The following is a 72,089-nucleotide window of genomic DNA, read 5'->3' on the forward strand; positions in this document are numbered from 1 at the left end:
GGTTAGGGTGAAGCCCTAGGGGGAGCGTTAGGCACTAAGTGGGAAGGGTTAGGTTTAGGTTGTGGGGAGGGAGAGGTTAGATTTAGGCACTAGGTAGGAAGTAAGGCTCAGGCACCAAGGATGTAGGCTTAGGGTAGGAAGAGGAGGAGGGTTAGGATGCTGACCGTCAAGTGTCGATATCCTAACCCTGTCGGGATCCTGAGCGCCGGCATCCCATACCCAACCCATATATATTATAACAATAAAACAAAAGCACTTCTAAGCTAATATACTTACAAGAAGGTGACATTTAGAAAAATGCTCAGCTATTCAGCTGCACATTTGGATGCACAATACAACCAAAACTGTCGTCTATGTTCTTGTCATTCCCAACTTGACTATTGCAACCTTCTCCTATCTGGACTTCCTCTTACCCACCTCTCCCCACTTCAAACTATCCTTAATGCTGCCCATCTCATTTATCCCACCACTCTATCCTCTGAGAACTGTGTCACTGGCTCCCTATCCACCACTCTCACATTTTACATACCTCAACTGCTCCACTCCCTCCTACACCTTAAACCTAATTTCTGTGCACATTCCCTCCCATTATCTGCTCCTCACCTCCACTCTGGTGACTTTTTCTCACTCCAATATCCAAGATTACTCCTGTGCTGCCCCACTGCTCTGGAACTCAATCCCTTGCCCTATCAACGTTCACACCTTCAAACAAGTCCTTGAGACTCTGCTCTTCTTAAAACCCAATCAACCCTCCTCATAACTTATTATCCAGACCCTCTGATCATCCACCTACTGTACTTTCTTTGGCAGTTCATCCTACTGGTTAGACCCCCTCCCTCTTAGACTATAAGCTCTCACAGGCATGGCCATCTTCGCTTGTTCTCTCCTTCTAATACAATCCATGTCACTAGTTCACTTTTGCTCTCCTCTATTCCAGCAGTGATTCTGGTCCTGTCTGTCCTTTGTTTGGTACAGGCTCACTGAGTGCTGATTACTTTTTATAACTCCCCCCTTGTGACTCATCACTGCTTGCTTTTACCAATGTCTGTACCTTTTGTTTGTGAGCCATGTAACTGGCACTGTCATTAAGTGTGTTTGCATCATGTACACTTATTTATTTAGTTGTTCATCCACTGAGCTCTATCTGCCATACCATTTTTTGCATCGGCATTAATATAAATGACTTTCTGTATATTATGTCCTGTGATATTTAATATAGCTTTCTTATTCTGCGTCTCAAACCTGATTTAAAAATTTGATCAGATTAATTTGCTTATTATGTTAAATCTGTTACATTATAACAACATTATGTCACTTGCTAACCTGGTTATGACTTTAGCAGTTTACAGTTGATTAGAAACTGATAATAATAATTTTTGCATGTAGCATTAAGTATGTTAGTCAGATCTTTGTTTTCACAAACACTTCACTGTGACCACTGACAGAAACTTGATTTTTTAAAGACGAAAGTCAGTTTAAAGACAATTTAATGTGTTATTATCATTAGAGAAGGAATCCAAGCCCGCCAGAACAATGGGAATCTGGGCCAGTCCAAGAGGTGGCTTGGGTCTTCCAACCTGACTCAGGGGGTCACTCAGACCCTCTCGCGAGTGCAGGACGCTCGCAAGTGGGTTGATGTTACCCCAATGCGCATGCGCGCGATGGAGGGAGCTCTGTTGTGCACATGCGCGAGACCCGGACAGCAACAGCCAAGCTGTCGCTCCGGGTCTTGCTCCAAAGGGGGCGTGCTGTCGATGGTGACTGACAGCATGCCCCCTTTGGTGGGCGTGCCGGGGGCGTGGCTGCCAGATGAAGGCGTTCCCATGGGAACGCCTACCGTCTGGGTCCGGCCCCACTGACATCACTAGTGATGTCAGTGGGAGTGATTTTGGCTCTCATAGAGCCAAAATCACTCCAGGGCTTGCGGTCACCGAGACCCTACCGCAGGGTCTCATCGCAAGCCCGATGGTTGCGATGGTCTTGGCCATCGCGACCATCTTTTTGGCCGCTCGCATATGCTGTGGGTGGTCATTTTCAGGTAGGAGGGCACTGATTCAGAGCGAGCACTCTGGTCAGAGCGTCCGGCTTTGAAACAGGCCCTCAGATTCCAATTCGAGGCAAAATATCATCCTTGTGGTGTTGGATTCTAACGGGCTTTTTATTCCATATTCGGTGCCATTTCTATGTCAGGCACGCTGCTGTATGCTGTGCTTAACTCTGCTCTATAGGCTGTGCTGTGTCCACAGACTCACAAGTGGCTGTGCTGCTTAGTGAAGCATGCTTCTGTATGCTGTGCTCTTCTGTATATCATGCTGTGTCCAGACTCACAAGTCACAAGCGGTTGTGCTGCTGAGTCAATGTGTATAGGCGCTGCTCGCTGCTGAATGTTGTGCTGAACTGTGCTGTACTGGCTGTGCTGTGTCCACCAGTAAGACACTCACATAAGCCCTGTGACTCCACACAGTTTTAATACAGCTGCACCTGCGACATCAAAAAATAAATTAAATAATTGTATTGTTTGTACTGTTTGGTGTGCTTTGTTCACTTGCATATATAAGACCTGTTGCTCCAGTCCATGCAGGAAAAGAGCTGTTATCTGCGAATTGAAAAATGGATAACATTCCATTTAGAGAAGAGCAATCAAATACTGTCGCTGCAGCTGCTGCCACCAGTAATGATGACAACAGGTCATAGAGGGTCTAAGCCAGGGCATTTAAAATAAAAATAAAAACAATATACAGTGCTAAAAAAATAAACATCTAATACAGGGAAAGTGTGGTGAAGAAAAACATAAAATTGCCAACATGCCATTCACCACATGCAGTGGCAAGGAAAGACTGAGGGCCTGATTCATACATGGATGCTAAGCCGCAGACGCACGCTATGGCCGATAGTTGCCTGTCTGCGCATGCATATGCGTCAACTCAATATGCGCATGCACGAGTCACTCTCTACGCTCGGGAATTGTACAATCGTAGTACACAGACTGGATGCTACTTTGAGTGACAGATTGCCGTTTGTGGGTGGTAACAGGGGAAGGTGCTTGTGAATGGGTGGTGCTGTAAATGCAGGCATGTCTGGGTGTCTAAACGGTGTTTTATGGGTGTGCATAATTAGCATGGAAGCGTCATTGTACACGTCACTTGGTTGCATTTCAGCCTGCAGTGATCGCAGTGCTTGCAGTGGGGTAGGGTCGACCTCAAGGGCTGCATGCAGCTCCGATGGCTCTCGATGGTTCTGATTGATCATACACTTCCTGTAGATGACGTGTGTTAAGAAAGAAAAGTGGGCGTCTTTAGACTGTTTGCTCTGCCGTCGCCCTCTAAGACATAGAGGGCACCCTTAAGCCTTGCCGTGCGATCGCAGAATTTGCATACGCTGCCCCTGATGGCTGTGAAAGTGCGCTGCTTTGCGCCAGTGACTGAATCACCCCCTGAAACCTTGCAACTGCAAATGTAATAGTGCTTATGCACGCAGTTCAACTGCAATAGTATGCTAATCCATTGCGATTGCTATGTCATCATAGCACAACATAAGGATGCCCACTTTACCTTACACACATCCATAATGTTTAACAAGACTGCAAAACCATCGGTACAATCGAGTACCATCGCAGCTTCACACACTTGCACAAGCTCTGACCTTACTCAGGAATAGCTAACTTCATCGCACAGGGATTAGGCTACATACGGCAACGTATTGGTTAACTTATGCATGCCCCTGCAATGGCATTGAAACGTACTTGCACGTCTGCATTTCATGACCACCCCTGTCACCTCCCACAAACAGCACTTCCTGTCCATCACTCTGCAATGGGTCTCCATAGTCACTGCAATCGCAGTCCCAATCACAGCGGAAGGCTCACGCACGTGCACTGCAATGCAAATGCTTGCACAGTACGCAACAATTGACCGATTGCATGTGTATTAGCAACTGCAATCCTTGCTGAATCAGGCCCCTTGTCCTTTATTTATGAGTGGTGGTTCTGCAAGTGTCAGTGAGGCATCTTCCTCTGCTTCTCATGATGATGCAATACCTGTAAAAAAAAATAAAAACTACCTATTCATTAGAACAAACCGTGCGTTCAGAAACAGAAATGTCACAAATCCCTGAGGAGAGTCTAAGTGTATCCACGAGTGTGATATGTAAGCCTGACCTTTCTGATACTGTTGAACTTGCAGAGAAGCCATGTTCCACCATTTTTGCTCCCTCTGCAAATGTGGGGATGAGCAGCACAAATATAGCTGAAGACATAGAAATTGAGGAAGTGCAAGAGGATGAGGGGGATATTTGTGTAGGTGACACCGGTGCTAATGAGGATGTTGAGGATGAGGATGTTGTTTGTGTAAATCATGCACCAGTGGAAGCAGCTCTTGGCCATGATAAGAGGAAGGCCAATGTAATGCCTGGCATTGAACCAACAAATGCACCTCTTATGAGTGGAATTATTTTTACCCAAATCCTGACAACAATTGAAAAGCTGTCTGTAGCGTTTGTAAAACCACGGTAAGTAGAGGTAGGGACGTTAACCTAGGAACCTCCTCCCTGTTACGTCATTTGCAGCAAACTCATGAAATTTGTTTGACAACATCAGAAACTGGTGCTAAAAAAATGACAAGTAGTCCAGCATTAGCTAGCTCACTTCTCTCAAGTTCAACTAGATCCCAGCATCTGCAATCTCTACCACCAACACCTTCATCCTCAATATCTACAGTAGTGATCGGAGGTATTTTTAATCCAATTTGTTAAGGTTAGGTGACTCCTCCCCTATCCAGGATTGCTAGAAGAATCCTTCAGCACTAGGACTGCAGCTGCTGCTGCTGGGGATGGAGTTTTATCCCAGAAGGGGACCAAGAAGACTATTATTTTAAAAAGACAACTGACTGTGAAACAATGCTTTGCAAGGGGAAGTAGGTATGACAGCTCTCACCCAGTCACACAACGGATCACTGATGCCATAATGGCTATGCTAGTATTAGATATGCATCCAATATCTGCCATTAATGCAGTGGGTTTCACACAGTTAATTGAGGTCTTGTGTCCCCAGTACCAAATTCCATCTCAGTTCCATTTTACACGAAAATCCATTCCTTGGCTGTACCAGGACATTAAAAAAAACAAATTATTGGCCTATAAAATTCCAATGTACCCACTGTTCACCTAACCACAAATATGTAGACAAGCAGTAGTGGGCAAACTAAAAATTACATGACTGTGACAGCTTACTGGGTGCGTGATTCATCTTTAGCAGCAACAGTATCTAATAAACATTGCCAGCTCATTCAAAGGCAGGCTACTGTGTGTATCACTGGCTTCACTAAGAGACATATTGCTGACAACCTCTTGGCTTACCCCACTTGGAATCTCCTCAGTATTTCTGACTTCTGACAACGCCACCAATATTGTGAGGGCATTACAGCTGGGTGAATTCCAACATGTCCCATGTTTTGCTCACACAATCAACTTGGTGGTACAGGTTTTTAAGAAACAATTATGGGAAGTGCAGGAGATTCTGTCTGTGGGCTGAAAAATTTTGTGACATTTTTGCCATTCAGCCACAGTTTCTGCAACAACAGTTGAATTTGCCCTGCCACCAACTGAAGCAAGAGGTGGTAACCAGGTGGATTTCCACCCTTTATATGCTTCAGCAGATGGATGAACAGCAAAAAGCCATCCACTGTGCTTGATCCTAGGTTTAAGTCATATGTCGTGTATTTCTTTCCAACTGACTCTTAAGAGATGCATTTTCTCTGGCAGCTGCCAGGAAAAAACTCAGCTTTCCCAAAAGAGCTAGTGGTGATGCAGAGGAGTCAACACAACATTGTGACATCTTTCAGGTCTAAAAGAATTGCTGAAAATTTTAAAAAACCAAGGGGCATGCGGGAGATGCTGTCTGTGGCCATAAAAATTTCTAGACATTTTTGGCATTCAATAACTGCAGGTAGAAGATTTCAGCAGCTGTGGCAGTTTAACTTCTAACATGGCACATCTAGGAAACAGAGTGGCAGCAACTTGATCAGTGGCAAGAGGGAGGTAGGATATATATGTAGTGGAAGGTAGGGAAAGGAAGGATTGAGTCGTTGGTAAATGTAAATTTTTTTATTCTGAAGAAAATTTATAAGGGAGGAGGGGAACCCAACGACATCCGAGCCCTGGTTGGGGTTTTACCACCAGGAGTGGATTAAAAATCTATACAAAACATCATCATCCTGGTGTTGGATTTCACAGGTTTTGGATTTGATATACTGTAAGTCTCTCTTGCAGTGATTTTGGTGCAATTTCACACAAGACTACTGGAAGGAGTACTCGCACTAGATTTCCAGGGCAGAAATGAATAATTACAACTGGGTGAATATGTCCCATGTTTTGCCCACCCAATAAACTTGGTAGTTCAGAATTTTTTTAAAAATGAAAGGGGCATGCTGGAGATGCAGTCTGTGGCCAGGACTGGGGCAAGTACCTACCAGTATGTTTTTTGAAGTGTAGGAGAAAAATGGAGTATATGGAGGAAACCAATACAAACTACAAACAAATAGGGCCTTAGTTGAGAACTGAAAATTACTTCAGTGGTGCGAAGCAGTAATACTAAACAACATGTTAAAATAAAGGTCACCATGAGTATATCAGTATATGATATTTTAAGAAAGAATTTCATGTTCAGATGGTGTTAATTCATTTGCTTGTATACAACATCTTTATGACTTCTATGCACTTCGGGCTTGTCTTTATATTGACAGTAATACAATCTCAATTTGTTGCCCTTGGATAGAACTTGCTACCAAACATTCTGGGCAAACATTCTGACTGTTCGAATGACTATACACTCCTATTTCTGGGCATGTTAGTCTTGAGGCATGCTGCGGCTTAATTATAACTTCTTTATCCGTAGAAATCTAAAACAACATTTTCATATGATAAATTAGTGTAGTTCTATCTTTTTCCATTATTGATATGATTATAAAATCTCTGAATGGATAGAGTTGAGCATTCAATAATACATTACACCTTCAGTTCTAATAAAATTACATGACCACAATAAATATAATCCATGTATCTGAACAAAAGACATCTGATTATAACCTTTTTTTAACGTTCATTTGTTTCAGTCAGTTGGCAACCATGGTTTTTTACAGAAGATTTATTATTTCTACATGCTATTTGTTTTATATGACCTAATGTTGCATATATTTAACAATCTTATCATTTTTTTTAAAACAATATGATTTGTTTCCAGTTATATTCATATGCAGGTCAGGCTTCCTGCAACTCAATAAAATTCAATTTCTTTGCAACAATTAGGTAACGGCTCAACATTCTATTTCCTGCTAGCAGCTTTTATTTGAATGTGTTATTATGATGTTTATTGCTATAAACCACAGATTCTAACATGGGTATTTAGTGCTTTTCATTTTTTATAATATTTCCCGCAGGATATACACCAGTGCCAAATTTCTCCTTTTTGCAAAAGTGCACTTTGTATAAGCAATTCTGGAGAAAAGGACGACCTTTAAAAAGAGCATTTAACTGCCTGTTTGTGATTTGTGATATCATTATAAGCATGCTGATATATTTTGTATGACACACAACATTATTTTCTACCTTCCATTTCCACCATCCGTTTTGCAAATCAGATGTTGTGAAAGGAAGAGACCATCGTGTAACGTGATTTAAATATAACAATTCAGTATCACCTGGTGTATATATATGGTGAACTCCAGCAAATACTGTCCAAGCTAATGAGAATTGCAATTACTGGATAGGCCTATCTTTAGACAAAACACGTTGCTACATACTAACAAGTTCAATATTTTATAACCAAATTAATATTCATTATTAAAATACATACTAATGCAGGATAACTACTTTACATTCTACCAATCTGTTTAGAAAGATTAATAAAAAGCTTTGAATGTTATTTTATAACAAATTGCAATGTGCACAAATATCTAATATCTCTTAATAACCTTCTTCTATAATTCTCTCTTTAAATAAGTAATTAAATGAAAATTAAAATATTATATTGCACCATGTTTTTAAATAAGCCTCAATGTATCTATCCTAGGCTTGTGACCTGGACGCTGTATATTACTAGCCAAAGTTCCTGGCAATAATATTAATAGGTCAGAAGCAAAGAAAGTTAACACATTTTCTAGATAGAATTAGGCTATAAACCAATTATATCTCTTTACAGCGTGGTAGCATGGCTGAGATATCATATGATATTATATTGTTATTTGCTACAAACTCCATAACAAGAATTAAATAAAGAGGTCAATTCGTAACACACATGCACCTGGAAGACTTGGATGATGTGTAAATTGCATAGCTATAATCCGGCGCTGTGTACTTAATAGTTAGTCCTCCAATACAGGGGTTATTATTGTTGTTGCAGCAAAGACTTTAGACAAACTCAGTGCAGGTTTGCAAATTACAACAACTATTTAGAAAATAATAGTCTGCGCTACCATAAATAGTTCTCCGTTAGTAAAACAGCTCTATGTAAGTACATATCGGAGTACCGGACGGCCATGTACCTAGCATCAGCAACACACAAACTGATTGTTGCCTGATACCAGAACGTCACATACCCACCCTCGGAGTGCTATAGAACTGACAGCTGCCATATGTTGAACTAGTGTCCGTGAGTATAACAAGCAGTGGATATATTTACTCACGATTAAATGAGGGTGCGTAATGGATGATGTGTAGATGATGACTAGGGGGTAAATGTAATACAGTGCGGAGTTGACATTGGCGAGTCCCATGTGAGACTGCCCGATGTTTTAAAGTAGTAGTCATTTAAAAGGCAAAACCAGGTTGACTTTGCCTTTTAAATAACTGCTACTTTAAAACATCGGGCAGTCTCACATGGAACTCTCCGATGTCAGAACTCCACACCCTATTACATTTAACCCTAGGAATTAGTATACAACCCTTAGGCTGGCTACACACTTGGCCGATATTGGCACGATTTGGCGTATCGGAATACAGGGCTGCCATCAGGGGGGACTGGCGGGACTAGAGTCCGGACAGAAAGGGGGCCCGGCAGGCAGCACAGTAAATAAGCTCCAGGGGCATTTTGAAGTGGCGCTGACCATGAACCTATCGTAGCTCGTGGAGTGACAGACAATTAGGAGTGGCCACAGCAGTGGATTGTGATTGGCTGCCGGTCAGCGAGCTCTGATTAATTCGAGGGTGGCACCAAATTGAAAATGCCGCTTCCTCTCGGCCCCCGGGCCCTGTCTCTGTGCAGGTGAGACTGTGAGCGGCAGCCAGTCTGGCAACAGCCATCCAGCATGGAGAGGCTGGGCTGGGAGGAAAGCAGCCAGAGGAGCAGCAGCAGCGGCGGGGGAGGGATCAGCAGCGGCGAGGGGAGAACCTACCTGCTACAGCTGCTATGAAGAGGAAGTGCTTAGATGGGCAGGAGAGTCTGCAGGTGATCCCACTTCCCATCCAGGCACAGAGACTCCTGCTCTCCCACTTTTACCATCACTCCCACCCTCCCCCTGCTCTCGCACTTTTACCCTCTCTCCCACTTTTACCCTCCTCACCCTGCTCTCCCACTCTCCCCCTGCTCTCCCACTTTTACCCTGCTCTCCCATCCTCACCCTGCTCTCCCATCTTCACCCTGCTCTCCCACTCTCCCCCTGCTCTCCCACTTTTACTCTGCTCTCCCATCCTCACCCTGCTCTCCCACTCTCCCCCTGCTCTCCCACTTTTACTCTGCTCTCCCATTCTCATCCTGCTCTCCCACTCTCACTCTGCTCTCCCACTCTACCCCTGCTCTCCCACTTTTACCCTGCTGTCCCATCCTTACCCTGCTCTCCCACTTTTACCTTGCTCTCCCACTTTTGTCCTCTCTCCCACCCTCACCCTGCTCTCCCACTTTTACCTTCTCTCCCACCCTTACCCTGCTCTCTCACATTTACCCTCTCTCACACTCTCATCCTGCTCTCCCACTTTTACCCTCTCTCCCACTCTCATCCTGCTCTCCCACTTTTACACTCTCTCCCATCCACCCCCTGCTTCCCCACTTTTACCCTCTCCCACGTTCCTTCTGCTCTCCCACTTTTACCCTCTCCCACCTTCCTTCTGCTCTCCCACTTTTACCCTCTCCCACCTTCCTTCTGCTCTCCCACTTTTACCCTGCTCTCCCACTTTCCTTCTGCTCTCCCATTTTTACCCTGCTCTCCCACCCTCACCTCGCTCTCCCACTTTTACCTTGCTTTCTCATCCTCACCCCACTCTCACTTTAACCTCTATATTATAGATTAACATGTTATAACAGCCACCCACACAGCCCAACTTTGATATAGCTCCACCCACATCAACAGCAATGCTTGTCTCTGACAAACTGCCCCCCCATCTCAAGGGGAGGGGCCCTGCATATTTTGACAGTCCTGGGACCCACAATCTCTGATGGTAGCCCTGTCGGCATAACAAATATTGCATATTGGCTAGAGTGTATGCACAATTGCGAGCTCCAGCGGGTTGTCAATGTCTTCTGGTCACCCATGCTGCAAGGCCAACCAGAAGATATCGCATACAATTAGGTGCCAATCGTGTAGTGTGTACGGCCAACCAGACAATATGTCGGTCCGATTTGTCCAATTTTGACGTCATATGTTGCCAGTGGTCATTGTAGTGTGTACAAGAGCAATGATAAATTGTATACGATCAAATGATACAATATATCGTTCAGTCGTATGTGATATTGCACAGTGTGTGCGCTCAATATCAGATGTTCTGGCCTCAAGGAAATTGGATGTAAAATCGGTCCAACTACAAGTCGTTCTGGTGTGTTACCATTTTTGATCAGCTGAACATTTCATGTCCCAGTTGTGTACAGGAGGAATCAGAATGGTGAACACCACAGTTACTAGGTACTAAATTTATGTAGACATTACAGAAAGTGAGATAGACTAACAATATAATTAGCTTTCCAAATCCATTCCATTACATCTAAGCATATAGCTAAACCCATCAAATTACACAGCTGAAAGGAAGTTGCCGATGGGCAGAACCCCAGATGTAGCTACTGTAGTTGAGACAGAATTTGGATAGCAATTGGCAGTTGGTTAAAGGGACGTATCTATCCATTGGCCAGGATGGCACTTGCCAGGGGCCCCGGCCGAGAGGGGGCGCCGTCTGGCAGAGCCACACATGGCCAAGGGATAGATTAGTGCCTGGTGACCAGGCCTGAGCTACCTTCATAGGTGTTCTCTCCTCCTCCCCCTCTGTGCCATGCTGTCATTGGCTGCTGCCTGGTGGCTGGAGGAGCTACTGCTAGTCTCCATAGTTGCACCCTCCTACAGGTGACACACTGTGATCTCTGCGCACTCCACATCATGCCGCACACCCGCAGCATGACTCCCTGGCTGCTGCACGTCAGGCTGCGATCTCCGTGAGGCTCTTCATCACACCGGGCACCCGCAGCATGGCTCCCCAGCTGCTGCACATCGGCTGCGATCTCCGCGGGGCTCCTCATCACACTGGGCACCCGCAGCATGGCTCCCCAGCTGCTGCACGTCAGGTTGCTATCTCCGCGGGGCTCCTCATCACACTGGGCACATGCAGCATGGCTCCCCGGCTGCTCCATGGCAGGCTGCGATCTCCACGGGGCTCCTCATCATGCCGGCCACCCGCAGCATGGCTCCCCGGCTGCTGCACAGCAGGCTGCGATCTCCGCGGGGCTCCTCATCATGCCGACCACCCGCAGCATGGCTCCCCGGCTGCTGCACGGCAGGCTGCAATCTCCGCGGGGCTCCTCATCATGCCGACCACCCGCAGCATGGCTCCCCGGCTGCTGCACGGCAGGCTGCGATCTCCGCGGGGCTCCTCATCATGCCGGCCACCAGCAGCATGGCTCCCCGGCTGCTGCACGGCAGGCTGCGATCTCCGCAGGGCTCCTTATCATGCCGGCCACCCGCAGCATGGCTCCCCGGCTGCTACACGCTAGGCTGCGATCTCCGCAGGGCTCCTCATCATGCCGGCCACCAGCAGCATGGCTCCCCGGCTGCTGTGCCGCTTGACTCGCCAGGAGCAAGGATGCTTCCCCCGGACCCTAGGTCAATCGTCGGCGCTGAGCAACTGACCTTGCATGGCCGAAAGGTATAACCCAGGGTGGGGGGACGACTCTCAGTTGCTGCAGAACCTCTTCTGGCAGGTGGGTCTCAGCTGCTGCCGAACCTCTTCCCAGTGGGGGAACACATCAATTGCTTTCATAATAAGGAAGGCTTATTTATAACAGTTATGACTGGCATTGAATGGATGTTGTTTCCTACTGTCTATCCTTTGTGTTTTCCTGTGTCTGTACTCTCAGTCTCTCTCTCCTGCCATACAGTATCTCTTTCTTGCCTCTCTCTGAGCTTGAAATCATTGTTATTCTTCTGTTAACCATGGTTACCTGCAAGAAAACATGTGCAGTCATCAATGCTTTGCACAAAAAGGACTTCACTGGCAACGATATTGCTGCTAAAGATTGCACCTTAATCAACCATTTATTGGATCATCAAGAACTTCAAGGAGAGAGGTTCAATAGTTGTGAAGAAGGCTTCAGGGCACCCCAGAACATCCGGCAAGTGCCAGGACTATCTCCTAAAGTTGATTCAGCTGTGGGATCAGGCTTAATGGAAGCAGGCAGGTGTGAGTGCATCTTCATGAACAGTGAGGCAAAGACTTTGGAGGATGGCCTGGTGTCAAGAAGGGCAGCAAAGAAGCCACTTCTCTCCAGGAAAAACATCAGGGACAGACTGATATTCTGCAAAAGGTACAGGGATTGGACTGTTGAGGACTGGGGTAAAGTTACTTTCTCTGATGAATCCTCTTTTAGATTGTTTGGGGCTTTTGGAAAAATGCTTGTCCAGAGAAGGAAAGGTGAGTGCTACCATCAGTCCTGTGTCATGCCAACAGTAAAGCATCCTGAGACCATTCATGTGTGGGGTTGCTTCTCAGCCAAGGGAATGGGCTCACTCACAATTTTCCCTAAGAATACAGAATGGTACTAAAACATCCTCCAAGAGAAACCGCTCCCAACCATCCAAGAACAGTTTGGTGCCAAACAATGCCTTTTTCAGCATGATGGAGCACCTTGCCACAAGGCAAAAGTGATAACTTAGTGGCTCGGGGAACAAAACATCAAAATATTGGGTCCACACCCTAATCCCATTGAGAACTTGTGGTCAATCCTCAAGAGACGGGTGGGCAAACAAAAACCCACAAATTCTGACAAACTCCAAGCATTGATTAGGCAAGAATGGGCGGTCATCAGTCAGTATGTGGCCCAGATGTTGATTGACAGCATGCCAGGGCGAATTGCAGAGGTCTTGAAAAAGAAGGATCAACACTGCAAATACTGACTTTTTGCATAAACTTAATGTAATTGTCAATAAAAGCACTTGACACTTATGAAATGCTTGTAATTTTACTTCAGTATACCATAGTAACATCTGACAAAAAGGGCTAAAAACACTGAAGCAGCAAACTTTGTGACAACCAATACTTATGTAATTCTAAAAACTTTTGGCCATGACTGTATGTGTTGGGCTCTGGCAGGCTGACTGTAGAATTATACTATCCAAAGTCAGGGCTAGTGGAAGCAAATAAATTGATATACAATTTGTGGTCAAGAGTGACACAGACAGACTGAAATGAAGAGGACACAATTCAGGGTTATGACTGGCAGCAGACAGACTATAACTAGTTTACAATCCATAGTCAGAGTTGACAGCAGGCAGACCATAAAGAGTCTACAATCTGGTCTCAGAGCTGGTGGCAGTCAGAATGTAAACCAGAAATGTGCCATGGTCAGGGCAGGAGAGAACTATGAGATCCAAGACAAATTGAGTCAGCATTGGGAAACATTTCACAGGATTGCAGGTACAATTTCTAGCAATGAAGGAATTATCACTAGCATGAGTGAAGTCTGTAGTTCTCTAACCAATGAGTACAACATCTGTGGAGGGAGAGGTGAAAGGCCTCTGTAGGAGTCTCCATGACAAAAATCATCGGAGACCTGATTTCCACATGCATAACGCTATTGTCTGTTACTAAGAGCCAACAGCAAGTGCAGGGACAACAGCTGCTTCTTCTTCTAGCACATTAATAATTACTAAATATTAAGGTTTTTACACTAAGCTGCACAACATCTCATCACTCATTTGTTGGGAAATTTCATGAAATCATTGCCATAGTGCATACACAACACCACACTGGAGATTTCCAATAGTGCAGACCCTACACTTTCCAAATGGAAAAAAAAATAAAATCTCATTACTGTAGATATACTTCTCACCTTTGGGATTGCACAATCAGGGCCAGCCCGAGGGCTGTTTCAGCAGATTGGGATACAGTGCAGCTGTTGGAATCCTTGACCAATCAAGATTGGCAAGCCTGGCAGCAATCAAATGTAAAAACTAACATAAAAGACTGCGCTTACATCTCACCAGAGAGCTTAACTCTCAAAAAAATATATATATAATTCTATTTATGAACAAATATTCAATAAAAAAAGAAGGTGTACGCTTATTTAAAATACATATATAAAAACATAAATTAGAGAAAGTCTGTGGCTCAAATTCATATTTAGATACTCTACCGGGCGTCCCCAGGTTCAAAGAGAAAAAAAATTAAAAGATAAACATGATAACATAATTACCCGTGTTATCGAGTTAAAGTCTGCTCAGGCAGCCGCTTTTGCTGCTAGTGGATAAGGGGTTCATCCTGTGTATAAACTGCAATGGTATCTTTGTACCCGGGCAGTGGTGAGTTCTTCTTGGATGGCTTAGATACAGACCAGGCCGTTAACTACGGTGATGTGGAGGTGTGACATCATAGGCCATGCAGTTGCCCCATCCACAGTGGCGGAACTAGATAGTGGTGGGCCCAGGTGCAAGAATATGCTTTGGGCCCCCCTATGCAGTGCCCCACGTAGTGGTACCCCTATGCAGTGCCCCCAATAGTGCCCCTTATATAGTGCCCTCAGTAGTAGTCCCTCGCTATGCAGTGCCCAGAGTTGTAGTCCCCCCCTATGTGCAGTGGCCCCAGTAGTAGTCCTCCCTATGTGCAGTGCCCCCAGTAGTAGTCCCCCCGATGTGCAGTGCCCCATAGTCCCCCGCTATGCAGTGCCCCCAGTAGTAGTCCCCACTATGTGCAGTGCCCCCAGTAGTAGTTCCCCCTATGAACAGTGCCCCCAGTAGTAGTTCCCCCTAGGTGCACTGCCCCCAGTATTAGTCCCACCTATGTTGGTGCTGAGCGGCTGATGGCAGGGAGGAACTGGGAGCTCCTGTCTTTCTTCTCTTTTGCTACTAACAAGTCAGTCTTCTGTTGGGGCTGAGACAATTAATGCATGTTCACTTTTTCCATATTGGGGCCAATGTAAAGTATTTAATTTTCTTGTGTAAGGGCCAGTGTGTTGTTTTTTTTCCTATAGGGCCAATGTGTGTTATATTTTTACTGTGGGGGCCAATGTTTTTTTTTCCTTTGGGGAACAATGTGTGTGTTTTTTTCCTGTGGAGGACTATAGGTGTATTATTTTACCTGTAGAGGCCAATGTGTGTGATTTTTTCCTGTGGGGGACAATGGCCCTCATTCAGACCCACTCGCAAGCGGGCGCACGTACGTTAGGCGTACGTACAAAAATATTTAAATTCAATGGCTCGCTCGTATTTTCGTTCGCATCTAAAATTCCTCCCTAAACTCTGACGACCCCTCCTCTAACTAACGAGCGTACGAAATAGCGAGCGTACATCCCCGAAATGGCTTGAAAGGAACGCACGCACAAGTATAAACAGGAAGTGGCCTTGTCAGATGTCGATTACCTGCTCCTTTATTCTGCCTACCTCCATCAATCGTATCATGCCAATCAATGTATCAATTAGCTTAATTGTTTGTTTTTTTTCAACACAATGCAAGAAACTTTACTCTTGTCCGTGTTTGTGTTTACCCGCAGAATACGTACGGATGAAACATTCGCTTTTATTGTTCAAAAAACATGTGAACCACAATTAAACAATTGTTCTATTGCTGTGGATCCCCGCATATTTCCCTGGGTTCATTTCTTTATTTAAATTTGCTTACGCATGTCACTGCATCAAGCCTATCATAACTCTCCAGAGATTTCTGGCCCTGTCGAACACATGACTCATACACTAACCAATAAAATTGCTCCTGTTAATTTCCAAAATACATTAGCCAATCAGTAAATTTTTACACACTTTATCAAAAATGATTTTTAAGAAAAACACCATTGCCATCATGAGAGCCTCCGCATTCACCAGGCGCGAGCTGCTGGTGCTTACGGAGGTCATGGATCGCCGGATCACCAGCCAACCTCAACCCATGACCAACCGGCAGAAGCGCTCCGCGTATGCGGAGGCACGGTCCCGCCTGCGGTCCTTCGGCTCACGCCGCAACATCGGGCAGCTGGAGCGCAGGTGGTCCGACCTGCAACGGCGAACGCCCCGCTTGCTGGCATGCTTTCGCATGCAGATCGAGGAAAGTAAGTGTTATGTATTGTGGTTTTAATGTTTGTGTTTGTGGGGCAAACTGCGTGTGCATGTTTTCCTGTCTGTCCTATTTATTATTTGTACTCATATCTGCGTGTGCATGTTTTCCTGTCTGTCCTATTTATTATTTGTACTCATATCTGCGTGTGCATGTTTTCCTGTCTGTCCTATTTATTATTTGTACTCATATCTGCGTGTGCATGTTTTCCTGTCTGTCCTATTTATTATTTGTACTCATATCTGCGTGTGCATGTTTTCCCTCTATTTCTGATTTATTCATTCTACTCCTATTTGGCTTATTTTTTGGGGGGTTTTTTTGTTTTTAGTTTTGGTCCCCGAATTTGTCCATAAACTAACCGCAATTTCTTTGACATATTTTAGGGGGACAGCCAAGACTCCGCCGTCACCGTCCGTCCAGACGGCGTTCCCGGCCACTATCCCCAACCCCCAGCCAACACTCCACCCCAAATCTTTCCCCTATTCCCCACTCCTCCCCATCCTTCCCAGACCCTCTCCCGGAAATGTCGGGCCTCCTTCCCCTCCGTCCCACTTCCCCCTCTCCTCCACCCACCCCTCTTCCAATTACCCCCTCCCCGGAGTCCATCATAACTCCTCCCCATTCTTTGGGGAATGACGGATCCTCCGAGGAGGATCATGGAGGCATTTCCGGAGCTCCCGTTTTGGCTCCCGGTATGTTTTTATTTTGTTTTTTTTTAAAGCACAAACTGTTTGTATGTAATCATGTGTCGTGCCTTTCTTCGTGTTTTTGTGGCTTGACTTTTGGTGATTTTGCAGTTTGCCTTTACCTCTTCCTGGTGATTTCAACATACACATATCACACCTGTGGGAATTTGTACATAGGCCTTGTATTTTTGGCAGCACCCCCTTTTTTTTTTTTTTTTTAGGTTTAGGAGTGATTTCGTTGTGTTTTTGTTTTTTTAATGTGGATTCCCTATTGTTGTATTAACCCACACACTTTTCTCACCCACAGAGGAACAGAGGCGTCGGCAAGAGGTGGCGGATTGTGTTGGCCAGATGCGCCAACATGTAATTGGCATTCTTGTGGCCCTCGACCGGCTGTCTGGCCTCCTTCGCCAGTAGTTTTTTTATTTTTGTTCACTTTTCTAAATAAATTTTTTCAGACAAATATACGTTCTGGCTCATTTTTTAAATCCAAAAACAAGATAGTTTAGCATGACATAAGTAGACTGTTCCTGCAAGGATTTCCCTTTTTTAAAAGTTAGATTGTGTTTTGTCTTTGTATGTCAAACAGACACAAGAAACACATAACAGTAACAATGTCATTTCCCTTTTTGGGTGTAGTGTCAATTACATATTTCTACATTTTACAGGTTCCTAGTTGGTGCGCAAGCTGCTTAGGCCAATCTTACAAATCCCAAGGTTGGGCCAGGCTTCCTTTTGGTGTGGGTTGGGAAGCTGAAAACATATTTCAGTTTAGCTCAACTGGCGTCAGTACTGGATTACCCCTTAGTCAAATGTAACTTGTGTTAACCTGGTTACACTTGCTGTTAACGTCCCAAAAAAGGAAGACCATTTCACTCTCCAAACATTTATTCACAACATAACAGAGAAAACAAAGTGGTCACTCCCAAAAAAAGAACACAGTGATAAATTCAAATACAACACATACCAAGAAATAATTAAATAAAAACAAAAAATCAAGAACTGGTTGACGAAGGACCATGCCAACATGATTCCACAAACATGGCGTTGCGATATGGGTTCCAGAATATATGCCCAAAAGGACCAGATCCAGGTTTGGTAAGGGTAGCAGGAAGTAGTGAGCGTTGGAGTGCCAAAGATTATGTGAACAAACAGAAGATGGTGAGAAAAAAAACACAAAATTAGATGTTCGCAAACAAACACAAACACATTAGGTATAAACACTGTAGTTTTGTTACAACTTACCTAAAAAATCTGGCCACCACATCATCGCGTATGGCCCCCCCACATACTGACCTCCGACCAACCTCGGGGGGGCCATCCTCAGGTAAGGCATCCTCTGGCTGCATTGGGACACCACTCCTTATGGCAATGTTGTGAAATATCCCACACAGGACCACAATTTTAGACACCATATCCGGCACATACATGAGCTCGCCACCAGAGCGGTGGAGACATCTGAATCGGCCTTTTAAAAGGCCGATACAGCGCTCCACCACTTGCCTGGTGGCTGTAAGTGCGGAATTAAACGCACTTTGTGGCCCTGGTGTGGGAGCCAAATAAGGAGTGAGCAGCCAGGACATGCAAGGGTATCCACTGTCTCCTGTGAAAAAAAATAGACAACATCAGGAACACTGTGTATCAAGCTTAACATTGTTATGTACTAAAGGTCTCCACTTACCCAGAAGCCACGCATCACCAGCTTGTAGGTTGGTTAATTTCTGCCATATCCCTGATTGCCGGATGACGAAGGAGTCATGAGCACTTCCTGGTAATTTAGCATTCAGGGACAGGATCTGGAGGGAGGCATCACATACCACCATTACATTCAGGGAGTGATAGTGTTTACGGTTTCTAAATATTGCCTCCAGCCGTGCTGGAGGCTGAAGTGGTATGTGAGTACCATCCACAACCCCTATGATGTGTGGGAAGCCAGCTATTTGGTAAAAATTGGCCTTGGCCACACTAAGGGCACCCATATCCAAAGGCATTTTAATAAAATGATGGAGGTGCTTGAAAAGTGCCTCCATCACTGCCCTCAGGATCCGGGAAAAGGAGGATTGGGAGATGCCCGCCACTATTCCCACCGTTGTTTGAAACGATCCTGAGGCACAGAAATGTAACACCGCCATAAATTGCGTCAGTGGTGGTATTGCTGTTGGACTGTCAATTTGCCGCTCAAGATCACTTTCTATTAATGAGAGAGTGTCTATGATGATTTTGGGAGGTAGACGGTAGCGTCTTAAAACCCATCATCGGGCATTCCAAAAAGGGTGACACGTGTTCGAAATATCTGGGGCCTTGCATGCCTACGATGCCTACGCCTGGGACGAGTTTGAGGTTGGTCGTCTTCCGGGAGCAGGGCCAGAACAATTCGCCCCAGATCTACCTGAAATTCAAAGTTTACAATGTAAGGCTTTTGAGCCACCCCAAAAGTAACATAAAACAACTTAGCTTTATGATACCATCCATAGCTGCTTACATGCCGGGGTATTGTCATGATACGTATAAACTGTAAAAAAGCCAAAAATGAGACATCAAAAATTTAGAGGGTCATTTTATGTTTGTCAAATTGGTGCAAGCCAACACATAAAATAGGCGAAACACACATTTGGCCATCGATGAAAACGACATTGCACACCGTACGTCAAATAGGGGTCAAATGGACCCCAAAAATGGAAAAGGGAAAAGCAAAACTGGTTTACATGATGAATAAGCCTCGAAAAATGCGTTAATTAGTTCGCAAATGCAAGTCACTACACCAACAGTCAAAAATGCGTTAATTAGTTCGCAAATGCAAGTCACTACACCAACAGTCAAAAATGCGTTAATTAGTTCGCAAATGCAAGTCACTACACCAACAGTCAAAAATGCGTTAATTAATTCGCAAATGCAAGTCACTACACCAACAGTCAAAAATGCGTTAATTAATTCGCAAATGCAAGTCACTACACCAACAGTCAAAAATGCGTTAATTAGTTCGCAAATGCAAGTCACTACACCAACAGTCAAAAATGCGTTAATTAATTCGCAAATGCAAGTCACTACACCAACAGTCAAAAATGCGTTAATTAGTTCGCAAATGCAAGTCACTACACCAACAGTCAAAAATGCGTTAATTAATTCGCAAATGCAAGTCACTACACCAACAGTCAAAAATGCGTTAATTAGTTCGCAAATGCCAGAAAAATAATGGACTTACCAAAATCGAATATATAAGATTTCCCTCAAAAAGGTCTTTGGGTCCGAAAGCCAAAACAAACTAAAATAGATGAAATTAGTGTAAAAAAAAAAATATAAAACAAAAAACCAGAAGTAGACACCAATTGGCCACAAATTAGACTGCACAAAACTTACCAAATCAGGAAACGATGGCAAAAAATAAACCAAAAAAATGCGAACGGAAAACCAAAACAACTGTAGCAAACCAAAAAAAATACAAACACCGCCAAATCCTCCAACCGCAAACAACCAAATCCAACCAACTTAACCGCCAACAATCCAACAACGCAACCTCGACTCCACACACACCAAGCCATAAATAGTGTTTATTTTCCCGCACAAATTAAGGATGAATCATAGGGACGCACAATCAATGATGCGGCCGCAAACTAAGGACGCATGTATAAATACGTCACGAAATCACATTTAATTTCTGGTTGATTTCATTCTGGAAGCAGAGACATGGCTTCAGACCAGGGAAACAATGGCCAAAATTCCGGCGGTAAGGCCTTCATGCATTTTGTCTCAATGATTCTTTTAAAACATAATATTGTGCAAGTTGTGAAGTGGCTAAATCTGCATATTTACCCAAATAGGTGAGGAGGATGACATGGAAGAGACTGCTGGCCCCAGTCAACCCGCCAAAGCTGCCAAAAAAAAAAGGCAGCCACATTTCACAAGCAAGGAGATGGAGGTTTTGATCCAGAAGTGCGTTGACATCCTGCCCCAGGCAGCCAGGAATATGAGCCAAAGCCAGAAGTGGAGAATGTGGGAGGAGGTCGCCGTTGCTGTCAATAGGGTGGGTGATTATGTCCGTCTAGCCCGGGATGTCAAACGGCGGTAAGTAAACACTTTCCCATCCTATAAACAAACCCCATTGTAAAAAAAAGGATAATGGTTCCAATTTCATTCCACAGATGGGCAGACTTCAAATATCGTCTCAAGCAAAAACTTGCCGACAGGGCTAGGCATGCAAGGGGGACAGGTGGGGGTCCCACCCCTGTGTCATTGGAGTTGACAGACTTAGAAGAGCTGGCACAGGGGTGTGTGCAGGCTGTGGAGGTGTTTGGCGTGTCCAACATGGATACGGACATGCCAGACTTTGCGGCTCCTCATGTTGGCCAAGGTAAGTCTTGTGATGTCACCAACTCTGAAATGCTATTGTGCCAATATGTAGATTCTAATGTGAGTCTTTTCGCATTTTTCCTAACAGAGACAGAGGCGGATGAGTCTGCTCCAGAGGGGAGCCTTGGCCGCAGAATTTCTGCTGGCTCTGCAGGGGAGGAACCAGTACATCCGGCTGAGGACCCTGCAGAAGCCAGTCCAGGGTGTGCCCCCTCGCAGGCAGTGGGCCTCCTCACAGAACTCAATTTTAAATCGGATTTCCATACGGAGATTCTGCAGAGGATGGACGCCAGTCTGATACGGGTGGCTGAGGCCCTGGAGCAAAATGCTGCGGCCAACGTGACCATTGCTCTGGCCCTGGCGGAAAATACCAGGGCCAACATCCGCATCGCCGATGCCCTGGAGCAGCTCGTTCGCCAGCACATGGTGGAGACGACCTCCCTTGCTGCCGGAACATCCGGATCCTCCACCTCTGGCACAACATCAGCCAATCCTCCAAATGTGCCTAGCCCTGTGCCTAGTCCAGAGGCCACAACATCTGCCTCTGGACAGGCCAGCCCGATGGCATCCCGGACCCGGTCTGGCGCCCACCCTCACCCAGCCAAACGGGCGAGAAAACGGTGACAGCAATGGCGACTTTTCCCACACTCCTTCTGTGCTTGGCTCATATTCCTTTCTGGTCAAAACTTCCCTCTCCTTTCTTGTGAAATTTTTTTAAATTTGGTATTTACGTTTATGTTACCAGTTATGGCTTTTTTTTTTTTTTTCCAAATATCTTTGCCACAAAAAAAAGGCAACAAAATATTAGGCCAATTTGTTTGTGTTTAAACAATAAATTTAAAACAAAAAACTGACATTGTATTGTGACATTATTGTACAAATGGGTTACATTTAATCCTGGCCCTAAAGGCAAAAACTGACCCTCTTAAAAAAAAAAAAAGGCCTCTTTAAGGAACGTTTAAAAAATCACATAGCGATGCAAATTCCACAGTAAACCAAAAAAAAGGGGAGCTAATTAAAACATGATGACATTATTGTTACAATAGGCCATAACCAACAAATTGTGGCCAAAATAAAACACCAAAAATGTACGCTAATTGATTGTGTAATCATGACATTAGCAGCTCTGATTTCCACCTGCGTACGCTTTTGTGCTATCCCAATAAACTGCTTTCCAAACACATACCAAGCCGGTTTTCAATCCAACACTAATTACTTTACTGACCAGCCGCGATTAATCGCAGCACCATCGTTGAGTCCCGGGACGGAGGAGAAGGCCATCGCCAATGTGGTCGAGTAATCCTGACCCTAAGCTGTGCGAGCATTTTGAAGGGAAAGCGGATGTTCCAGTGACGTATGAGATGGTCCGAACACATTTGACGTTCGCATCTGCTAATGTATGTACGCCCCAAAAACGCCTCGCCACGCCTGCGTTTTTTCATCTCCACCCCTGTCAACACCCAAAAACGCCCTGTTCTGTCAATCACATTTGACATGTCACTTCCTGTACGCTATTTTAGGAACGAGAGAAAAAAAACTCGCAATCTGCCGTACGCACATGCGCAGTGTAACACCGACGCATGCGCGGTTAGTCAACATCGGAACGCAACGAGCGTACTGTTGTTAACGTGCGGCTCTGAATGAGGGCCCATGTGTGTGTGTGTTTTTTTTCCTGTTGGGGACAAGACAATGGGCAAAATGTAATAGGGTCCATGTTTTGAAAATGTGAGTACAGAGCTATACAAATTTTTAGAACTCACCCTACAGGGTGGGAGAACATGTAGACTCACATGTTTCTCATACCCCTGCAACTCGCAATGGCAAAACATGCATCCAGATCTTTTGCCATTGTGAGGAAACAACTTGGACAATGTAATAGAGTGCGAGGGTTGAACTTGCACACTATTACTTATTGAAAAGCAAAAAAATACCTGCCTGCTTTAGGCTAGCCAGTATAGCCTGAGCAGGACCGAGTTACACAGAAACATGCACATATTTGTGAGATCCGTGCATGTTTCTGTGTTTAAAAAATAGTAAAATGTAAAAACTCAGAAAAAATGACGGGGGAACCGCCTCGTAATTTTTTCTGAGTTTTTACATTTTACTACAAACAAAGGGGTTAACCATCTTCAGGGGACCTCAGGCCTGGGATGATAGCCTGGGGATATCCCCGACACCCCTGGACATTGGGTGCCAGGTTGATTGTGTAAAAAAAATAGAATTATAAATATTGTCTTTTACTGGAGAACTAGAGGTCCCAGCAAGCTTCCCCTGCATGCTAGTACATGGAGAACCACAAGTTGAAATATGCAGGGCATTAAGGGCCCGCTGGTACCTCTAGTTCAGCTGCAAAAGAAATAATAAACTAACCACAAAACACACACATTTTGAAAGTATCATTTTTTAAAGCATACATGCACACTCACATGTACTCATTTATAATCCCTGTGGCCATTCACGTCCTCTAATCCATGTAGCATCCACGACACCTGTAAAAAAAATTCATACTCACCAATTCCTAGTGTAGATCATCCTCTTCATTCCAAGCAGACATCCAAGGGGTTAAAAGCAAAAAAAAGTATAACCTGATACAAGGCGAGCAGGTGGCATGGTATGTGTTAACACATACACTTCCTCCGCGCGAATGACTCCTGTCATTACTGGAGCCGGCAGCCAATCAGTGGGCACCTCCATAAGATTGGCTCTGAGTGGTCAGCCTGTCTTTCAAACTTTCCCCCATAGACTTCAATGATGGGAAAGTGCCATTGAAGTCTATGATGGGAACAGCAAGGTTAATAGAGGTGAAGTCTATGGGGGGAAAGTTTGACAGATAGGCTGACTACTCAGTGCCAATCAGCAGGCAGCTCCTACGGAGGCACAACTAGGGCCAGCCCTAAGCTTGATAATACAGGTACAGTAAGTAAAACAGTGCACTTTGAATCAAGTAACTATTGGTCTGATTCAGAGCTGTACGCAAATCCAACGGATTATGTACAAAACCGATGTTTGGGGACATGAACATGCACAGGACTAGGTCTGTGAATGTGCAGAACAGGTCCTGCGTAATTGCTCACAGTTCCCCCTTAGCTGCCGCATGATTCGGAGTCGGGCAGAGACCAGGACCGTTCTACAAAATGGGGGCGTGTCTAGCCTAGGGACAGCTTTGTCGGAAGCAGACTTCCTTGACCTGGTTTACCAGTTCCGATGACCAGTCTGAGCATGCTTTGGCCTACGATACGACCATTGGTAATCTGATGTTGAGTCTTTATATACAGCACTCAAATCACAGATGCATGCTGGTGGTGTCTATTTCCTACAAATGCTTCCTGCTGCATTTACATTTTAGTTGTACGGTATTGCACAGCCGTTTCCCTGCAGTTGTGCAATACCATCACCATCAAAATCAGGCCCTATGTTTGGACCTGTGGAATCAAACTGGTCATTATTTACCCCATTCCCCTCCATCTTTTGGGTAACTGGAAGACCTCTCCCAATGCACCGTTAGTGCTTCTAAGGGACATTGCATTTTAAATATGGTTGTTCTGTTTGGTAAAAAAAAAACCATCACATTTACAGTATACATTTAAATAGTTAAAAATGTCGAATAGATTTAAAAGTTGGTCAGCAATAAACTATTATGTTTTCTTTAGCTATAGATGTTATTCATTTGTATTGATAACAATAAAGTAAAGATCGAGATTCTCTTAGGGGTAAATTTACTAAAGTGAGAGTTTTTAGAAGTGAGTTTTAGAAGTGATGTTGCCCATAGCAACCAATCAGATTCTAGCTATTATCTTGTAGAAGGTGCTAGTTAAATGTTAAGTAGAATCTGATTGGTTGCTATGGGCAACATCACTTCTAAAACTCACTTCTAAAAACTCTCACTTTAGTAAATTTACCTCTATATGTTTGTGAGCTGCTGAATCATTTCATAAAAATAAAACAACTGTCTCTCAATAATGTTTTTTTTGTATTAAAAATTCTAAAACAAAAATAACAAATTGAAACAAATTATCATTATAAACATTTTGTGTGCATATAAAATATAGTTTAACACATTTCAGAAGTTTGTGAATTGATGTAAACTTGGAAAGAGCTGTGGGATATTGCTCAATGGATTGTATTTATAAACAGTGAACAATCCATGTATGTTAATGCTTGGGGAGTTATGTCAGACAGTTACAGGTTCTGACATTAAGGAGCCAGCGTGATTTCAGTGAGTTCACTGCTAAGTTTAGAGTAGCAATCAGGTATAAGGCAAAACCAGCCATGTAACTGTTTGTAGCTTTAAATTTAGCTGCAAACTCGCTGAAATCACGCCGGTTCCTTAATCTCAGATCCTGTTACATACTGTAGATCCTTGATGTATTTTAAACAGACCGTCATCCAGTTTTGCCGCACTGTTCAAATTTAACTTGTGACGTGTGAATACAGTTTGTAACATAGGGGGTGATTCAGTCTCAGACAGAGATGCTATCACTGCTGCTACCATGGTAGCAGCTGTGATAGCACTATTATTGTAATGCAGCAGGAGGCATCATGCCTCCTGCATGCATTACTGATCCGAATGAATGCAGCATCAGATCATCTGCGGGATCTATGGGTCACTCTAGCTGACCAAGCAGATGCACAAAAGAGGCCAGGAAATCTCTGTCAGCCAGCGGAGATCCTGGCCTCTTCCCTCTCCTCCAACGGCAGCAAAACACCTCCATTTGCAGAAACGGAGGCCATTGCCGCCCCATCCCCGCCCAGAAACGGCAGCAGACTGTCAATCACTGACCCGCACATGCGCAGTATGGGTCATGCGCCTGCGTGGAGGAGGCACAATCGGAGATGTGCACTAACCATCAGGTTAGTGGACATATCTAAATCACCCCCATAGAGTTTATTGATTCATTTGATCACAGCACCTGTCTCTAAACACCAAAATGCTGTTAAAAATATAATAGTACAGTTTTTGCAGCATTTAGTAGTAAAATTTGACAACCTACAGTATCTTTCCAGGCATGTTTTTGGATTGGTTGGGCAGGTCCCGTGATAATAGGAATCAATTAAGCTGTAATGCTGACCTCACTGCTTGTAAAATGCATGAGAAGACAAAACAGATTGAAGAAACAGTTAGAAACCTGCTATGCTGCACTCGCTCATCATTTACTTCTCTTCCCTCCAGCTTCTTGTGCTTAGCAGACTGCAATAAAATGAGAGAGGGTCTCAGTCTTCATTTGTGTAATGTGCAATCAATGGATTCTTACATTACTTGCTCAACAAATGCGTAGCCAAATTATACATGCTGAATATTTCTTCTTTGACCACAACACGAAAAAACACTAGTGATGCACTCATATTAGCATAATTAGTGTAAATATATTTTTCTGTATTCCTTTTGTTTTGTTTTATATAGAAAAATCTCAAGAACTCAAGATAGTTCTCTGGTTACTTACTGTATTTATTATTTCCAATAAATAAGTATTTATTATTTCCAATAAAGAGGTATTTATTATTTCCAATAAAGAGGTATTTATTATTTCCAATAAAAAGGAAGAGGCCTCGTATTTGTTGTTTATATCATCTATAAACAGATTTCAAGATATTTTAGGCAAAATTATATGCAAGGGTAGGTAAAGATCTAAACCTTAATTGTTTTCTAATGAAGCTGGAGACTTATGCAGGACATACACTGACAAAGAAAATACCTATCAGACCGACAGACATTTTATCTGGCAGCCTGACAACCTGCAGATATCATGGGCATACACTGTAAGATAGCTCACAGTGTATTGGCCCCGATACCTGCGCTCCTCCCAAGGGGAGGAGACATATCCCCGTTCCTTCCTTGTGAAGGAACAGGGATAGTATCTGTCTGTCGATAGCAGCTAGGCACACACTGCCCAAGGTGGCCGACATTTAACTACAAAATATTTCATTGGCCGGACATGCAGGATGATCCGGCATGCCCGACTGATCAATATTTTACCACCGGTCACCCACACAAACAGTACAATTATAAGGCGATCCGCTGATATCGGGTGGATCGCCATGATAATTGTATAGTGTTATAGTATAATTGTATAGTTCTATGAAATTATTTCTTGCAGCAAATTGAGGAGAGAGACAAGCCTGCCACAGTTTAGTGTTAGAAAAACATTACATGCATAGATCCCACTCCTCAATCTCTTTAAGTAGAGCACTGGTTCGCATACTCGGTCCTCAGGACCCCAAACATTGCATGTTTTCTGGTTCTCCTCACAGAATCACAAGTGAAATAAGTAGCTCCATTAGTGGAACTTTTAAAATGTGTCAGTGAGTAACGAATGCACCTGTGCAACCGCTGGGTGACCTGGAAAACATGAACTGTGTGGGGTCCTGAGGACCTAGTTTGAGAATCTCTGAAATAGAAGATAGAGAAGTTTGCCAGTCTCGGAACCCCAAGCTCTTAAGTTCCTTAAAACCTTGTGTAACTTTCTCAGAGGAAATGTCCTAATTATGGAGTCAACAATGAATAGCCAAGATCTTTGACAAGGTGGATATAGATATTTTTGAATTTGAAAACGAAGCTAGTTGAATCGGAATACTGATAGGTTAGAGTATAAAGTGTAGCATAAAATACTTGGAAGCACAGTTTAAGTTTGTAAAACATATGTTGGTAACTACTTTCACCAAGATTTTATTCTATTCTGGGTCCATTTAGTTCTAAGCTTATTGGCTAATAAAGAGTCTGTTTTATCACTCCTGACGATTTTTTGTACATGCAGAAAGATCTGAGGATGTCGCTAGCAATGCCATGCTGCCGACTGCAGCAGGCCCCCGCAAAACTTTTCTGCTTATACGCACACAATGCAGTTTCTAATATCAACGGTGATATGCAAATGTTTGCAGTCACATTGAGATCGCAGCCTTACATAAGGACGCCCACTTCCGCTTACACACATTCGTATACTTTGGCGGCAACATAGCAAAATGATCGAGTAACACCGGACCCATATGCACAGTTAAGGCAGGTCAGACCTCACTCAGGAATTGCGCACACTATGAGACCTCAGGCAGCGTCTGCTATCACAGTGGATAAAATATGCATGCCCAAGCAACAGCGTTGAAACGCACTGGCACGCCTGCGTTCGCCTGACAATCACCCAAATCACCACCCACAAATGGAACTTCCTGTCAATCATTCTACAATGAGTCTGCGTGGTCACTGCGATCGCAGTCCCAGTTGTAGTGTCCAGTTCACGCATGCGCACTGCGATGTATACGCATGCGCAGAATGCAACAATCGGCCAATTGCGCGCATATAAGCAACTGCGTTCCTTGCTGAATCAGGCCCTAAGTCTCCCCTAAAAGAAAATGTTGAGAACAACAAATATCTACACACAAATTAATAGTAGATATTTATTGATTACTAAATGACCCAGTAAGATAGCGTGATATCGGGTATTCTCACAGATGGGGGTGCAGCCTTAACAACCAGGATTAAACTTGAAATGTAGAAGAATAGAGGGCTTAATTCAGAGGCGGCCGTACGGTCTACGACCGCACGGCCGCCTCGATGTTTGGCCAGTGCGCATGCGCACGAGGGAGCCGGCTCCCTCGTGCGCATGCATGAGACCAGCTACGAGCGACAGCGCCAGTCGTAGCGGGTCTCTTTCCAAAGGGGGCGAGCTGTCGATGTTGATTGACAGCTCGCCCCAATTGGAAGGCGGGCCGGGGGGGTGGCAGCCCAAATGGAGGCGTTCCCATGGGAACGCCTACCATTTGGGGGAGGCCCCACTGACATCACTAGTGATGTCAGTGGAGAGCTTCAAGCTCTGACAGAGCCAGAAGCTCTCCGGGCTTACGACAAGTGAGACCCTACCATAGGGTCTTGTCGTAAGCCCCGATGGTCGCGATGGTCTCTGACCATCGCGACCATCACCCGAGCGGTGGTTAGAGCTGTGGGTGTAAACCCACAGCCTAACGACCGAAACAGAGGCGGGCGGTCAGGATGCAAGCGGCCGCCCAGTTTCTGAGCGTCCGCTTGCATCCTCCGACCGCCACTGAATGAGGCCCAGAGAGTGGTTGTATATATTAGGCGCACAAGAGCCACATTGGATAAAACTTCACTTTCAATTGAATATGTTTAAAATTGTTGTCCCTCCAGCTTGAAAAAGGTGTGTACTGTACACAGTGAAACATGCATGTTGGTGACAAGTGTCTATATAAAAAATTAATAGGATCAATGTATGCTGTTAAATGACTTCAATATGAATGATTCAGGTGATCCAGTTTTGCTGCTATAATTGATCATGTGTAAAACAGAGACCTATTATTAATAATGACAACTGTGGATGAAATTGTCTCATAATTGAAAGAGACCCAGGGGGTCATTCAGACCCGCTCGCGACCGCAGGACGCTCGCAAGCGGGTCGATATTGCCCCACTGCGCATGCGACGGGCTCTCCGTCGCTCCGGGTCTCGCACCAAAGGGGGCGTGCTGTCGATGTTGATTGACAGCACGCCCCTTTTGGTGGGAGTGCCGGGGGCGTGATTGCCAGATGGAGGCGTTCCCATGGGAACACCTACCATCTGAAGCCGGCCCCACTGACATCACTTGTGATGTCATTGGGAGTGATTTTGGCTCTGATAGAGCCAAAATCACTCCAAGACTTGCGGCAGCGAGACCCTACTGCAGGGTCTCCGTCGCAAGCTCGATGGTCGCGATGGTCTTGACCATCGCGACCATCATCATGGACACTCGCATAAGCTGTGGGTGGTAACCCACAGCTATGCGAGTGTCCATAAGGCCTCTCCATTTTCATGTAGGAGGGCCCTGATTCAGAGCGAGCGCTCTGGTCAGAGCGTCCGGCTCTGAATCAGGCCCCCAGTCACTTTGAAATTACATAGTTTGTGAAACTTATATACAGTATAGTCATATAACCTACAATGTAGCAAAAGTCTATTAAAGCAAATTCACTCTGATTAATAAGTGTAACATCAGGGATACACTCCATTAGAGATTAATATTTGTGTATCCTATTTTTTGCTGCACCGAGTATAATATGGCTTTTTAGATGACTGATACATATTATATTAAATAAGTGGAGACTTAAATGGGAACTTTTCTTTTGGCCCCGACATAGGACCTCATTCAGACCCGCTCGCAAGAAGTGGTCACTCGCTGGCAAAAATGGGCCGGATATTTAAATTAAGTGCTAGCACTGCGTCGCGTAAGGACGCCCTGTATGTCTTAGCGAGCTACGGCCAAGTGCGCTCGCAAGTGTATAAAGACGCCCCCTTGCCACTCGCAACCCACGTCATCTCTGAGAACTGTAGGATTAATCGGTAACATCGAGAGCCATCAGAGCTGCTCGCAGCCCTTGAGGTTGCCTTTCCCCGCCACAAGCACAGCGATCAGTGTGGGCCAAAATACATGCAGGTGACATGTACAATGATGCTACTTTGCTTACTTTGCACGCCCTTTAAACAGCGTTTTTGTCGGCCAGACACGCCTGTGTCCGCAACACCACTCCCCTGTTTACAAGCACCTTCCCCTGTTACCGCCCACAAATGGCACTGTCACTCAAAGTAGCGACCTGATAGTGGCTTACGAGCAGCCAAAATCAGATCACAAAGACTGGCTTGCGCACGCGCACTGCGAATTATACGCATGTGCAGAGGGGCGAAAATCGCTCACAGCGAGCGAACGCAACTTAGCGAGTGGGCCGGAATCAGGTCCATAGTTCATTCTATCTGAGCACAGATTCATGGGAATCGGTATGTAATACTGACAGACGGGATCCAGGTGGTCAGAATCCCGATGCTTGGATCCTGATAGGGTTAACATACCGACACTTGGGGGTCGGTATGCTAACCCTCCCCCTCTCCCTACCCTAACCCTCTCTTCCTGGTGCCTGAACCTAACCTCCCTGCCAGTGCCTAAACCTAACCTAATAAACAGAATAGTGATCCGTAGTGAATCAGGCCCTCACTAATCTGCTTGCTATATCTGCTCTGGGCCTGATTCACTACCTATCGGTATTCTGCTTATACACACACAACGCAGTTGCTAATATCAGCGGTGATATGTAAATGTTTGCATTCGCACTGTGATCACAGCCTGACATAAGGATGCCCACTTCCCCTTACTCACATCCTTATACTTGGCCAACACAGAGAAACAATCGGTAACATCGAGTAACATCGGACAGTTAATGAAGCCCAGACCTTACTTAAGAATTGCTTACTTTAGTGCATGCTATGAAGTCTCAGGCAGCGTCTGGTATTGCCAGTGGTGTTTCAACGCCCATGCAACGGCATTGAAATGCACTACCTGCGTTCGCCCGACGGGAAGCAATCGGTAAGCCGACTGCCTATATACCGGCAGCCGGCTTCCCGACTGTCTTATCCCAGCAAGGGTGAAATACTGGGCGTCTAGATGTAGACGCCCGCATTTCCCCGATGCCGGGCGCCACGAGCGGACAGCCGCGGGGGGGGGACGGCTAGGTTTAGGGCTCCCGGGGGGGACTTAGGGTTAGGCACCCCCGGGGGGGACTTAGGTTTAGGTAGCGGGGAAGGGGATGGTTAGGGTTAGGCACTTAGAGGGGGGATTAGGGTTAGGCACTTGGGGGGGAAGTTAGGGTTAGGCACCCCTAAGGAGGGTTAGGGTTAGGGGGGTTAGGTTAGGTTAGTGGATACTTACCTATCCACGATCGGGATTTCCAGCGCTGTCGGGCTTCCACTGCGCCGCACTCTGCTCCTGTTGGGCTTCCGCTGACGGGAATCGAACCGCTGGCCATGCGGCTGGCGGTATTTAATACCCATTCCCGCCCGACCACCCCCCCATCACCACCCACACATGGCACTTCCTGTAAATCACTCTGCCATCGGTCTGCATATCCTCTGCGATCAATGTCTCGATCGCAGTGGCTAGTTCGCACATCAACTTTATCAGTGCAATCTAGCAAAGTAGTTTTATCGATACCAGTTGTTTTATTTATGTGAATAAGATACACATTTTGAGTGAGAAAGATGCTCAGCATGGCTGAATCATCCAGAACCTAGCGTGCCGAGATAGGCTATTTGGCATGACTGAAGACACGGTGGGCCTGATTCAGAGTCGCTCGCTAGATGCGATCGCTCGCACGATATGTATGCAAATTGTGTTGACAGTGCTACCTCACAGCAATGCATTAGCACGCCCAGTATTTCCTAGATCGGGATCACAAAGTGTATGCAGACACCCACCAGCCTGTTTTAAGACGCCCGATTGTGCACGTCATGTCTAGGAAGTGTATGCAACCATCGGTACATCGGATGCTATCGCAGCGCTTGAGGTTGACCATACCCTTCCACATGCACTGCGAGCACTTCAGTGTAAAAACAAGCCAGGTGACGTGTACTATGATGCTGTCTTTTAATTATGCACCCCTCTAAACCGCCGTTGAGATGCTCAGGCACGCCTGCGTTTGCACCTCCACTCCCCCGTTTTTAATGGCCAGCCCCTGTTACCACCTACAAATGGCTTCCCCTGTCACTCACTCTGCTGGGCTGTCTATGCGCAGCAAGCGAATGCATTGTGATCTTTCGCTAAGGTATGCACATGTGCACTGTGATGCATACGTATGGGCACTGCGATGCATGCGCACAATGCATACACACTGTATACCATCGGCAGCAGCGAGAGTATGTATCTTAGCAAGCAGGTCTGAATCAGGCCCTATGTACGAGGACACATCTGTGTACATACTCAGCTCATTCTGCCCCATCCCCCTCCTTTCTGCCAAACTGTGCACTCCATGTCCCATCACTCCCCGCTGCCGCCCCGCCCAACCTCCATACTTCTTGTTGCACAAAATATCTGTGTTTACCTGTATGCGCTCAGCATGCCGGCGGTCTGGATGCCGACACTTACATTACCGATGCCAGAATACTGAATACTGATGCCGGATCCAGGCATCGGGCTTCTGACCACCTGGATCCCGACTGTCGATATTACATACCAATTCCGTGTTTACCATACGGCATGAAGATGTCATTTGTGCAGATCACATTAAACAAGTATTTTCAGAGACAAATTTAAATTGAATCCAACAGTGTTCACGAAGTAGTTTGAATAAATATTCTGGTCCTGCACAATCTCATTTTATAAGGGAGCAGTAAGTCAGTAGTTGCTCTGTCTTGCTAACCTAGGGCCCCATTTACAAACTAAACGATATGCCAGCGGGAATTTTCGTTTAGTATCACTGTGATACAGACGAAAATTCCACTGGTATTTAGTAATACTTACCCCTCCGGCGAGGTCCAGCGAAGCTCTGGTCCTCGGCGAGGTCCTCCACTGGACTGCTGGCAGCCTAACGCAGCCAACGACAGGGGTCCAGTGTTATGCGTATGTGCGACGGTCCATCTGCACATGTGCATGACACAGAAACCCGGCAGTGCCTGGAAGGCTTCGCCGAAGCCAGAAAGGTTCCGCTGCGTCTCCTTTGCCGGCAATGGGGCCTACATCACTCTCGCCATCTAAAAGATGGCGAGAGCAATGCTGTAATCTAAGATTACCGCTGTTTACTAAATACATAAACCTGGCATAACCCCTTTAGCGAGCGCTAAAGGGGTTATTCTTCGCTTGTAAATGGGGCCCCTAGCATGCGCACTGTGTGGAGTCATAGAGCCTGATTCATAACGGATCGCTATTGCAATCGTGGCTGTGATTACACACACGCAGGTCATCTGCAAAAATATGCTAATTAATGCAATCGCACAGCTGTCGCACAGCCAGCATAAGACGTCCACTACCGCTATCTCACATCTGTTATACAGTACATCTCAGTCCTGCGTACACATCGATAACATCGAGTAACATCGGCCCGTCACGAACAATTACAACAGGTCTGACCATACTCAGAAATTGCTAACCTCGTCGCATGCAGTGAGTACACAAGCTGTGTATGTCGTCGCAGTGGCTAATTTTTGCACGCCCAAGCAACGGCGTTCAAATGGACTGGCACGTCTGCGTTTCTCCAACCACTCCCCCGTCACCACCCTTAAATGCTGACATCCCGTCCCTCGGTCTGCAAATCTGCATAGATGATCGCTGAGCGATCACAATGCTAACTCACCCACATGCACTGCGGTGGATAGGCATGCGCATATACGCTGTGGCAGTTGCGATCCAAGATGACTCAGGCCCATGGTCCGATTTTTATAACAGATAGTAACAGAGCAGAAATCTAAAACATTTTACATCCTAATGTTCTACTCTGCCTTACATTTCATTCTTATATGGTAATCAGTAACATATCCACATTAAGGGGACTATTAATAAAATAAACAAATCTTTCTTTTGAGTAGTACAGAACCAAAATAGCTTTGTTGTGCTCTCATACTGGTATGCATACAAAATTCACAAAGACCATTTGATCTCTTAGCTGTTCCTATTATATGTATTCTATAGTTTTAAATAGATTGAGGGTGGTATCCAATTAGCCCCAAACATAGTTTGGATAATGGATAGTCGCCATCGGGGAAAAACGGGGTTTATCCCCATTTATCGCTGATGTTTTTTTTCACCCTATCCTATTCTTTTGGTTGAAATAATAATATAGGGTGAAAAAAACCATGAGCAAAATACGGTCGAAATAATAGGATAATTCTCCTGAAAACAAATAGGACCCGCGATAAACTCGCGGACCTGTGTTTTCGCCATTTAGATGGTGAAAAAACGGCACTTATCGTGGATTATTTTTCGGGACACATCAGATCCTCGAAAAATATCCACTATAAGTGCCGTCGTCGGGCAGCACTTTGCAGCTAATAGGATAGCCACTCTGCAATCATTTAGCAGCACTGCTAATTAGATACCCCCCTTAGGGGTGAATTTACTAAAGGTTGGCTTTAGGCTTTTGGGAGATTTTCTGCCGATTTTGCAAACCGACCAAAACTGCTATTTTCTAAAGGCAAAACTGATGCAAAAGCTACCAAAAATAAGATTTTAGAAAACTTTAGAAAATCGGACCAGCAATCAATACTTTTACAAGGATGATTATAGATACCAGAGACTTACTAATGGTTTGTCTTAAAACCGTCCAAAACCCAACAGCAAAACGACGGTAATCCCAATCAAACAAAATACAGTAACTGCCAGTGGCAGGCAAGTTTGGAAAAAGCACTGCACAGATCACTATGATCTGTGCAGGCTTTGTTAGGGTAAAAATAAATTAAGAGTTCCATTTGTTTGTTTTTAAATGCAAATGCAGAGTCCCTCCCAAAAAAAATCAGTATCCAGCCCCGGACCTTTAGCTTGGGCTGGTACTGAAAAATAGAAGGAAAATGTTGTGGGGTTCCACCTATTCTCCAATAACCAGCACCAGGCTGAACCAGCCATGGAATAATGCCATAGCAGGGAGACACTCAGCATTGGGTTTCCCTGCCGTCACATTAACTAGCCCTAAACTGTTCAGCTCAGGGCTGGAAATCCCTGGAAAGTGGGGACCCCAAAATAAAATTGGGTCCCCCTCCCAAGGAATTACTGGGTACTGGTTACTTGCGGTCATTCCTTAGGACTGAATGGGGAACTGCTGATTGGCTGAGAGTGTGGGAGCTGCCTCTCTTAGCCAATCAGCGCTTCTTCATTTGTTCCTATGGAGTGACCATGAGTAACAAGTCATTTCGGGTCTAGGCAGCGTACAGTGCTGTCCATTGGGTCCAGTATGCACTGTTTTTATTTGCTGAAGGCCAGGAATGCTTACATCAACCCAAGAGGAGGCCACCCATTTGTTTGATATGTATTAACTTTTTAATATACAGCATAATATACTAAAACAAATATGGTGTGTGAGTCCCATCTTTATTTTACTACTTAATAAATAACCTTTAGTAACCTAGCGGTTCTCACCATTGAAGTCCATGGTGGGAACCATTCATTGGCTGAGAGAGGCAGAGGCTCACTTCTCTCAGCCAATGAATGCTCAGCCCCGACAATTCTACGAGAAATGCCACTTCTGAGCGGTGGTTCGAGTAGTACTGTCCTTAGAGGATGGTACTAAGTTCATGGATTGGAGCTCCTCGTTTTTTTGTTTTAAGAATATGCTGGATGCCTACTTGGAGAAGAGGACCTGTCCGGGTATTGGTGAGTATGTACGAGTGTGTATGTGTGTAATAAACTTAAACTTATACTTTCATGGTGTGTGTGTGAGTATATTGTCTTTGTTTTAACATTTCTTTACAGGTGAACTACAGGTACCAGCGGGCCCTTAATGCTCCGCATGCTGGTACTTATTGTTCTCCAAGTACCAGCATGCGGGGGAGGCTTGCTTGGACTTGTAGTTCTACTGTTAAAGACAATGTTATCACTTCTATTTTTACACCACACCTTACATAATGAACTCGGCACCCATTGCCCAGGGGTGCTGGGGATAGCCCCAGGCTATCAGCTAAGGCCTGGGGTGCCCTGGTGTGGGGGACCCCATTATTGTGGGTCCACACCTCTTTAGGGATCCCAGCCTGGGCTGACTAGCGGTCAGGGGTAATGCTTTGGCCGGGGAAACCGGTGAAAGTTTTTCGCTGGCTGTAGCATTACTCCCCCCCTGCTAGAAAGAGTCGGTGCTGGTTTTGTCCCCTGTTTTTCCACAACCAGGACTGGCTCAGCAAAGCCTTGTGCTGGTACTTAATGTACAGGTGCCCCCTACGCATTTTGGCCACTGCATTTATAGAAATGCTCCAGTACTTCATACTGTGCCCAAATGCATGTGTTTCAAGCAGAGACATTTAAATTAACATACATTAGAACAGTTGGTACAGTAAAAAAACATTTTTACAATTAAAAAAAAATATATATATTTAGGCACGTGCTGCACGTTCAGCTTATAAATTACCCTTAGGGGTAAATTTACTAAAGTGAGAATTTTTCGAAGTGAGTTTTAGAAGAGATGTGGCCAATAGCAACCAATCAGATTCTAGCTATTATCTTCTAGAAGGTGCTAGTTAAATGTTAAGTAGAATCTGATTGGTTGCTATGGGCAACATCTCTTCAGCGGTGTATTTAGTGCAGGTTTGCTGGCTGTGTCAGCAGTGCGGGGGTTGCTGGCGGTATCCTCAGTACATGGAATGGCAGTGCGGGGGTGCCAGCGGTGTCTTTAGTGCAGGTTTACTGGCTGTGTCGGCAGAGCGGGGATGCCAGCAGTGTCCTCAGTGCAGGTTTGCTGAGTGTGTCGGCAGTGCAAGGGTGTTGTCAATTCAGGGTGCCAGTGGTGTCGGCAGAGCGGGGGTGCCAGCGGTGTCCACAGTGCATGTGTGCTGGCAGTGTCGGCAGAGTGGGGGTCGCTGACGGTGTCCTCAGTATGTGGGGCAGCAGTGCAGGAGTATCGGCAGCTGTGGTGTCGGCAGCGGGGATTTCTGCTAGTGGGGGTGCCGGCGGCGGGGTCATGAGGTTTTGCCTCGGGTGAGGGATCCGGGTCAGGCAGGGAGATCCGAGCTGTGCTCGGATCACCCCGGATCCCTGAGATTCGGGTGGGTTCGGAACTCTGAGATCCGAACCCGCTCATCTCTACTTGAAACCCACAGAGGGTGGTCACATACATATGACCCACTTGCCATTTGTCTTGACCAACATGGTTTTGGGCATAAATAATTTGGGCAATGGACGAATGGTCCCAATCTCGGTACCTGCGAATAAACACAAAAAACAGCCACCCACACACCAATCTGACTACTCATAGATACATCAGCACCCTGCCAACAGCAATACAACAACAGCAAGGCTGGATGTAGTGCATTCCATATCACCATGCTAGTCCTATGCTCCCCAACAATGCATCTCCACCAATAATGTAATAATTGTTACGGGATAATGTAATAATGCAGTTACAAAGCATTACAATAATCATAAGCAGGTACCTTACTACAGCCTACTTTTTAATGGAGGCCTGCTTGCAGTAGCTGAGATGATGAGGTAACAAGGTTATAAACCACAATACATTCTTATCAAATCAGAACAACAGTACTACAGGGCTTAATGATTTTCTGCTGCCTCAGGCCTAGTGCCTGCCTTCTAGGGGGTCAATTACACTATATAGGGCCTATTGCCCACCTAACATTGGGTTAATGATTTAGAACCCAAATAAACCCTATTGGGTGTAATTCCCCTTATACCTTGTGGGACTAGTGGCCTCTCTGGTTCGGGCTTATTGTCCACCTAAAAAAGGCCATCCCTGCTGATTAGAGATTAATGCCCACAGTGCCACGGGCCTAATGCATGACAATTAAAATAGCATGCAATTGAATGAAAATACAATGCAATTAGACTTACCAGTCCAGTAGTCTTCAGCTGAACTAAGCCTAGTTAAGCAACCACCACTACAGTATGTGTTCTTCTCCCGAGGTGGGCCAACTCCCACAATCTCAGGGCTTCCTGTAGTCTTCACCTTGAGCTGACAAACTCCCACTGCCACAGCTCTCTTCACCCAGGTAGCAGTGACCAAGGTCCAGGGGCATAACTAGGGTGTTTTTTGCACCCAGGGCAAGTTGAGAAAATGGCACCCCCCTTATTTATGTGACCTGGGTTTATTGCCCAGGGTTACTTATAACCTTAGAAGCACGGCCCTAATGCCCGCCTATTACTGCCACAGGCCTAAGGCCTGATGACCTCTATATGCCTACTGCCTGACAACCTGGTGGTCTAGGGAGGGGTTAATGATGGTAAGGCCTCATAGAGGGCCTATCTGTCCGGCGGGAGAGGCTGCAGTGAGAAGCTTCATTCGCTCTTTTACTTCCCAACCACTGCAGCACTGTCCGGTCCTCAGCCGCATTCTTCTGCCGCTGGCCCATTCTGGCCAGCAGCGGCGCCGCCGGAGCTCTTCTCTATTGAGTCATGTGTATTCTGGCATCTTCAGCAGCCGCTGGAGCTTTTGTCCTTTGAGCCGAGTGTCTTCTGGACTCTTCCACGACCGCTGGAGCTCTTCGCACATTTCCGCCAAAATGACTCTTCCATTCAGCGACGTCTTATGTCAGACACCACGGGCATAGCCAGCCATGACGTGGCTTACGACGATTGGCACACTGTGGCCGCTTTCTATTGGCTGCCGGTCCAAGCGCCGTGATTGGCTCAGATTGTCAATGCTGTGATTGGTTCAAATTCAAATGGTCACCCCTCTTCAACGGCCGGCGGTCAACAAGCTGCACTCAGCTAGCAGCCGGTGCCACATGTTAGCTGCCACTGGTCCTTGACCGGTTCTGGAAACAGACATACTGTCCCAGTGCTACACACCGATGTGTCCTGCTGGGAACACATCTCACCGGACTGCAGGACTAAGGCGCTGGGATCAAACACTTGGTCACAGCACTGAACATTGCCCTGGCCGGAGGCTCCCCCCTCTGCCGGACCTGTCATATGGTGACAACGGCAAGGTACCCCACATGCACCCCCCTCATAATGCAACTGCCGGTGTACCAACTTTCCGACAGATTCCAGAACTGTGCTGAATAATTTGGGGCTGGCTAATGTGATGGCAGGAGGACACCAAGCTAAGTGTTACCCCCTTCCTCGCTATAACCAGCCTAGTGCTGGTTATTGGAAAAAAAGGAGAACCCCACACCGATTTTTAATCCTGTATTCCAATACATGACCATGCTCAGAGGTGTGGGGGTTTTACCAATTTGGGGAATTACTCCAATTGTCAAATTTATTGACTAAGGCTATTTAATCCTTGTAAGGTACTTAGGCCCTCATTCAGAGGCAGTCGCAAGAAGCGATTGCTTTCTCTGAATGAGGGCGGCTGCTTCATTTTTGAAGTGCGGCTTCCTGGTCGTTAGTTAAGCTGTTTGTTTACCACCCACAGCTTAACGACCGACCAGGTTGATGGTCGCGATGGTGATCACCATCGCGACCATCGGGGCTTACGACCAGACCCTAAGGTCTGGGCACTCGTAAGCCCCAGGGAGCTTTCTGCTCTGATGGAGCACGAAGCTCCCCACTGACATCACTGATGATGTCAGTGCGGCCGCCCACAAAATGGTAGGTGTTCGTTAAGGAATGCCTCTATTTTGAAAACCACCCCCCCGGCCCGCCTACCAAACGGGGCAAGCTGTCGATCAACATCAACAGCCGCCCATTTGGTAGCGAGCTCCAGAGCGACAGAGTTTCTCTGTTGCTCCAGGGCTTGCGCACGCGCAGTGTAGCCGCTGCGTGTGTGCAGGACTAACCATCGAGACGGTTACGAGCGCATCGGCACTTGAAACCAACTCTGAATAAGGTCCTTAGTGCCCACTTTACTACCCTATTCATGCCAAAATCCTTGTTTGTCAAGGCAAATGGCAAGTGGGTCATATGTACCTGACCACCTACTGTAGGTTCTATGGGGGTCATTCAGACCCGCTCGCGAGCGCAGGATGCTCGCAAGCGGGTCGATGTTCCCCCACTGCGCATGTGCATGACGGAGGGAGCTCCGTCGTGCGCATGCGCGAGACCCGTGGAGCGACGGGCTCTCCATCGCTCCGGGTCTCGCACCAAAGGGGGCGTTCTGTGATGTCAGTGGGAGTGATTTTGGCTCTGATAGAGCCAAAATCACTCCAGGGCTTGCGGCAGCGAGACCCTACCGCAGGGTCTCCATCTGATAGAGCCAAAATCACTCCAGGGCTTGCGGCAGCGAGACCCTACCGCAGGATCTCCGTCGCAAGCCCGATGGTCGTGATGGTCAAGACCATCGCGACCATCATCATGGACGCTCGCATATGCTGTGGGTGGTCACACACAGCTATGCAAGCAGCCAGGAGGCCACTCCATTTTCATGGAGGAGGGCCCTGATTCAGAGCGAGCGCTCTGCTCAGAGCGTTCAGCTCTGAATCAGGCCCTATGTTTGAAATTTGTTGACCAAGGCTAGTTAACCCCTGCACAACTACAGCTTCTTATTCAAAATGACAAAATCTGGTGCTTTTGACCACTTTACTGCCCTATTTATGCCCAAATCCTTATTGAGACAGGAAAAATACATACCGCTGATACCGCTTCTACCCGATGTATGATCATGGGGTTTGGCGGTAACTGACGGGGGCGCTATGCGCCCCTGTCATTATCGGCGCTGCTATGTACAAGATAGCAGCGCCGATAGCCTGGGCCATGTATGAACGGTCAGATCGCTGATTGTACGCTTGCATGAGGTTTTGGATGAGATACTAGTCATGTGGCTGCATTGTGTGGTAGAATATTGTTCCCTGTTTAGTGTGACGAGGTTCTTGCAATCCTAAGGCTGTGGATAGTGCTAGGAAGAAGGTCAACATGGCTTTGTTCAAGCATGTTCAGTCATTTGGTGGTTTGGTCGTCAAGCATAGCTTTTTGGCTCAGATCTGGCTAGTTATTTTCGCCTTGAGGGAGTCCACCTGAATGCTCTGGGCCTGAGTGTTTCATGTGCAGAAACGTTCAGACTATACCAATGAAGGAAACGAGACCTTCGCATCATAAGTGCGTCTTTAAGGAGGGGGGAGGGGCATTTCAGTCATCCCCTGGTATCTTACATCTTAGAAGGCTAGAACTGAGAGTGCAGCATCTCCTGGCCACTTCATTTCAGATTAATTAATTTATTAATAAAAAGCTGTGACCATTTAGCCAAGCTGTTATTGTGTCCATGTCTTTATTTATTAGATTAAGTTTATGTTATGTTAAGGTGTGTTTAATGGTTAATGGGCAATAAAGCAATGGAGATCTTATATTGCACAGTGACTATCTATGAGTCTCCTGAAGTGTTAATGGCACTATGTTGTTTTTAATTCAGTTCTACAAGCATTTTGGCAAAATAAATGGGTGGTAAGCTCTCATTGCCTTATATCTAATATCTGAAATTTCACTCTAGCAGCAGAAAAAACTGTGCGTTGACAAATCGAATGCATTTTAATACTATTCCATTTTCCACTGAACCTTTCCTTAACCTTCACAACAGCTGCATGGGTGACAGGGGTCAAATTTTTCAATATGTAGTTCATTTTTTTTCTTCAGAAAATGAAAGTTCCTGTTTAATGTCCACCCTGGATCATTGCCGTTGTTGGGCAAACTATTATCATTTATAAACTTAGCCATTGATCTCTTTCTTTCCTATTGCTCAATAAACCATATACACAATTAATGGTGCATACACACGATCAGATTTTTTCTTCAGATATGGACGATAACGATTTAAAAATCGTTCAGTCGTTCATATCTGATGGAAAATTGTTCATATCTGACATGCCTGAACGATGGACGATCAACGATGCGCGTTCCCGTTTGTCAGATAACGATATCTGACATCTGATGGGTTTGCAGTCAGACTTGGACGATTCCATTCATTTTAATGCAGTCAAAAATCGTTCAATCGTTCAAATCGTTCAAATCGTTTAATCGTTCAGTCGTTCTTCTGACAAATCTGACAAGTCTGACAAATCTGACCGTGTGTACGCTCCATTACACTAAGGAGCATACACACGGTCAGATTTGTCAGACTTGTCAGATTTGTCAGATGAACGACTGAACGATTGAACGATTTGAACGATTTGACCAAAGTTTTGAACGATTTGAACGATTTGAACGATTGAACGATTTTTGACTGCATTAAAATGAATGGAATCGTCCAAGTCTGACTGCAAACCCATCAGATGTCAGATATCGTTATCTGACAAACGGGAACGCGCATCGTTGATCGTCCATCGTTCAGGCATGTCAGATATGAACGATTTTCCTTCAGATATGAACGACTGAACGATTTTTAAATCGTTATCGTCCATATCTGAAGAAAAAATCTGATCGTGTGTATGCACCATAAAGTATAATATATTGCTTTCTTTTCCTACACATGCTGTGCTAAGAGATGATTACATAAATTGTTTATTCAATTTAAATCAATTAATTTTTTTAATTAAATCGTGTTAAATCCTGATTGTATCTTTCTCAATTGTACAGTATATGTTCCTGTATTTTTCACATTGGTTGCAACAATGTGAATAATTTTTTATGTTTCCATTTAGCAAAACATTTAAGGAATGAATACCCTGAGCTATATTTTATTATTTATTTATGTAGAATATACAGAAGAGAACACAGATTCTCCTATGAAAGGGTATTTCCCTGTGAGTCCCTGTACTATGGGCCAGTATTTAGTAGAGATGTGTAGTTCGGTTTAGCTGAAAATCAAACACACCCAAACTTTATCATTCTGAGTCAAATCAAGTCCCGGCTCGAATCACTTGTGGTGTTCTGAGTCTGTTATACAGTAAGTTCCGAACTTGATTTAAAATCCAAATCTCTGGTTTTGGATTGCATGTAAAAAAGTAAAAATTACATGATTTCAACTAGTATTATACATTTTAAAGAACCCAAAACAAAAAAAAAAAACAACCAACACAATTGCGGGTGGTTCTGCCAATACCAAAATACAGGAGTCCGTGTACATCTCTAGTATTTATCCCCAGGAACTGCCCACTAAAGCATTTTTGTACCTGAGCTGGGGCAGTCAGGAGCAACTACAGATGTGCGGTTTGGTTTTCCTGAAATATGAACATTTCAGAGCTTACTGGTTCCAAGTCCAGTTGAGTCCTAATTCGGAATCACTTTGGGGATCCGATTTGATCCGAGTGCCGGTTCAGTTCTGCAGTAGGTTCGGAACTCATATTTAGAAACCAAAGTGGGGTTTTAGACTGCATGTAAACAGGTAAAAATTACATGATTTTAGCAGTTCTATTGATTTTTTTTAAATGATTTTTTAAGGAATTCAAAACTGAACCAAAACAAAATCTGAACCAAAACTCTTGACAGTATTTTTGCCAAAACCAAAACTCGATAATGAATTAGAACCAAAACTATAACATGGGGATCTGCGCGCATCTCTAATAGTAACCTGTATAATTGGTTGGATAATAGTGTTAAAAAGTCAAATATATGTGTCATGGGGTCAACCTTTCTGGATTCTTACTTGCCTGCAGCAATACACCCCTGTTAGCTGTGTCAGTGCATTATATGAGTGAATGGGATCCAGTAACTTGTACTTCTCATCCCACTTTATTATCTATTCACTTGCCGATTTCCCCTCAGAAATCAATGTATTCCTTTCTCCTGTGTTCATCCCAACCTTAAATAACATCTTTAATCTCTCTCAACTGATCTTTCCATCATTATTAAAGAATTTGGTAATTACTGCTGTTCTGAAATGAAAAAAAATATTCTGAGCAAAAGTCTTTCATTATCACTCAACTCCCAAACCCCACCAAGCTTTTTAAGAGGCTCCACCACCAATATATAACTAATTTATTTCTCCTCTGCAGGTCTCTTACTATTTGTGGTGGCTTACATTACTAAATACTGTATAACAATGGTCTATCATGTAAGGAAACAGGATAGAAGAAAACAACTCCTATTTTGGGGGGCACTCTTAAATTAAAACATATCTTAGCTAAAACATAACTTTTAATTGTATCTAAGAATAAAAGAACAAAAAGACATATATCAATGACACACTTGGTGTCTCAAAAATATTTACGCAGTAAAACAAGTATTAAATAGAAATATTAAAAAGTTCTCCCAGATCATAATTCTAGCCGGGAGAAATGGCGAATTATAGATATCCTTGAACAGTAATAAATGAGAATTTCATACTGGGTTAATCCCAAAATGTATATAAGATTATCTTCAAGTCATATCAGCGGCGTAACATAAACAATTTCTAATCAGTCAAATGTAAGCAGACACGTCTACATTTATGTTAATGAGCAAGCACTAGTTATGGTAGTTGCAACAAATATTAATAATACACCTTATCCCACACTGAAACTAGTAACCCCTAGATGTCAGCAGGTCTGTAGTCTTATTACAGAATACCACATATACAGTAATAGGAGTCTCTGTGAAATCCTCAAGACTGTTTAGTGCATATAGTATATCAAATGGTGAAAAAACATGAATTGTGGCAAGGCACACACTGTTATAAATCACAACAGTATACAATGTTATATATCGCAATAGGTCATTGAAGTAGCACTGTACTGTAAGTAGTGGAAAAGAGATGGCAGTTGCAGCTCCACAGCCTGTGCGCAGCTTCTACTGTCTAGCAAATATAAGTACATGCTTTTGCTTTGCTGTGTGAGCTGCCCTGTATGCACTGATATATGACACATTGCAGTGCCGGCAGGACAAACTCTCATGCCGTAAGAAAGCGTCTGAGGAAAGAGGATAGTACCGTGAAATGGTTGAAGTATGTGTGGTCAAAATTGTTTCCCAGAGTGCTTCCAAATGCCACCGGAGGTCCAGCCATGTATCACCAGGACCCGCCTTTATGGACGCCTGTTCGCCGATGTTTTTCTCAATAGGGAAAAGTCCATTGACAAAAAAATCTGCGGCAGCTGCATTGTAGCACTTTGCATGCTGATTAAGAGACTCATGGTCTGATTCAGATTTGGGAATAGAGTAAGAAATAGCAAGTAACTGTGTACCCGGACAAACCATGTTGCACTGCAAGGGGTGCAAATAAATACATTGTTTTTGCATTGAGGTAAATACTGGCTGCTTTTGCATGTGGCCCACAAATGCTGGACAGCTTTATTTTTACACTGCAATTTAGATTTCAGTTTGGACACTCCCCTCCCAGATCTAATTCTCTTTGCACATTTTAAGTATGTTCCACCTGCAGTGTAACATGGTTTTACCAAAGTGCAAAGTTACTTGCTCTTTCTTACTCTATTCCCAAATCTGAATCAGGCCCTCAGTCACATACACATATACAAGTGTTTTATATCAAATGAATCAGCACAGTCTCCTGGTGCATCCTAGTAGCATCACATTGTTTGGCATGACTGATGAGGGAGGACACATCTGTATGTTTGCACCCATCGATTATTGCAGTCCCCTTCTTTCACCTAACCTGACTTTCATCTCTAGTATTTATTCTGACTAATTCTTCTAAAAAAAATGTTTTTCTACTGCTGCTCTGCTGCAAAGTACCTAACTTAGTTGCTGGTATTTGCTGTATCAGATCAAATGAAAGAGCTGGGCTATTCTAGCATTTCCAACCAAATTCCTACTGAGAGGTTGTTCCAATATGGGACTAGGCACACAGGAAAATGTCAGTCAGGCAGTTGTGCCGTAATACCACAAAGTCACACCAAATTGCAACATTGTAGTATGAGCCCCGTCAAATAGTATTCCACAGAAATGCAGTTTCACTTTATAGATAAAGCACATTTAGTAGACTTTGGGGTATATTTATCTATTACCGGCTCCTAGACCCGATAATTATAATTTCTTATCATCGTTTTGTGGCAAGACAAAATTAAGATTTGCCCGAATAGATTAAAATACACCAGCAGCGGCAGCACCATATATAGTGCTCCCGATGCCTGGTGCAGGCCACACCCCGTTTGTGTGATGTCATGTGGACAGGGCAGGGTCACAACCTCCAGTGATTACAGCAATGCCCTGGCAGCTGTAAGGGCAGCAGTGTTAACGTCTGAAGCGTCCAAAGGACGCTCCAAGTGGTGCCACTGCAGAGAATCTGGCTGCAAGCTGCCATTCTAGGCACCCTGCTAGCCAGATGCAGGAAGCCGTGGGTGAGCCATGGTGCCACCCACAGAGCGCTGTGCTCTGTGTGGCGGCACCACTCGCACACCCCTAGTTACAGCCCTGCGCAGGGGTTCAAGATACTCCACAAATAATAATTGATAAATAAGCCCCTAATAGTGCAAGGAGACACCCTGGAACAAGTCACACTGACTACACTGAGTCTATGGTGGTCATATGTGATTGCAGTGTTGTAATACGTGGAAAGCAGGATCAATAACTATTTTATTTATATGTGCCTTATGATTTACTTTTCCAAACACCTATTGTGGAACCTAAAACAATGTATGCAGCTGAACCCACACATCATAGCAAAGTCTACTAGAATATAAAACTATTCAATGAGTTCATAAACAGAGAATATTATGAATTCAACATATCTCTGGAATGCATGTTTACACTCTGAAATCATTATTATTGTTTAATAAGTCAACACTGTAATGAATTAATGTAGTGTAGCAAAATGTTTTGTAATCATGTCAATGAAAGACACTTATGCTATATCCATGATTATGGAATTAATCAGACTGTTATCAATGTAACATTAAGTTATTGAATAGATTATTCTTAGAACACAATTTTAAACAATAAATAAATATGCAGAATGAAATGCATAAATCGCATCTGGCTTATATTACAATAACCATGACAAAAATAAAAGTGATAGCCAGAGCACAACATTGGCTTATTTGTAGGTAAGCTATTATAATAAGAGCCATTGTTCCAATAACATATGTTGGAGGTATTGTTAATAATACAATTAATAACAAAAATAATTAGAGGAATCTACATTCATCATCATTATAATTTAGCTGTATGGTGTCACAATTTCAGTAGCACTTGATCTAAATGACAATAAAGAAAAACTAAAAAAAATAGTGGTATAAAAAAATCATGAGAGCAGTAAATAGAATACACATGACCTAAACATGAACCAGCATCAGACATGGTAAGGTATAACATGATGGGGTCTGTTTGTAATGACCAAAGGCATGTGTTTGAAAAAATGTCAGGAACTGATTGGCTGGTACTTTATCTCACTCCACTTTGTCTCTCCAAGGTTAGTACATCTCCCTCATAATCTGTGACTAGGGTAGAACTGACAGTTGGTGGCTACAGACAGTGAGGGTCAGCCTGAACAGAAGGCAAATCACTCTTATATCCACTGCACGCTTGGAAACTGAGAGCCAATGGTGCACTATTGACCTGATTCAGGCCCGGTCGCTAACGTGCGCTTGCTCACTGTGAGCGATTTACGCCCGTCTGCGCATGCATATAATTCGCAGTGCGCGTGCGCAAGCAAGTCTTTGCGATCTGATTTTGTTTGCTCCTAAGCCACTATCAGGTCGCTACTTTGAGTGACAGATAGCACCGTTTGTGGGTGGTAACAGGGGAAAGTGCTTGTAAACGGGGGAGTGGTGTTGCGGACTCAGGAGTGTCAGGCTGCCAAAACGTCGTTTAAAGGGCGTGCATAATTAGCAACGTAGTGTCATTGTACATGTCACCTGCATGTATTTCAGCCCGCACTGATCGCTGTGCTTGCGGCGGGGAAAGGCAACCTCAAGGGCTGCAAGCAGCTCCTATGGCTCTCGATGTTACCAATTAATCCTACAGTTCCCAGAGATGACGTGTGTTGCGAATGGCAAGGGGGCATCTTTATACACTTGCGAGCGCACTTGGCCGTAGCCTAGGCATAGAGGGCGTCCTTATGCGATGCAGTGCGAGCACTTCATTTAAATATCCAGCCCCTTTTTGCTAGCGAGCGGCCGCATCTTGCGATCAGGTCTGAAAGAGCTCCTATGTTCTACAGTAGGCTGATGAGCACTGATAGGCCAAGATGGAGTTAGCTCAATCTGCTGTACATGAAAGGAGGCAAGAATGCAGGATCAGGCGATGGACAGGTCAAGTAAGAATCTAAGTGGCACATGGAATTAGCTGCAATAAAAATTTGTTACAGCATGTTAAATTAATACGTATATCGCTCTGTAATTTCACTTAACATGTATATGCGTGCTCCTGCTTAATGCGCAATTCAATTGGAAAAGATTTATTCTGCAGATCGTGTGGTAATTCTTGCTGGTAATATCCGCATTAAGTGTGGGTGAAAACCTGGGAAATCAGCCTGTACCCCCCAAAAATGCAAACTAATATTGGATAACAGTATTTTAGTCCGTTATAAGTAAAGTATTTGGGGTATTTAAAATGTGTCAAATGGAGGTTATAATAATAAATTTTTCAAAAACATAAATAAAATTATAGAAAGCAAGTGTTTTTCTGCAAAATAAATTTGGGGTGCATAAAATGCCTGTAAGTAGATTTTTCTGTCATTTTAAGACACATTTAAAAATGTGTTAAAAGAAAACCATCTGTACCTCGTACCTGCAAACTTAAAAACACCTGTCCCATTCATATAGCACCCCCTTATACCTGTCCTACAGTACATCTCGTAACCCATTACTCTGCATTTTGCAGAATTGCACCCCAAAAATAACATGTTGTTATTGGCCAAATGAAGCTAAATAAAAATTTCTAAGTGCCTAATTAATCATTAGGGAGGGTTTCCCAGTGGTTCTGAACCAATTCCGCACATTTGTACCTTAAAATAGGGATTTTCCCCAACTTTTGACCTGTGCAGGGGGTCGTGAAACAAACGTTGCAACAAACTCTATGGAGAATTAATGCGTGTTAACTTGCTCACTTATTGAATAGCTTAAAATTTGTGTTACGCGTATAAAGTCACATTTACACATGTAAATGGGTTTTTGCTGCTGATTGAATTCTGCCCTTAAGCTGGGTACACATTAGGGCCTAATGTGTACCCACCTTAAGGGCTGACGATATGTCGTCAAATCCTGCAGCTGGGAGCGACATATCGGGTATATCGTCTAGTGTGTTCCAGTGACGTAACTAGGGTAGGGCCACCGGGGCTCGTGCCCTGGGCAACCGTGGGACTGGTGGCACGAGGAGCCACCACTGGCCAAGGTACAGGTCCCAGAGGTCTGCCCTAGTCAGTCAGTGTAGTGCAGACCGCAGTGAGGGCCTGATTCAGACCCGCTCGTGAGCGCTGAGCGCTCGCAAGTGGGTTGATGTTGCCCAAGTGCGCAGGCGGCTCCGTCGTGCGCATGCGCGAGACCCGAATAACGACGGCCAAGCCGTCGTTATGGGTCTCGCACAAAAGGGGGCGTGCTGTCGATGGTGATTGACAGCATGCCCCCTTTGGTGGGTGCGCCGGGGGCGTGGCTGCCCAGACGGAGGCGTTCCCATGGGAACGCCTACCATCTGGGGCCGGCCCCACTGACATCACTAGTGATGTCAGTGGGAGTGCTTTTGACTTTGATAGAGCCAAAAGCACTCCAGGGCTTGCGGCAGCGAGACCCTACCGCAATCATTTTGGCCACTCGCTATAGCTGTGGGTGGTCACCCACAGCTATGCGAGTGGCCAGGAGGCTGCTCCAAAAAGTAGGAGGGACGGCCCTGATTCAGAGTGAGCGTCTGTCAGAGCGTCCGCCTCTGAATCAGGGCCTGAGGGCCTGATTCAGAGCCGCTCGTAAGCAGCCGCTCGTTCGCTCCGAGCGATGTTCGCACAACTGCGCATACATATGGGTTGTAATTAGGGGGGAGCGGGTTCGGATTTCTGAAATCCGAACCCCCCCGAGCCCCCCGATCCGAGGCCGATCCGAGTCAGGCTCGACTTTTCCCACCTGACTCGGATCTGAAATCGAGGCAAAACGTCATCATCCCGCCTTCCGGGTCTCGCGGGTTTTGGATCCTATATAAGGTACCCGCGTTGGCGCCATTTTCTCACTCGGCTGTGGACAGTGAAGAGGGAGGGTGGGAGTTAGGGCTGGCTGGGCTGTGTAGTGCAGAGTAGTGTTGTGCTGTGCTGTGCTGTGCTGCGCTGTTCTGCTGTTGTCCATAGGGGCTGTGTCCACTACTTCAAAGTCCATAGGGGCTGGCTGTGTTGTGCTGTGCTGCTGTTGTCCATAGGGGCTGTGTCCACTACTTCAAAGTCCATAAGGGCTGTGTTGTGCAGTCAGTTGTCCATAGGGGCTGTGTCCACTCCAAAGTCCTGTGCAGTGTCCCAGTCCTAAAGGGGTGTTGTAGTGTTGTCCAGCGGGTGCTCTGTCTGTCAGGGCTGCTCCACCCAAGTGCTAAAAAAAATACATTTTTTCTGTGTTTGTGAATTGTGTGCGCAGTAGCCGCACGTGCATCAACAAAGTAGTGCCAAGCGTGCGCCTGTGTCATAAGTAAAGGGCCGGCTGGCTTGTCCGTTAAAGGGTGCTGTAACCCCCAAAGTACACTCCAAACAAAATAAAAAAATATTTTCTGTGTTTGTGAATTGTGTGCGCAGTAGCCGCACGTGTATCAACAAAGTAGTGCCAAGCGTGCGCCTGTGTCATAAGTAAAGGGCCGGCTGGCGTGTCCGTTAAAGGGCGCTGTAACCCCCAAAGTACACTCCAAACAAAATAAAAAAATATATTTTTTTGTTTGTGAATTGTGTGCGCAGTAGCCGCACGTGCATCAACAAAGTAGTGCCAAGCGTGCGCCTGTGTCATAAGTAAAGGGCCGGCTGGCTTGTCCGTTAAAGGGTGCTGTAACCCCCAAAGTACACTCCAAACAAAATAAAAAAATATTTTCTGTGATTGTGAATTGTGTGCGCAGTAGCCGCACGTGCATCAGCAAAGTAGTGCCAAGTGTGCGCCTGTGTCCCATAAATAAAGGGCCGGCTGGATTGACCGCTAAAGGGTGCTGTAATACCCAAAGGGCACTCCAAACAAAATAAAAAAATATATTTTTTTGTGTTTATGAATTGTGTGCGCAGTAGCCGCACGTGCATCAACAAAGTAGTGCCAAGCGTGCGCCTGTGTCCCATAAGTAAACGGCCAGCTGGATTGACCGCTAAAGGGTGCTGTAACGCCCAAAGGGCAGTCCAAACAAAATAAAATAAAAATTTCTGTGTTTGTGAATTGTGTGCACTTTGGCTGCACGTGCATCAACAAAGGAGCAGCACCAAGCGTGCGCCTGTGTCCCATAAGTAAAGGGCCGGCTGGCTCATTTCTTAAAGGGTGGTGTAACCCACAAAGTGCACTAGTCTCCAACAAAAATAAAAAATTATTTTCTGTGTTTGTGTGCACCTTAGCCGCACGTATATATCAATATAAAATAAATGGAGGACCAAACTTTCTCCGATAAAAATAAAATAGGGAAAGATCAAGAACCACTTCCTCCTAGTGCTGAAGCTGCTGCCACTAGTCATGACATAGACGATAACATGCCATCAACGTCGTCTGCCAAGGCCGATGCCCAATGTCATAGTAGAGGGCACATACAATCCCAAATGACAAAGTTTAGGAAAATGACCTTGAAAAAAACATTTAAATCATCTGAAGAGAAACGTAAACTTGCCAATATGCCATTTACGACACGGAGTGGCAAGGAATGGCTAAGGTCTTTCCCTATGTTCATGACTAGTGGTTCAGCTTCACATGACGATGGAAGCCCTCCTACCACTAAAAAAATCAAAGAGTTAAGCTGGCAAAAGCACAGTGAAGAACTGTGCGTTCTAAGAAGATATCACAAATCCCCAAGGAGAGTCCAAGTGTGGTGGTGGTTGCGATGCCTGACCTTCCCAGCACTGGACGGGAAGAGGTGGCTCTTTCCACCTTTTGCACGCCCCCTGCAAGTGCTGAAAGGAGCACCCACAGTCCACTTGCTGATATGCAAATTGAAGATGTCACTGTTGAAGTTCAACAGGATGAGGATACTGGTGTAGCTGGCGCTGAGGAGGAAGTTGGCGAGGAAGATTCTGATGGTGATGTGGTTTGTGTAAATCAGGCTCCGGGGGAGACAGTTGTTGTCCGTGGGATGAAAAAGCCCATCACGGTCATGCCTGGGCAGAAGACCAAACATTCCACCTCTTTGGTCTGGCAATATTTCTATCCAAATCCGGACAACAACTGTCTTGCCATATGTACCATATGTATGGAATAAGTAGGGGTAGGGACATTAACCACCTAGGAACATCCTCCCTTATACGGCACCTGCAGCGCGTTCATAAAAAGTTACTGTCAAGATCAGAAACTTTGGCTAAGACCGTAAGCAGTCCAGGGACACCTAAATCCCGTTGTCCTGTTGTATCCAAGCGCCTGCAAACCACATCGTCAACTCCCTCCTCGTCAATTTCCTCCTTAGTCAGGATCGGAAGTAGTCCTGCAGGCCATGTCACTGGCATGACTGACTCTCCTATCCGGGATTCCTCCGGAGGATCCTGCATTGCTATGCCTCCTGCTGCCGCTGCTGCTGTTGCTGCTGCTGGGAGTCGTTCATCATCCCAGAGAGGAAGTAGGAACACCACTACTTTTACTAAACAATTGACCCTCCAACAGCCCTTTAAATATGACAGCAGTCATCCTGAAGCAAAACGTATAACTGTGGCCTTGACTGCTATGTTAGTGTTAGACGTGCATCTGGTATCCGCCATTAGTGCAGTGGGATTTAGACAATTGATGGAGGTAGTGTGTCCCCGGTTCCAAATCCCGTCTAGATTCCACTTCACTAGGCAGGCGATACCGAGACTGTACAGAAATGTCAGAAAAAGTGTCCTCAGTTTCCTGAAAAATGCCATTGTACCCAATGTCCACTTAACCATGGACATGTGGACAAGTGGAACAGGGCAGACTAAGGACTATATGACTGTGACAGCCCACTGGGTAGATGTATCACCTTATGCAGCAACAGCAGCAGCGTCACCAGTAGCAGCATCTCAGAAACGCCAGCTCATTCCAAGGCAGGCTACGCTGTGTATCACCGGTTTCAGTAAGAGGCACACCTCCGACAACCTCTTAGAGAAACTGAGGGAAATCATCGCCCAGTGGCTTACCCCACTTAGACTCTCCTGGGGATTTGTGATATCTGACCAATATTGTGCGGGCATTACATCTGGGCAAATTCCAGCACATCCCATGTTTTGCTCACACAATAAACTTGGTGGTGCAGAATTTTCTGAAAAGCGACAGGGGCATGCAGGAGACGCTCTGGGTGGCCCGAAAAATTTCTGGCCACTTTCGCCTTTCAGTGACTGCGTGCCGAAGACTGGAGCACCAGCAAACACTCTCGAACCTGTCCCGCCATCACCTGAAGCAAGAGGTTGTGACGCGGTGGAACTCGACCCTCTATATGCTTCAGAGGATGGAGGAGAAGCAAAAGGCCATTGAAGCCTATATATCCACCTATGACATAGGCAAAGGAGGGGGTATGCACCTGACTCAAGCACAGTGGAGAATGATTTTCGTATAGTGCAAGGTTCTCCAGCCCTTCGAACTTGCCACACGTGAAGTCAGTTCAGACACTGCCAGCTTGAGTCAGGTCATTCCCCTCATCAGGCTTTTGCAGAAGCAGCTGGAGAAAATGAAGGAGGAGCTAAGACAGAGCGATTCCGCTCGGCATGTGGGACTTGTGGATGAAGCCCTTCTTTCGCTTTGCCAGGATTCCAGGGTGGTCAATCTGTTGAAATCAGACCACTACATTTTGGCCACCGTGCTCGATCCTAGGTTTAAAGCCTATATGGTGTCTCTCTTTCCGGCCGACACAAGCCTGCAGAGGTGCAAAGACCTGCTGGTGAAAACACTGTCAGCTGAAGCGGAACGTGATACGTCAACAGCTCCTTCTTCATTTTCTCCCACAACTGGGGCTGCCAGGAAAAAACTTAGGTATCCTAAGCAACCCGCTGGCGGTGATGCAGGGCAGGCAGGACCAAGTTTGGACATCTGGTCCTGACTGAAGGACCTGGCAACAATTTCTGACATGTCTACTGTCACTGCATATGATACTGTCACCATTGACAGAATGGTGGAGGATTACATCGGTGACAACATCCAAGTAGGCATGTCAGACAGTCCATACCTGTACTGGCAGGAAAAAGAGGCAATTTGGAGGCCCCTGTACAAACTGGCTCTATTTTACCTGAGTTGCCCCCCCTCCAGTGTGTACTCCGAAAGAGTGTTTAGTGCAGCCGGGAACCTTGTCAGCAAAAGGTGTAAGAGGTTGCTTCCACAAAATGTGGAGAAGATGATGTTCATAAAAATGAATTATCAACTCTTCCAGGGAGACCAGCCTCCAGAACGTACAGAGGGACCTGTGGTGGTGGATTCCAGCGGGGACGAGTTAATACTCTGTGAGGATGAGGATGTACACAAAACTGAAGAGGGTGAGGAATCGGTGGATGAGGATGAGGACGACATCTTGCCTCCGTAGAGCCAGTTTGTGCAGGGACAGATTAATTGCCAGCTTGTTTTGTGGGGGCCCAAACGAACAAATCATTTCAGCCACAGTCGTGTGGCAGACGCTGGGGCTGAAATGATTGGTTTGTTAAAGTGTGCATGTCCTGTTTATACAACATAAGGGTGGGCCCAAGGACAATTCCATCTTGCACCTCTTTTTTTTCTTTGCATTATGTACTGTTTGCGGCCTAGTTTTTCAAACTGCCATCCTGTCTGCCACTGCAGTGTCACTCCTAGATGGGCCACGTGTTTGTGCCGCCCACTCGTGTTGCTTAGCATAGTCATCTAGCTACCCCGGTGCAACCTTTTGAACATAAAAACACTATTGTGAGGTGTGAGGTGTTCAGAATAGACTGGAAATGAGTGGAAATGAAGGTTATTGAGGTTAATAATAGCATAGGAGCAGAAAAACCCACAAATTCTGTGATTTTAGCTGTTTTTATGCTTTTTTTAAAAAAAATACAGATCCAAAACACAAAACCCAGAACCCAAAACACCGAAAGGTGGTTTTGGCAAAACCAATCCAGATCCAAAACACGAAGAAAGATCCAGATCCAAAACCAAAACACAAAACACGAAAAGTGGCCGGTGCACACCCCTAGTTGTAATACGCATGCGCGAACCAGTCATTGCAGTCGGAAATTGTGTGCTCGCAAAATAGCGAATGCCTGCTAATTTGAGTGACAGAATTAGGCATTTGTGGGTGGTAACAGGGGAAGGTGCTTGAAAACGGGGAGTGGTGATCCGAACGCAGGCGTGCCAAACGGTCAAAACGGGCATTTTAAGGGTGTGCATAATTTACAAAGCAGCGTCATCGACCATGTCACTTGGTTCTCTTTTAGCCTGAACTGCTCGCATGATTGCTGTAGGAAAATCCTATCACAAGCACTGCAAGCAGTTCATACGCCTTTCGATGTACTCGATTAATCTAATAAATAGCGGAGATGACGTAGGATGCGAGCGGCCAGGGGGCGTTTTTTACAAAATAGCGAGCGCATGTTTCGTTCGCTCGTTCAGACATAGAGGCGTCAACAGACCGCAAAGAGCGAGCGCTCTATTTAAATATCCGGCCCCTTCTTCTGAACGAGCGAGCGCAAATAGCGTCCGGCTCTGAATCAGGCCCAGAGTGCGGTCCACACTACTTAGTTACACATACATAGCCACCGGTGCTGGGTAATATACTCGTACTATCTGGTGGCGATGTGTGTGTTTCAGCAGCCAATGAGATTCAGACAGACTCTTATTGGCTGCTGTGCCCACTGCCAGAGCCGGGCTCGAGCTCACTCATGAGCTCCGCCTTCCGGTTCCTGCAGTTAGTGAGAGGAGAAACGTGACGTCTCTCCCATAGGACCGAGCGGGAGGATGGAGGAGCAGACAGTGGAGGGTGCGGCAGGAGTGGGGATTCAGTTAAAGGAATGTCTGTGTGAGTGTTATGTAAGGGGCACTACTGGGGGCACTGAATAGGGAGGACCACTACGGGGGGCACTTCATAGGGGTGATAACTACTGGGGCCTGCATTAGGGGGACCACTACTGGGGGTACTGTATACTGGGGGCACTGTATAAGGGGCACTACTGGGGGCCTGCATAAGAGGGACCACTACTGGGGGCTTTGCATACTGAGGGTACTGTATAAGAGGCACTACTGAGGCCTGAATAAGGGGGACTGTTTAAGGGGCACTGCATAGGGGGGCACAGTATAAGGGTGCACTACAGGGGGTACTGTATAAGGGGCACTACTGGGGGCCTGCATATAAGGGACCACTACTACGGGCATTGCATACTGGGGGTACTGTATAAGGGGCACTACTGGGGCCTGCATAAGGGGGACTATATAAGGGGCCCTGCATAGGAGGGCACAGTATAAGGGTGCACTACTGGGGACACTTCATAAAGGGCACTGTATAAGGGTGCACAACTGAAGGCACTGTATAAAGGGCACTGCTACTGGGGACATTGCATAAGGGGCATTAATAAAGTGGGCATTGCAAGAGGGGCACTACTACTGGGGGGCATTAAGGAGAATATGGAATGGAAAGGAAAGTTTGCAGAGTGACGAGAAAGGTGTGTGTGTCATGTTGACATGCCCCATTTTTCAGTGGCCATGCCCCTTGTGGTATGTGACCATTTTTCAATATGCCCAGGGCTCCATATACCACTGGTGTGTTCCCATGATATGCGCGCTCCCACGTGTTGTTACCCAGCATGATGTCACGGGCGACGGGACCAGGCATGAGGCAAGTGCATACACACCCTGCTGATGATGGGTCCAATGGGAGGATGTTGCTAATGATGCCAGGATGCAGAATTTGGACCCGGCATCGGCAAGTGTGTATGCACTTTCTGCATGCACGGTCCCATCGCACGTGATGCCGGGCTGGGTACACATTGTCTGATATGCACCCAGCTTTAGTCACACACAGATGTACAAGCACTGTCAGAAACAGTGGTCAGTGTACACTTGCAATGTAGTATTGTAACTTTAGTGGTTTGAATAAGAAATAATACACTTGTCAAAGTATGTGGCATGCCAAATAGCCACAGTCTACAGTATGAGGACACATCTGTATATAGTGAAACCATATTACACAGCATGGTACAGAGAATATTTAATAATTCACAGCAGGCCCTGACCCATTGGTAGCACATACACTCATCGCGAAGATAGCACCCTGGTTCATATCAAACTCACAGCCCCAGCACTCTGAGGCAGCAATGTTAAGACTAAGACACAATTTAAAGAAGAACATAGATATTCTTATTTAACAAGGGTGATGTGTAATTAGTATTGAAAGACATGTTCACCAGTTGAGAAACTATTGGTTGAAAGTGGTTATTGCATTTCCTGCATCTTCATCCTCTCCACTCTATATTGATGAATCACACTTAAGAGTGATATTTTACAAAACTAATAATAATAATAATAATAATAATAATAATAATAATAATTCTTGTAGCTGAGAAGTGGATTTTGCATCTTTATGTTTGGACACCAGCATGACCAGTTTTATGAACTCATAAGTGGCAATACCATTGCATTCAGATTTACTATAACGGCAGGACCATCTTGCTCTTACTGGTCTTTCAGGAATATATGATGAATTTGGTGCAGATAAAACCCACACAGAATGTCCTGAATATACAATATCAGAAATATGGAGCACAGATGTCCCAACCACTACACAAAAAATGTTTACAACGCCGGAAGATAGACAGATGCTGGACCGAACGAGATTAGTGGGTGGGGGGGTTAGGTTTAGGGCCTCCCAGGGAGACTTAGGGTTAGGAACCCCCCAGGGAGGGTTAGGCTAGAGGAAGGGGGGGTTAGGGTTGGGTGCCACTGGGGGGAGGTTATGGTTAGGCACCCCCCTTAGTGAGGGTTAGGTTTAGGGTGTGGGAAGGGGGGCTAGGTTTAGGCACCCCCGGGGGGACTTAGGGTTAGGCACCCCCAGGTTTTAGGGTTAGGCACAACTAAAGGAGGTTTAGGGGGGGAGAGAGGGGAGGGTTAGGTATTTCATACCCATTCCACATGGAGATAGGGGCATTTCCCCAGCCTAGATTGTTGGGTGCATGAATGAATATTGAAAAACTTAATATCATTCGAAGGCATTGTCACAGGAAATCATACTGATCATACTGATGCCATTTTGCCTGGTATGCATTAGTAAAGAATAAATACAGTAGGAGAGAAATACTGCCAGAGCAGACATGTCAAAAATGCAGCCAAAATACATATATTATGCTGCCCAGCCCATGCCTGTGGAGGATCCAGAGAGAGGTGATCAGGGCGATCGTCCCCATGTACACAACCCAGGGCCAGTGGGATCATAGGGGCTTGAGGACAGGCCCCTTTGCCACGAGAAATCCAGCTGATCAAAATGCTCCCAGATGAGGACTGCGTGAGTACTGCGTGTTGTCATGACGTCACGTGGTCCCGCCTTCACTCCCAGAGAGTCCTGCTGTGGCGCTGCTGTCTGCACAGTGCATTGTCACAAACTCAAGACAGTAGTAGGGGGGAGAAGGAAGGTCACCAGATCCGCCATCCAGGTCCAGCTAGCTCCGGCCATGCTGCCACGGCCCGCCCCAGCAGGCACATCAGCCTCTGCCACAGTGACAGTATCACTGCCAGGCTTGCCACCATCCACCAGCAACGCCAGCACCCAGCAAGAGGCAGAGGGACAGACAGAGCTGCAGAGGCATGGATCTCTGGGAAGCACAGCAGGCAGTTAGGGTACTGGGTAATTCTCAATTACTCTGCATCTGAAATATAGATTGATTTATGTAATTTTTATGTTGTGCAATATGATTGAAAAGTTAATAAGTATGGGCTTCAAGTCAATGTTTGTTTACCCCTAAGACCAGATTGCTCAGTGGGAATGGGGTCTGGAGCATATTATTGAGGGGGGGAGTCTTGAGCATATTATTATATTGTCTCATGTGGGGATGTGGTCTGGAGCATATATTGCCATTTTTTGTTTTTCTTGGGGCCCACACACTCTTAGGGGGAAATTTACTAAGATGGGAGTTGAGGAGTTCAGCCAGCTGGCGGGGGGAGAGGTGAAGGGGGCCTAAGAGTGGCAGGGACGAGTCATGATGAAAGAGAAAGTGGAATTTAAAAAGAGGAGGGGAAAATCGGGGGGCGAGAGGGGATAGAACAAGAACGGGAAAGTGTGGATGACACAAAGGAGGACAGTGGGAGGAATCTGGAAAACAGGGGAAGAAAATGTGAAAGTGAAAACCAGACAACAAAGGAAACAGACAAGGAATATACTTATCCACTGGACTCTAAACTGCAAAAGAGGCTGTCCTAAGGGGATCGGTATGAAATACCGCCGGACACATGACCCTAAGTTCTCCCCTAGGGTGCCTAACCCTAACCTCCCCTTCCCCTAGCCTAACCCTAACCCTCCTGGGAGGTGCCTAACCCTAAGTCCCCCCGGGGAGCCCCTAACCTAACCCTCCCCACCCGCGGCTGTCCGCGCCCGCCACCTGGCTTACCTTTGATCGGTATGCTGGGCGTTGGGCTCCCGGCGTAGGTAAAATTACAGTTGTCGGGATTTTGACACCTGTCACTAGACCCCTGCCAGGATTAGACAGTCGGGAAGCTGGCGGTCGGCATTTTGACCGTCCGCTTCCTGACTGCATCCCGCCCTAAACACCAGACCTAAACTATATGCTGGCAGATAAAGACCACCCTTGTATAGGAATCTTATTTATTTTCAAGCCTAGTCTGTTTTCAGCTGCTATTAATGTAAACAGAAATTGCACCAGAACACTAAGGATTAAATTTACTAAAGTGAGAGTTTTTAGAAGTGAGTTTTAGAGGTGATGTTGCCCATAGCAACCAATCAGATTCTACCTCTCATTTATCTAGCACCTTCTAGAAGATAATACCTGGAATCTGATTGGTTGCTATGGGCAGCATCACTTCTTAATAGAACTCCCATCTTAGTAAATGTACCCCTTAGACCTTGAATATTCTGCCTGGTTGGGATTTTGAGTTAGACATGCCTGTGCTAGACTGTCTGGCTCCCAAGGATCTTGCAACATGTGAAAAAATTAGTAAACACTGAGGGCCTGATACAGACCCATTCACTATATGCGTACGCTCGCTAGATGCGTATGCAAATTTTTCAAAGTGACGCCACAGGAAGCGATCGCTCGCCAAGGCATAAGCACGCCCACCTTGTCTTAGCGAGCGGCCACTTTGTGTAAGCGTATGCCCAATCGCACAGGCAGAGCCGCCCACCAGCAACATGTCATCTCCAGGAAGTGTATTAAAACATTGGTACATCAAGTACCATCGGATGCGATCACAGAGCTTGAGGTAGCTTAACCCTACCACAAGCATTGCGAGGAAATGAGTGTAAAAATATGGCAAGTGAGGTGTACTATGACGCTGCCTGCGAATTATGCATGCCTCTAAAACAGCGTTGAAACACCCAGGCACGCCTGCGTTCGCATCTCCAACCCCCCGTTATTAGTGTCCTGCCGTTGTTACCACCCACAAATGGCCTCTCCTGTCACTCATTACCCTGGGCTGTCTTTGTAGGGCAAGAGAGAGAGTTGCGAACGCAGCGTATAGTTCGCGCACGCGCAGAATGAAGCATGCGCATACGCAGAACATCGGGCTGTTTGCGAACGCACAGCGTTAGCGAGCGGCTCTGAATCAGGCCCTGAATCCATTCTCAAATCTTAACTTACAAATCTTACAAGAGAATTACAGGAATCATTTATTCCCTAGCACTGTCACCACCACCAGATGGACAGACCTTTCCTGCAGAGCTGGATTAAGGCTTCGGGGGGCCCGGGAACACTTAAAACTGGGGGGCCCTAAAGAGCAAACTTTGGGACTCAGGAATTGGATTCTCGTGCGCTAGCCTTTGGTGCCTACATGAACTGGGATCGTGACCACACATCACATCCCCAATTCATGTTACACAGGGTGCGTGTATATCGCTTCTCCAGCTGCTGGGCTGTCCCTTCCCTTGTGCATACAGCAGGGGATAGCGTTTGCTCCCCACTGGACATTGCAGCCCAAGAGGGGGGGACAGTGCTTGAAAAGCAGGGCTGTCCCACCAAAATCAGGATAGTTGGGCGATATGCATAGATACATAGTCATACACTTATACACATGCAGTCACACACATACAGATGTGTCCTCTTGCACCTTTGCCACTCAAACCTGTACACGCATCGTACCATGTGATTAGCTGCGGCTGCGTACACCACAGTACACCATGCCAGAGCCCTGTGTTCGTACCATGCAATCCTATGGAGTCGCGTGTATCAATGCAGCACACAAAACAGTAAGCGGGTTCATGACTGGCGCCGTGCATAGGGAGATTTGAGGACATATTTGTATATATACATACATACATACATACAGTCACATACATGCAGACATACAGTCTAGTTACACACACATATACACATACATAAAATCACAAAGTAATACACATATACACACACAAACACACACATTATACACATACATAGTCACAACTACTCTATACACAATAAACAGACTTAGGGGTCTATTTACTAAGCCTTGGGTGGAGAAAAGGTGAACAGAGATAAAGGGTCTCATTCAGACCCGCTCGCAAGCGGGTCGATGTTTGGCTGTGCGCACGTGCAGCAGCCGCACTGCGTGTGCGCAAGCCCCGGAGCGAGAGAGAAATTCTCTTGCTCCGTGGCTCACTACAAAAGGGGCGAGCTGTCGATGTTAATCGACTGCTTGCCCCGTTTTGTAGGCGTGGCGGGGGGGTGGTTTCATAAACGGAGGCGTTCCCAAGTGAATGCTTGCCGTTTGTGGGTGATCCCACTGACATCACCAGTGATGTCAGTGGGAGAGCTTCCGGCTCTATTAGAGCCGAAAGCTCTCTGGGGCTTGCGGCAGACGAAACCCTACCACAAGGGTCTCGTCGCAAGCCCCGATTGTCGCGATGGTCTTGACCATTGCGACCATCATCCTGGTCGCTCGTTAAGGCTGTGTGTGGTAACCCACAGCCTAGCAAGCGGCCAGAAGGCCGGAACATTTTTTAGATGCGGCCGCCCTCATTCAGAGCGAGCGCTCGCATTTTGCAAGCGGCTCTGAATGAGGTCCAAAGTCCCAGCCAATATCCTAACCTCCATGTCACAGGTTGTGTTTGAAAAATGACAGTTAGAAGCTGATTGACTAGGACTTTATATCCATTCACTTTATCTCCATCCAAGGCTTAGTAAATAGACCCCTAAGTTATTATTTAAATAAATATTACATTATTTGTTTAATGAAGTAGGTAACCTGTTGCTGATTATTTATACCATCTTTGTTGGTGCAGTCCTTCGTCTGCCATATCTATATCATACCTGCACGTTTGGAGACTGCTGTTTGCCAACTCTCACCTTGCATTACTCTGTGATGAGTCAAAACTATAGATGGCTGACCTTAGGTGTCATGGCAGATACATTACCACAGCACATCAAAACCTGCAGTTGCAGTAATATACTTGGATACACTGGGGGTGATTCAGCAAAGATCGCAACTGCAAAGCTGCACGCAGACTATATATATATATGATGTATATATATATGATGTATGCAGGTAGTCAGCTTTGCAATAGCGATCCTTTAAATAATGCAAATGCAGCAGGAGGTGTATGACACCCCTGTTGCATTTGCGATCCCAGCACTGTAACGGAGGTCGTAGGCTAGGATCACCATCGCGACCATCGTTGGTCAATGGTCGCGATGGTGGATGGCGCCAGGTGGCCGGACAGCTGAGTAAACATCAGCTTACTCAGGCTGGCTGGCTTTCGAGCCCAGAAGACTGCGTACGTCCACGCAGTCTCTGGGCTGGCAACTCCCATAAAACAGGGGTACACACCCCATTTTTAGGAACGCCCCTGCCCCGCCCTTTAAATGCCTCTGCCTGTCAGTCAGGCAGAGGCATTCAAGGGCTTGCGTGCGATAAAGCAAGACCCATTCTGCCCACTCACAGAATGGCTCCTGCGCACACGCAAATTCCCGATAATCGGGAATCTGCGTTCAGCAGTGCACTTCCGTGCACTGCTGAATCAAGCCCACTGTCATCTTCCTTATGCTTCTCTCATTGTATGATTGCCCAATATTGTATACTTTATATAAAGTATAATACACAATCTCCATACTAAACCTACAAATACATACGGTACAGCTGCAACACATTACAGATCTCCGAAGACATTAGTAAACCGTAGTAAACTATCTTAAAATTATTAGAGCACAAACCAAACAACAAGTATTTATAGAAGTAATGGAGTAATGGGCGATTATTGTTTTTATATGGTATTACTTACAGGAATAGAATATCCTTAAATAATGAATATGTTCAGTAAATATAAAATTCTTGCTTATACAAATTCAGTGAATAATATACTGTAGTCATGATTTCCTTCTTTTCATGAATGTTAAATACAGTAATAAAGACAATAGGCAGGTATGGGTTTTCAAATTGTATTTTTTTATAATACAGTGCAATTAGCAGCACTGTATTACCAATTCTAAGCGAGAGAGAGAGGACGAGGGAGAGAGAGAGAGAGAGAGAGAGAGGAAGAGAGAGAGGAGGGAGGTAGTGGTACAGAAGATAGAATGCACAAATCTAGCGGCTTGTGATTATGCTGCCGCCAAGAGTTTTAAAGACATAAATTGAGTGCTGACAGCTGTTGTCAGTGAGAAAAATAAAAATTGGCAGATTTAGCAGAGTATGAAGTATGATAAATAGCAGCTAAGCAAAAGGACAGCCGTGATATACAGAGCACCAAAGTGAAATGACATTTCTGAAGAGCATATGTGAATTGTGAGGGCCGGCTACATGATCTGGAGTCAATGTTCTCTGTTGAACAGTAACTCACAGCTCACTACAGTAAATATTAAGTGAAGTCTTTGTATTTAGATGTTAGATACACTAACATAAGTTTACACACGAGATCCCAAACTTAGTGCAAACATTCAACAAATCTACACAATCCAATTATTGTGCAGCACATTAGCAGATTGTTAAGGATACACTATTAAACACACAGTATTATCCGGACTCTAGAAGGACATTGGCAGAGACTGCATTTTAGAAATAGGGCATCTAACAGCTAATGATGCAGTGCTGCCCCCCTGACATAGACAATCTCTTTACTGGTATTATCACTTCCGCACAGTTAGCGTTGAAATTCCAACTACTAGTAGAGAAGCTTATTGCAAAAGTTTAAGGTAATGTAAAGTAAATACACAGATACTGAATGTAACAACCAAATCAAAATATACCATCTGGAATATTATAGCATATCTACAGCAAAGCACGGGTCCTTTTCTTTTAGTAATAATGATTTGCAGATTCATTGTTTATTAATCTCACTAGAGAGCTGCACATACTCTCCCAGGAGTAGTGGGAGGCTCATGATTTTTCAGAACCCCCAGCACCCCCGAAAAAGTAGTCAGATCTCCCGTATCTCGCCCACTTCCTAATTAATAGGGCAGGATGTGGAGATTTTCTGAGAAATTTGCAGGTCCGTAGGGAGAAGGCGGGGCTTAATGATGCTTTCCTTATAAAGGGGAGGGGCCTAATGACAGCTATAGTCTGGTCCCGCCCCCTGAAAGCTGAGAGCAGCAGCTCCTCTCCGGCTGCTCCTGGAAAGGATTCCAGAGAAGTCAGTAAGTATGGAGCTGCAGTGCATTTCTGCTAACTACACCTTACCATATTCATATACAGTATTACACACATTAATCTTGTAACCTGACACGTTCCTGAAAACTACATTTATTTTGATTGTTTCATGACAATTTAAAATTCTTGTGGGAAACATGTTTCTTAAGGAAAAAGTGGTCCAGCTCTATCAAACTAAGGGCCTGATTCATCACGGATCGCAACTGCAACAGCGTACGCAGATAGGCCGATGGTGCATACTACGTATGCACCGGAGTGCGTGTGCGTGAGTTAGCATTGTGATCACACTGCGATCGCCTACGCAGATACAAAGCAATTGCAGACCAAGGGATAGGATGTCAGCATTTGAGGGCGGTGATGAGGTAGTGGTAGGAGAAACGCAGGTGTGCCAGTCCGTTTGAACGCTGTTGCATGTGCGTGCATAAATTAGCCATTGTGGCGGCATACACAGCTTGAGTACTCACTACGTGCGGCGAGGTTAGCAAATTCTGAGTAAGGTCAGACCTGCTGGAATTGTGCATGAGGGGCTGATGTTACTCGATGTACCCGATGTATACGCAGCACTGCAAGGCATTACGTACGTGAGATAACAGTAGTGGGCGTCTCAATGCTGGCTGTGCGACGGCTTTACAATTGCTATCATTAGCATTATCACTGCAGACCTCCGTGCATAATCGCAGCTTAGATCGCAATAGCGATCCGTAGTCAATCAGGCCCTAAATGTCTAAATAAGTAAAGAGCAAATTTGAAGATTCCTCACTTCTTATGGAATATGTGCAAAAGTGTGTATACATACTGCAATTTAGCAACCAGTTAGGTCATTTTAAATCTCATTAGCCACAAATCACAACATGTTCAAACCAAAAAGTACCAGTATTGCAGCTCTACAAGTGCCACATTATCCAAATGTTTAGGAATCCCAGGAAAGTACGTACTTGCGCACATATGCTGGCACTTGTAGTCATAAAATCAAGAACATTCATGAACTCTCAGTGTATTCTTACAGTCTCCCTTGTGCTCAGCAGCAGAGCCGTAACTAGACTTTTTGGTGCTCTGGGCCAGAGAGAGCATTGACCCTCCCCCACTCATTTTTCAAATAGGGACATAAAGCCTGCATCTGAAAAAGGAGCGTGACCTCTTGGGAAAGGGTTGTGACAAATCTGATTTGTACCACTGTTATCCAGGTGTCACAGCCAAATTCAGGGGTTTATGTATCAAGCTGTGAAAAGTGTGGAGAAGTGGACCTGTGGAGAAGTTGCTCATAGCCAGTGGCGGGCTGGGCCGGGGGGCAGGGTGCCATGTGCCCCCCGGGTCGCAGCGCCATGCGGGCCGCGGGTAGTCTGTGTCTGTGTGACACAGCTGCACCGCGCGTGTAGCCCGACCAGATGGAGTTTGGTCAGCGCTACACAGTTACAAACACACAGCCGCCGGCTACGGCAGCTGTGTGTTTGTTTTGAGTGGCAGCCAATGAGAGTCTGTCAGACTCTCACTGACTGCTGCTGCGCCCACTGCAGGAGCCGCTCCATCTTCCGGCTCTTGTAGTGGGTAATGGGAGAGATGTCATGATGTCATATGACGTCTCTCCCATAATGCAGAGCAGCCCGGCCCGAGAGGACAGACGGAGAAGCAGATTGCGGGGATTCAGGTAAGTGGTTTTTATTATTATTTATTACGTGTGTGTGTTTACTGTGGGGGGGACTACTACTGGGGGCACTACAAGGGGGGAGACTACTACTGGGGACACTACAAGGGGGATTGCTACTGGGGGCAAAATAAGGGGGGCTACTACTGGGGGCATTACAAGAGGGGATTACTACTGGGGGCATTACAACGGGGGGCTACTACTGGGGGCACAACAAGGGGGGCTACTACTGGGGGCATTACATGGGGGGATTACTACTGGGGGCATTACAAGGGTGGGACTACTACTGGGGGCACTACAAGGGGGAGAGCACTACTGGGGGCACTACCAGGAGGAGAGCACTACTGGGGGCACTACAAGGGGGAGAGCCCTCCTGGGGGCACTACAAGGTGGGGACTACTACTGGAGGCACTACAATGGGGAGAGCACTACTGGGGGCACTACAAGGTGGGGACTACTACTGGAGGCACTACAATAGGGAGAGCACTACTGGGGGCTCTACAAGGGGGATTACTACTGGGGGCACAACAAGGGGGGGAGCACTACTGGGGGCACAACAAGGGGGGACCACTACTGGGGAGACTACTACTGGGGACACTACAAGGGGGATTGCTACTGGGGGCAAAATAAAGGGGGCTACTACTGGGGACATTACAAGAGGGGATTACTACTGGGGGCATTACAATGGGGAGCTACTACTGGGGGCACAACAAGGGGGGCTACTACTGGGGGCATTACATGGGGGGATTACTACTGGGGGCATTACAAGGGTGGGACTACTACTGGGGGCACTACAAGGGGGAGAGCACTACTGGGGGCACTACCAGGAGGAGAGCACTACTGGGGGCACTACAAGGGGGAGAGCCCTCCAGGGGGCACTACAAGGTGGGGACTACTACTGGAGGCACTACAATGGGGAGAGCACTACTGGGGGCACTACAAGGTGGGGACTACTACTGGAGGCACTACAATGGGGAGAGCACTACTGGGGGCTCTACAAGGGGGATTACTACTGGGGGCACAACAAGGGGGGCTACAACTGGGGGCATTACAAATGGGGTCTACTACTGGGGGCACTACAAGGGGGAGAGCACTACTGGGGGCACAACAAGGGGGACCACTACTGGGGGCACTACAAGGGGGGGCTACTACTGGGGGCACTGCATAGGGGTACCACTACTGGGGACACTATATAAGAAGCTTACTACAGGGGGCACAAGGGGCACTGCACAGGGGGGACCACTACTGGGGGCACTGTAAAAGGGGCACTGCGTAGGAGGATCACTACTGGTGGCCTGTATAAGGGGGTCCTCTCCTGGGACACAGGGGGCTCTGCATATGGGCACCACTACAGGGGGCTGCCCCATATCTTTATTTTTACTTTACATTAATTCCATATGGACCTGCCTGCTCCCTGGAACACTTGAGGGGGCGCCTAAGCACGCACATGCTTTGGGCACCCTGGCTACACGCTACTCCTCTGCCAGGGCCATCTGCATGCATTTGCCCCCCAGGCTAAAAGTTGCCAGCCAGCCCCTGCCCATAGCAACCAATTAGCTTTGAAATAGCATTATCAAGAACAGTCTATGAAATAATAGGTAGGAGCTGATTGGTTGCCATGGGCAACTTCTCCACTGGTCCACTTATCCACGCTTTTCACTGCTTGATACATAAACCCCACAGTGTGAATCCAAAGGCTGTATGCAGTATATCTCGCGAGCTCTAGATGTAGAAGAGCACTGGTGATGGCTACATCTGCAGCTGGATTTGTCCATCAGAACCGCCATGCACAAGACTAGAGTCAGCAGTCTAGATCACTGACTGAAGGTATTGAAAGTGTATATGCAGTAAATATTAGCGGCAAGGAGATCCGTGTATGTATCGTGTGCTAACAGCTGTACTCACCGGCAAAGGTACTTGAGTTGTGCTGGTAACATCTGGGTCGGGAATCGATGGCTGTGTTCACAGCTGCCATCAGAAATTGTGGGGCCCACTATACATGTAAAAGAGGGCCCCCCCTTATCCTCACCTCCCGGACTGTTAGATACAAAGTTTCAATGAGCCCTGGCACAAAGAGAAAGCACACACACATACACACATCTAATATAAATATAATGAAAAATAGTTAAGTGTCCAAAAAGGTAATTCAATACCCAAATGATAAATATAAAATGATAAATAAAGTGCATAGGACAATACACATGTAAGGGAAGGCAGCTCTTGTCTGAAATCACACTAACTTATGTCATTCTGAAACACGGAAAAGACAAGGTGCACCTTCTAATGCAATAATATCAAGCAAATACAAAGTACAAATTTACTAAAGTGAGAGTTTTTAGAAGTGAGTTTTAGAAGAGATGTTGCCAATAGCAACCAATCAGATTCGACTTAACATTTAACTAGCACCTTGTAGAAGATAATAGCTAGAATCTGATTTTGCTATGGGCAACATCTCTTCTAAAACTCACTTCTAAAAACTCTCATTTTAGTAAATTTACCCCAAATAGTCTAAAAATATGTAAATGTATCCCTTACCAAAAAAAGATAAAGAGGCTTATCTAAACATCCAGAAAGATCCAAAGTGATCCCAGCAGCAAGAATATTTGTCTTTTATTTATGGCTTCATACTGTACAACATTCAAAAAATGAAAAATAAACAATAGCACATAGTGTAATCCATACTTGCCTACTCTCACATGAATCGCGAGAGGCTCACAACTTTTTGAGGGACCCCTCGCACCCCCGAAAGAGTAGGCACATAACCCGCTTCCTGCCCACTTCCTAGTGAAGAGAGGGGAGATATTCCAAGCAATTTGCATGTCCGTAGGGAGGGGGCGGGGCTAAATTACTCAAATCGCTGCATTTAGCCCTGCCCCCTTCTCACGGACCTGCGAATCACGGGGCTTTCCTGTAAAGGGGGAGGGCCTAATGACGGCTATAGTCAGGCTCCACCCCCCGAAGATGGCAGCAGCCAGGTCCCCTCCCGTAAGGTGCAGCAAAAAGTCGGTAAGTATGGTGTAATCCTGTTTACACCAATAAACATATGATAATGCTCGTACAATTTAGTCACATATTTCTACTTATCTGAAAATGAAGACAGCCAACCAGTTTTATAGAGCTATGTCTTATCCTTCAGACAACCTCAGGGTATCTGTTTCATATACCTGTATATTGCAGTCAGACATCTTACACATGGAGCTATTTGCTCCTGTAATGGCAGACTGTGAATTGTAACTATATGAAACTACTTCTAATTGTCAGTTTAAAACCATTGCAACTATCAATCTCCAAACCGCTGCATACAGTAATAACTCATATAATTGCAAATTAAATGATAAACTGCTGCTTAGTAAATCTTTACCTTAAAATCTTCTTTCAATAAAGGTAAATATTTAAGTATAATCTTACAATTGGACTTAGACTTCCCCTCACAGCAATTTACAAATGGAAGTCCTCTGTATACTGTCTTGCTTTTTTAGTATTATCTTTGTGATTGTGGCTCTACAAAGGCTCTGCCTCATGGGGGAAAACTTACAACAAAGTGCAGACGTACAAAATTATTCAGACAAGAACATAATAACTCATTATAATTGCAGTGCTCAGATTACATAGCTATGTAGGCATGGCTGCCAAGAGCCGCGTGGGGCCAGGATGAAGGGGGCATGACCTAATTGCGGGAGGCATGGCCAAGCCACCTTAAGAAAAAACAAACAAAGTTGAAGTGTTTCTCAAGCGGAGCTGCGCGTTGGGGTGGGGGCGCTGACAGCCTATCAGGCCACCGCAAATCCAGGGGGGGTAGCTCAATCAGGATGATTGCTCCCCCCACAGGCAGCGGAGACTTGGGTAATTAGTACCCGCTCCCCCCCCCCTCTCGGCGCCCCTGTATGTAGGGAATATATAGGTGATAGTGCCCAGCTTGTGACAATTCACAATCTAGAGAGGCTATGGGAAGACACAAAGAGCATAAGAGGTGCTTCAGCCCTGAGAAGCCAGTTTAGATGGGGCTATCTAATTCCATTAAAGATGCCCTCTTACAGTATCCTATGGTGGAGTTATTGGATGCCCTGATACGGCTGTATTTTATGATTGATCAATGTTTTAGAGAAAGTACAGATATGCTACTTGTGCGGCGAATCATGCCATGCATGGCGCGAGTCACACAGTCACGAATGGGTATGCATTCTGCGTTTGCACCCGTGACTTCATAGGATCGCATGTTGCGAATGCAGCGTGCAGCATGGTGTACCGTGGCATGCGCAGCCGAGGATAATCACATGGCACAATGAGTGCGCACATTTGCAGCACGAGCAGCAAAGATGTAAGAAGACACATCTGTATTCTGGAGAGGAGGCCAGGAGTTGATTTGTCACCCTCTAGTCCTCTAAGGATCAGTAGGAATATTTGCAGATTGGGATGGCACGATTACATGTGGAGGAAAAGAGCAAGAGACAAAGTTTAGGACTTTGCTTTTATTGTGGAATTAAATGCCCTTGTGTGGATAAGAGTCCTAAGAAGTCTGGAAACTTCAAAGCCTAGGTAGTGGTGAGGAGTGCTTCCTAGGCATTTAGAATAATGATTTGGTCAACTCCATGGAGGCTATGGTGGTACTGTATATGTTCAATTCCGTAGCCTCCTTGAATGCTTTGACTGACAGCAGGGATTTTATAATCCAACAAGTGGTCAAATACTTAAATCTGTTGGTACAAACTATGGAAATACCATTCTATATTACTGGACTGGATGGACATTTGCTGTCCCGGTTGACAGTCCCGGTTCGAATGTCTGTGGGATGTCTGCATAGAGAGCAAAATATTTTTTTTTTTTATTGACTCTCCATTTTAACTAATTTTAGGGTTTCCTTGGCTTCATACAAATAACAATATGAATGATTACGAGACAAGACAGATCACTCAATG

This window comes from Taudactylus pleione, unplaced genomic scaffold, assembly GCF_031769625.1.
Source record: "Taudactylus pleione unplaced genomic scaffold, aTauple2 ptg000037l, whole genome shotgun sequence".
Classification (NCBI taxonomy): Eukaryota; Metazoa; Chordata; class Amphibia; order Anura; family Myobatrachidae; genus Taudactylus; species Taudactylus pleione.